Source organism: Ornithorhynchus anatinus, chromosome 7 (assembly GCF_004115215.2).
Source record: "Ornithorhynchus anatinus isolate Pmale09 chromosome 7, mOrnAna1.pri.v4, whole genome shotgun sequence".
Taxonomy (NCBI): Eukaryota; Metazoa; Chordata; class Mammalia; order Monotremata; family Ornithorhynchidae; genus Ornithorhynchus; species Ornithorhynchus anatinus.
In genome coordinates, this window is record NC_041734.1 from 73,323,527 (window position 1) to 73,374,606 (window position 51,080).

At 45.2% G+C, this 51,080-nt stretch overlaps 1 protein-coding gene across 7 annotated transcripts; it reads right to left on the bottom strand.

The window, feature by feature from the left end:
• Positions 1-15,980: 15,980 nt before the first annotated feature.
• Positions 15,981-46,303, bottom strand: ZDBF2 (zinc finger DBF-type containing 2). Of its 7 annotated transcripts, none has more exons than XM_029068867.1 (9): positions 43,342-43,790; positions 43,159-43,221; positions 39,692-39,738; positions 39,065-39,149; positions 36,828-36,879; positions 36,139-36,190; positions 32,729-32,828; positions 31,096-31,223; positions 15,981-22,816 (listed from the first exon to the last, which is right to left on the bottom strand). In XM_029068867.1, the coding sequence occupies exons 4-9, from the start codon at positions 39,134-39,136 to the stop codon at positions 20,008-20,010; spliced, it is 3,213 nt and encodes a 1,070-aa protein (XP_028924700.1). In that variant the 5' UTR covers positions 39,137-39,149; positions 39,692-39,738; positions 43,159-43,221; positions 43,342-43,790; the 3' UTR covers positions 15,981-20,007. The 7 variants fall into 7 exon arrangements, with proteins under 7 accessions (XP_028924700.1, XP_028924702.1, XP_016082718.2 ...); XM_039912498.1 differs by lacking the exon at positions 15,981-22,816 and adding an exon at positions 28,247-29,104; XM_029068869.2 differs by lacking the exons at positions 43,159-43,221; positions 43,342-43,790 and adding an exon at positions 46,271-46,303.
• Positions 46,304-51,080: the final 4,777 nt, after the last annotated feature.

Sequence of the window (51,080 nt, forward strand, 5' to 3'; positions counted from 1 at the left end):
TGAATCTACCCTAGTGCTTAATAATAATAATCATAATTGTGGTAACATGCTTATTATGTTCCAGGCACTGTACTAAGCACTGAGGTGGATACAAGCAAATTGGGTTGGACACAATCCCTGTCCCACGTGGGGCTCACAATCTCAATCCCGTTCCCTCATCTGTGAAATGGGGATTGAGACCGTGAGCCCCACGTGGGGCCAAGACTGTGTCCGACCCAGTTACCTCGTATCTACCCCGGCGCTGAGAACAGTGCTTGGCACATAATAAGTGTTTAACCAATACCACAGTTATCCTTGATTGATGGCAGGTATTCAATTTATATTGCTGTCTGTTTACTTGTATTGATGTCTGTCTCCCCGCCCCCTAGACTGTGAGCTCATTATGAGCAGGGATTTTCTCTCTTTATTACTGGATTGTACTTTTCCAAGATCTTAGTACAGTGCTCTGCACAAAGTAAGCACTCAATAAATATGATTGAATGAATGAATCGATACCACTGATTAATCAGTTGATGGATGTTCAGAGTCCTTCATGGGACAAGCATCTGAGGATCGAGAGAGCCATTTCTGGTCTTCCAGGGCAGCTGAGGGAGGGATGATCCGCAGGACCGGCCAGCGATTCAGATGTCCCTGCAGCTGTGTGTCATTGCCCCCTCTCTCCCTGGCAACATCTCCGCAGCACGGCCTTAAATGGCCGCGTTGGGAAGGAGTGGGTGACAACACCAGCAGGAACAGCCGGGATTTGGCCAATTTCCCCCAAAGAGGAAGGGAGCGGGAGGACGGAGGGAGCTCTCCCCCCTCACCCCACCCTCCCCCATTACTCAGGGGGCACAGCTGCGTCCTTAGGTACCGTGGGTGGATAGGTCGGCAGCAACACGAATAGCTTGTAGGATGGATGGCTGACGTGACTTTCTCCTCAAGAACTCAGAGTCCTTACACTTATTTCATATAGTTTTATATTTGCAGATTTAAAACTAAATATGCAAGGGCTTCACTCATTTAAATACTAGAGACGTTCTTTAAAGCAGAAACCCACTCTACTTCTGCTCGCTAAGCGTCACCGTATTGATCACTTATCGTGCTAATGTCGTCTTGTTTTTGTTTCGTTCTGTTTTGCTCTGCCGTCTGTCTCCCTCGATTAGACTGTGAGCCCGTCATTGGGTAGGGATGGTCTCCATCTGTTGCCGAATTGTATATTCCCGGCACTTAGTACAGTGCTCTGCACATAGTAAGTGCTCAATAAATACTATTGAATTAATCACTTCACTTTTCTGGACTTCAGTTTTCTCATCTGTAAAATGGGAATTAAGAGCATGCACCCTATAATGAACAGGAACTGTGTCCAACCTGGTTATCTTATAACTATCCTAGCGTTTAGTATGGTGCCTGGCATATAGTAAGCACTTAAAGAATGTCCTAATTTTTTTTATTATTATCAGTCAAGCAGTGGCATTTATTAAGCAACTTACTGTATACAGAACACTGCACTAAGTGTTTGGAAAGTTAAATACAATAAATAGAGTTAGTGGCCACAGTATCGACCCCCAAGGATATTGGGGAGGGGGAGACAGGCACGCAAATAAATTGCAGAAAAGGGAGATGGTAGAGGGTAAGGATATGTGCATAAGTGCTGTGGGGTTGACGGTGGGAGAATATCAAGTGCTTAAGGGGTTCAGATCCAAGTGCATCGGTGAATCAGAAGGAAGGATACGTAGGAGAAATGAGAGAAAGTCACTCTCAAAGGAAGGCCTCTTGGAGGAGATGTGATTTTAGGATTTTAGATGTGATTTTACTACGTTCTGCACACTGTAAGTGCTCAATAAATATGATTGAATTCAATGAATGAATGAATCTAAGGAGAGATGTCCTGAAGGAAGGAGGAAATGGGGGAATGCAGAGAAGGGGAGCTGTCAGGACTGGAGAGGTAGATTTTGGAATCGTCTTCATAGAGATGGCAGTTGAAGTCTTGGGAGTGAATGAGTTCTCCAAGGAAGTGGACGTAGATGGAGAATAGAATTGGAGCCCTGAGGGACCCTCACAGTGGGAGGTTGGGAGGCTGAAGAGGAGCCAGCTTAAAGAAACTGAGAAGGAACAGCCGGAAAGATAGGAGTAGAACCAAGAGAGGGCATTGTCAGTGAAGCCACCGTTCGCGTTTCTAGGAGAAGGGGGTGGCCTACAGTGTTGAAGGCAGCTTGGAGGTAGAGAAGATTTAGGATGTAATAATAATAATAATAATGTTGGTATTTAAGTGCTTACTGCATGCCAAGCACTTTTCTAAGCGCTGGGGTAGATACAAGGTAATCAGGTTGTCCCACGTAGGGTTCACAGTCTTCATGCCCATTTTACAGATAAGGTAACTGAGGCACAGAGAAGTTAAGTGACTTGTCCAAGGTGTCACAGCTGACAAGCGGCGGAGCCGGGATTAGAACCCATGACCCCTGACTCCCAAGCCCGGGCTCTTTCCACTGAGCCATGCTACTGTTGGATTTGGCAAAAAGGAGGACATCGGTGAGCTTAGGGAAGGCCGTTTCTGGGGATTGTAGGGGGCTGAAGCGAGATTGGAGGAAGTCGAGAAGAGAATTGGAGGAGAGGCACGGAGGCATTATTTCCTGACATACATGAGCTAGGGGAGACTGGACTATTACCTTTGTTTTGCAGATGAGAAAATTGATCCATGGATTGAACACCTGAGGAGAGGGAGAGTTGCTTGGTGTTCACACTTATAAGGCCTACTCCAGTTCAGTGGAGCCAGGTGTGAGGCAGGTGCAGTGATCTCTAAGTCCTCATCTCCTGTGCTCACTCCCGGATTTTCCATGCAGGAGGCAGGCAGAATGGGCTTCTGGTGAAGTGGGAAGCAGCGTGGCCTAGCGGACGGAGCCCGGGCCTGGAAGTCAGAAGGACCTAGATCTTAATCCCGGATCCGCCACTTGTCTGCTGTGTGACCTGGGGCAAGTCACTTCTCTTCTCTGGGCCTCAGTTACCTCATCTGGCAGATGGGAGTTAAGATTGTGAGCCCCAGTGGGACAGGGACTGTGTCTAACCTGAAAATCTTCCTTGCACCCAAGTGCTTAGAACAGTGCTTGACACACGGTAAGAGCTTAACAAATACTCCAAAACAAAACAAACATGTACTTGTGTCCACCCTGATTAGCTCGTATCTACCCTAGATCTTAGTCCGTTGCCTAACACATAGTAAGCACTTAACAAATGCCATTACAAAAGCTAAAAACCTACTCATACATACCTGTCTTTCTCCTGCATAAGAGGATAACTCACGCAACATATTTACCCATAATTGCTTGCTCTTCCAAAGGAAAGAGGCTGAATTTGTCCCAGTATAATAGCATTCTGATTTTTTTTCAGTCCACCTCTCTAGTTGATCCCGAGTAAGTTGAATTTTAGCTCCCCTTTCCCAAATCTAACCAGTTTGGTGTCATCGGGAAATTCACTGCGTACAGTCCTTTCTCTATGCTCCCACTGATGAGTGGTTATCACCCCGGATCCATCGTGGTGGCTCCCAACCCAGACCAAAGCCAAAACCAACAAGACACTGGCCACATTGGCCACCGTCCCTTGGCACTGGGCTGTGTACCCCTCAAACACTTTGAAACCCTGGGTCCACAGCACTTAGGTACACAACCTTATACTCGGTCAATTTCCCCCCATCTGTAATTTATTTTAATATCTGTCTTCCCCGTAGAGTCTAAGCTCCTTGTGGACAGGGATCATTTCTACCAGCTCTATTGTCTTGTTCTTTCCCAAGTGCTTAGCATAATGCTCTGCACACAGTAAGTGCTCAATCCCGGCTCTGCCGCTTGTCTGCTGGGTGATTTGGGGCAAGTCACTTCACTTCTCTGGGCCTCAGTTACCTCATCTGTAAAGTGAAGATTGAGACCGTGCCTAACTCGATTTGCTCGTATCCACCCCAGTGCTTAGTACAGTGCCTGAAACATAGTAAGCGCTTAATAGATACCATTATTAACAATAATTGATCATCAACCAACAGCTCCTTCTGGGCAGGGAATGTGTCTGTTTATTGTTATATTTTACTCTCCCAAGCGCTTAGTATAGTGCTCGGCACACAATAAGCGCTTAATAAATACGAATGAATGAATGAAGGTCATCTCCAGAAGTTACATCCTGATTTATACCCATTCTCAGTACTTGTATACATGTGTATATTCAGAGGTTCATCCAATTATTTATTTTGAACATGAGACGCAAGTATTTTTATGTCTGTCTCCCCTTTCAGAGTGTAATTCATCAATCAATGGTATTTATTGAGTACCTACTCTGTGCAGAGCACTGTTCTAAGCACTTGGGGGTACAATACAACAAATTCCTTGTGAGCAGAGAAGGTGTCTCATGCCTCTTTTGGACTTTCCCAACTGCTTAATGCAATGCATTGCATCCAGGAGATGCTCAATAAATACCATGTGTTGTAGTGGATAGAGCACGGGCCTGGGAGTCAGAAGGTCTTGTGTTCTAATCCCCGCTCCACCACTTGTCTGCTGTATGACCTTGAGCAATTCACTTTACTTCTCTGTGCCTCAGTTACCTCATCTGTAAAAAAATGGGGAGTAAGAGTGTGAGCCCAGTGTTAGGACAAGGACTGAATCCAACATGGTTAAGCCCAGAGCTCAGAACAGTGCTTGGCACATAGTAAGCGCTTAACAAGTACCATTATTATCATTATTATTATTGCTGCTATCATTACTACTACTCTGGGCAGGGAATGTTTCTGTCTATTGTTGTATTGCACTCTCCCAAGCCCTCAGTACAGTGTTTTGCTCACATTATGCGACTCAATAAATTAGACTGAATTGAATCATTACTACTGACATTTAAAACACTCACTAAAGAAGTCCGATGACACAAGGAAGAGTTGAGTCTTACTGACGTTTAAATCCTAGTAAGGAAAAGGGGAGCCATTTTTGAGGGAGATTAGAAGCACCCTAATCAGAAAAGGAACACGGCATCTGGGTGAGAAGCAGAAGAAGCGGATCGCTTCACTTCTGGGCTACTTGAGTAAAGATGGAGAAACCAGTCTGGTATTGGTGAGAGTCACTAAGATCTCTTCTATCGATTCCTAAGGAGAATAATTTTAAAAAAAAAGCTACAATCCATGTTGATATGGTCAATTGACCAGAATGGCTTGAAAAAAATCAAACTGTTGTAGATCAGTAGTGCAAACCAGGGCTTATTTCTGCTGGTGTTCTGCTTACAGAGGTAGTTGGTTCACTCTGATGTAGAGGAAGGGAAGCCCAGGTCCTTGCGGTCCCTCCGAATGAGGTCCGCGTTCCCTTGTGGAGAGGGATGGAGGGAGGGAAGGTCATTAGAGAAGCAGCGTGGCTCAGTGGAAAGAGCCCGGGCTTGGGACTCAGAGGTCATGGGTTCGAATTCCGCTCGGCCACTTGTCAGCTGTGTGACTGTGGGCAAGTCACTTCACTTCTCTGTGACTCACTTCCCACATCTGTAAAATGGGGATGAAGACTGTGAGCCTCACGTGGGACAACCTCATTCCCCTGTATCTACCCCAGCGCTTAGAACAGTGCTCTGCACATAGTAAGCGCTTAACAAATACCAGCATTATTATTACCATGGCTTTGAGCAGTGTCAGGTTGATGTAGATTTTTCCAGAAACCTCTTCTAAGAGGCGAGGTAGTAATAGTAAGCAGCATGATTTAATAGCAAGAGCCTGGGCTTGGGAGTCATATGACGTGGGTTCCAATCCTGGCTCTGCCACTTGTCTGCTGTGTGGCCTTGGGCAAGTCACTTCATTCATTCATTCATTCATTCGTTAAATTGTATCTATTGAGCACTTACTGTGTGCAGAGCACTGTACTAAGTGCTTGGGGACTGAGCAAGGGCTTGGGAGCCAGAGGTCATGGGTTCGAATCCCAACTCTGCCACTTGTCAGCTGTGTGGCTGTGGGCAAGTCACTTATCTTCTCTGTGCCTCAGTTACCTCATCTGTAAAATGGGGATGAGACTGTGAGCCTCATGTGGGACAACCTGATTACCTTGTATACCCCAGCGCTTAGAACAGTGCTCTGCACATAGTAAGCGCTTAACAAATACCAACATTATTATTACAATTCAGCAACAAGTAGAGACAATCCCTGCCCACAACGGGCTCAGAGTCTAGAAGGGGGAAGACAGACCTCAAAACAAGTAAACAGGAATCAGAAGCATCATTATAAATAAATAGAATTATAGATATGCACATATCATTAATAAAAAATAAATCGAATCATAATATGGATTTATACACAAGTGCTGTAGGGCAGGGAGTGGGTAAAGCAGAGGGAGAGAATCGGGGTGATGGGGGGGAGCAGAGGAAGAAGGGGCTTAGTCTGGGAAGGCCTCCTGGAGGAGGTGAGCTTTCAGTAGCTTTCAGTAGCTTCGCTTCTCTGGGTCTCAATTACCCCCATCTGTAAAACGGGGATTAAGACCGTGAGCCCCACGTGGGACCATCCGATTACCTCATATCTATCCCAGTGCTTAGGACAGTGTTTGGCACATAGTAAGCACTTTAACAAATACCATTATTATTAATAGTAGTAATACTAATATTGAGACCTCATTTTATGTGCTGCACTATATTAGGTGCTCAGGAAGTACAGAATAATGGAGTGACACACTCTCTGACCACAAGGAACTTCCACTCAAATGAGGGAAACAAACAGAAAAATGGAGAAAAATTACAAATAATTATAAAATAAAGTGGCACACAGTAAGTGCTGAACAAGTACCAGAATTATTCCAATGTAACCCTGTTGGTAGCCATGTTCCTTGCCCACAGTGAGCTTGCAATCTAGAGGGAGCTTATGGTCCAGTTTACAGTCCCTACAACAGGGACTCCAGAAAACCAAAAGTCTTCCCACCTGGGACACGCCCCGAGCAAATATCTCAGCTTTGTCCTCTCCCAGGAAGGGTAGCATGGCTCCTGATCCAGCCAAATAATGGCTGGTCCTGCCCAAAGCAAGGAGGATTTGTGAGGCGGGTGGGTCTTCCCAGAGAAGCAGCACAGTTCAGTGGAAAGAGCATGGGCCTGGGAGTCAGAGGTCATCGGTTGGCATTGTTCTTGTCTGTCCGTCTCCCCCGATTAGACCGTAAGCCCGTCAAACGGCAGGGACTGTCTCTGTTGCCGACTTGTTCATTCCAAGTGTTTAGTACAGTGCTCTGCACATAGTAAGCGCTCAATAAATACTATTGAATGAATGAATGAATGAATGAATCCCGGCTCTGCCCCTTGTCAGGTGTGTGACTGCGGGCAAGTCCCTTAACTTCTCTGTGCCACAGTTCCCACATCTGTAAAACAGGGATTAAGACTGTGAGCCTCACATGGGACAACCTGATGACCCTGTATCTACCCCAGTGCTTAGAACAGTCCTGTGCACATAGTAAGCACTTAACAAATACCAACATTATTATTAGTAGTAGTAGAAAATTCCTCTTGTGCCTTGATTCCTCACAGGGTAAATCTCGCTCTGTCCTCCTCCAGGCACCAATCCCATAACTGGAGGGAGAAACCTGATGGCCAAGGCCACTTCTCAGTTCCCACCAATCACCGCAGAGAACCTGCATTCCTTCCCCTGCCCCTCCCCTAACGATGCCCTGGGCCTTTCAGACAAGGAGACACAAGTAGTCAAGTGACTAACCAGTAAAAGATTAGGCCACAAACGCAGATCCCCAAGTTCCTAAATGGAGAACTTTTCAATTCTCTGTGGAGCCTGTGTTTCTTCCTTATCCTCATCAAATATGTCTGCTTGGGTGAGCATTTCATTCTAGTGAATCAAACACAGGAGATCGAATTTTAAATAGGCAAAATCATATTGAGGCAGTCATAGACTCAAGACTCTCCACCAACTATTTCCTTTCTTTCTTTCCATTCTCTTCTTTCAGTTGAGAAAGGATGCTTATTAAATGCCTACTGAGGGCAAATCACGGTGCTCAGTGCTTGAGAAAATACAACAGCAAAACGCATACGTTCCCTGCCCACGAGGAGTGGAAAACCCAATTATCTACTGATGCACAAGCTCACACTCTTTGTTCCTCCCAAGATACCCCGTAACTCAGCCATACTCTTGATTTTCCCATCACACAGTTCCTTTCCCCTGCATGGAATTCTCTTCCCACTCAAATCCACCTTATAAACTACCCAGGAGACGTTACCCCGCTAATCCCCGCTTCCCTAATCAGGCCACCCCAGGACCCCATAGTCCTTAGTTGTATCTTGGTTTATTTAGCTCACATATTTATCTAATTCATTTTTGTTTCCATTTGTTTTCCCTCTCATTTCCATTGTTTTCATATGCTGTGGGACTACCTATCTCTTCGCATTAGACTGGAAGCTCTTTGAGGGCAGTGATGGTGGTGTCTACCTTTCTTTTATGATCCAAGCACTAGAAGGATGTCATGCACACAGTAGACATTCAATTAATGTTGATGATGAAGTTGATGATGATGGCTATGCTGACTGTTAACCCGTTGACATTCATTCCCTCTTTTTGGAAATGTAATGATTTGCTCAAAGAAATCTATTACAACCTGCCATCTGGTGGGTGATGGTCCACCACTTCTGTTATATCACACTCTTCTGAGCAATTAGAACAGTGCTCTGCACACAGTAAGCCCCCAATAAATATGATTAATTAGTTGAAGTCCCCCAAAAAGATTTCCCATATTCATTTGAATGGAAGAAGCTTGGCATATTGTTTTTTTTTCTTTTTTCTGATTTACGTAGTCAGTGGAAAGACCATCTCAAGAAAGATTTCCTCCACCCATGCCAAAATAAGATGACCTTACTTGATTCATGCCCTCCTGCCAAATGGGACTCCATTTAATGGGAATTGTAATCATGGACATCATATATTGACTAAACATTTCATTGATCTTTGGTTGTTTTGCTTTAATTTTCCAGTATGTTCCTCTTTACCATTGACAACAGCTGTTAATTTTACAAACTCTACTGACATATATCTTTGTCCTTTCAACATCAGTTAAGGTACACAAGTACTTGGTTTTCAGTTTGAAGATGGCACCTCATGCGGGCAACCAACTCTGGAAAAAGCCAACGCAGAACCAACCATCCTTACCACGCCGCACTTGTACAACAACAGTTTCTGGCTGATTTTTCTAGCTGATTCTGGGGCCAGGTGCTTTTTTCTGTTTTGTCTCTCTGTCGGTCAGTCGGCCAAATTTGCTGAGCCATTTCTGTGTCCAGAGCACTGTACTAAGCACTTGGGAGAGTACAATATAAGAATAAACAAACACATTCTCTGCCCACCTCTCAAAGCTTCTGCTCTAAAAACATCATCTCCTTCTTGATTGCAACATGCAAGGATGGTCGGCCTGGTTTGTCTTCCAACAGTCAGCTGTGATGTCATAGTGTTTAAGGCTGGCTTCTGTTGCTCCTTTCAAGTACTCCTTCTGATCCCCTTGCTTTTGATCACCCCATTTCAGTTGGTCTTAAAGCAGCTGTTTGGGTAGTCTACTGCTCCCATTCTAAGCGTATGTCCCACCCAGGTAGACGTTAACGTAACTCGGATTCTGCAGGCAAACATCATTCCTAATACTCAATGTTCGCAATCTTGTCTTGCCTTTTGGTGTTGACAGTGGCACTCTCCGTGATGGAACTCTCCATGAAATTGGATATTACTTGCGTGATTAGCAGCAGCAAAAGAAGCAGCATGGCGTAGTGGATAGAGCATGGGCCCGGGAGTCAGAGGGAATGGGTTCTAGTCCCGGCTCTGCCATTTGTCTGCTGTATGACCTCGGGCAAATCACTTCACTTCTCTGTGCCTCAGTTGCCTCACCTGTAAAATGGGGATTGAGACTGTGAACCCCATGTGGGACAGGGACTGTATCCAACCTGATTTGCTTGGTTAGTACAGTGCCTGGCATGTAGTAAGCACTTAACAAATACCATAATAATAATATAGATCCAGGTGTCACCACCATATAGACCCATGGACAGAACCACATCTCCATAAAACTTTAATTTGGCCTGATGCTTGGTGTCACCTTCTCATCATACTCAGGCTGGCAACCCCCAAAGGACAGACTGACCTTCTTAATTCATTTTTCTACTTCCTTGTCTATCAGTGCATCACTGGGCAATGAGTTCTGTAGACGGCAGAATTCCACTGCTGCACTCAACTCTACATTGCCGATAGAGATCTTCGGAATGATGTTGGGTTTCTCCATGACAGCTGAACCACTACCTTCATTTTCTGTGGGCTTATCACCTGTCCATACTGTTGGGTTGATTCTGCAAAGCAGGTCATAATTATTTGCACGGCTCCAAGGTTTGAAACTATAGACTGCAGGCTCTCACTGAAACATGGAATACTGCAACCGAATCAAGTTCCATTCCACTTCTTCCCTTCAGGTTTGCCCCACCCTCATTCTTTTCTGCCCCATTAACCAGGATTTCAGAGGGCTGACAACTCTTACCTCTCCACGCACAAATACGGGAATCCTTGAGTGGGGTCGGCGGGATGCGGAGGTTGAAGCTTCTGAATAGAAGAGGAAGCAGCTGATTTCATTCTCCTTTCATAAGCAATTTAGAAGTGCAGTGCAGGATTTAGGCTAAAGATATTAAATCTTTGGAACTTGTCTATTTAGTTCAAGTGCTGAATTTTCTTTACTAAGAGCATGGGCGATGGTTTCTGTATTTTTCTGTTGCTTTTTAATGCGCCATTTAGGTAACTACTCCATCAGACTCAGCTTCACGTCTTTTAGTCATTTCTGTCTTGTGTGTGAAATAAACTTGTGATTTCACTCCATGAAACTGGTCCCCTGACTTTGAGGGCTTGAAATGGTGTTTATGTAGGAGGAGAAATTAGTAAGAAATTGAGAAGAGATGGTAGCTGTACCACTAAGTGATTTCTTGCCCAAGAATACCCAAAAGCCCAGAGGAAGATGTCATTTTATAATGTCTTTATCATCAGAGGGTAAGCATCTTGTGGGCAACCAGTGTGACTCATACTTCTATTAATGCATTGTATCCAGTAGGCGTTAAATCAGTGATTGCCTTTATATTCAAAATAACTTTCCTAATGATTTTATAATAATAATGATAATAATGGAATCTGTTAAGCACTTACTATGTGCCAAGCACTGTTCTAAGCGCTGGGATAGATACAAGGTAAGCAGGTTGTCCCATGTGGGGCTCACAGTCTTCATCCCCATTTTACAGATGAGGTAACTGAGGCCCAGAGAAGTTAAGTAGCTTGCCCAAGGTCACACAGCAGCCAATGGTGGAGCCAGAATTAGAACCCACGACCTCTGCCTCCCAAGCCCTGCTCTTTCCACTAAGCCACGCTGCTTCTGTAATAACAGTTGCTGTATTTATTCAGCGCTTACTACGTGCCAGGCACTGTCCTAAGTGCTGGGGTGGAGACAAGCAAATCGAGTTGGACACAGCCCCTGTCCCATGTGGGGCTCACAGTCTCAATCCCCAGATGAGGGAACTGAGGCCCAGAGAAGTGAAGTGACTTGCCCAAGATCACACAGCAGACAAGGGGCAGAGTAGGGATTAGAACGCACGACCTTCTGACCCCCAGGTCCGTGCTCTAGCCACTATGCATTATCTCTCTATCCAAGTTGTTCTAGAAACAGAGTGTAGGGTAAGAACAGAGGATCTAAAATTTGTTTTGGTGATGCAGTTCCTGAAAATACTGTTAAGATTTCTCCTTGCTAAAGCAATATTACAGCCAGATAGGGGAAGCAGTCCCACAGGTGCGTCTGGCGGGAATGTGGTGTGAAAGATGAGGGGGGTCAATACAATTCTTAAGGCGCTCTAAAAGGTACAGCATTCATTCATTCATTCGATCGTATTTTTTGAGCGCTTACTGTGTGCAAAGCACTGTACTAAGCGTCTGATGCAGTGTGGCCAAAAGGACAGAGCACGGGCCTGCGAGCCAGAGGAGCAGGGTTCTAATCCCCATTGCTCCACTCATCTGCTGTGTGACCTTGGGCAAGTCGTTTAACTTCTCTGTACCTCAACTGTAAAATGGTCATTAAGCTTGTGACCCCTCATGTGGAACGAGGACTGTGTACAAACTGTTTAGCTTGTACCTACTGCAGCGCTTACTACGGTGCCTGGAGTATAGAAACCACTTAACAGATACCATAAAAAAGGGTCCCCAAACAGAGATCTAATTAGAAGAAACCATGTAACACTTCATTGCAACTGATCTGACTGCTAGAGAATGATGATGATGGCATTTGTTGAGTGCTTACTATGTGCCAAGCACTGATCTAAGCGCTGGGGGGGATACAAGGTAATCAGGCTGTCCCACGTGGGGCTCACAGTCTTGCTCCCCTTTTTACAGATGAGGTAACTGAGGCACAGAGAAGCTAAGTGACTTAATAATGTTGGTATTTGTTAAGCGCTTACTATGTGCCGAGCACTGTTCTAAGCGCTGGGGTAGACACAGGGGAATCAGGTTGTCCCACGTGGGGCTCACGGTCTTAATCCCCAGTCACACAGTTGACAAGCAGCGGAGCCGGGATTAGAACCCATGACCTCTGACTCCCAAGCCCGTGCTTTTTCCACTGAGCCACGACTACTACATTACTACATTACTACTACTACTACATTACTCGAAAATAAATAAGAATCTCAGAGGGGGAGGGAAGTTCCACTAAATCATCTCTAATAAGGGACTACTTATTCAGCATTTATAACCTGTCAGACTCTGTACAAAACCTTCGCACAACACATTCCTCCCTTCTTGGAGCGTAAATTCTAAAACAGCAGGTAACCCATCAGTTCTGGAAATATCATTTCACTGATTTGGAAACAGCTCACCTATCTGCTGATAGGAACTAAAAATAGCTCAGCCAACTGAGTAATCCCTTGGCTGAAGAGATGCACAATTATGGGCTAGAGATAGCGTCTGACCTGATTATCCTGTATCTATCCCAGAGCTTAGTACATTGCTTGATTCATAGTAAGTGCTTAATAAATACTATAATTATAATAATATTAAACGGCATTTGTTAAGTGCTCACTACCTGCAAAGCACCGTTCTAAGCGCTGATAATTACAGAATCAATGGTTTATATTGAGGGCTTACTATACTAAGTGCTTCAGAGCGTACAACAGAATGTGTAGACTAGTTCCCTGCCCGTGAGGAATTTACAGTCTAGAGAGGGAGATTGGCATGAAAATAAATTATGGATATGTACATAAGTGCTTTAGGGCTGGGGGTGGGTGAAAAATCAAGTGCCTAAAGGGTACAGATCCAAAGGAATCGACAAGATGTAGTAAATGTGCACGTTCAAGGAGGGAGATAAGCCAAGAATAATGCCAAGGTTATGGGCTTGTGAGACAGGACAGGCAGGATGGTGACTTCATTAGCATTTATGGGAAAGTGATCATGAGGAGAGAGTTTGGGAGGGAAGATGAGTTCAGTTTTGAGCTGAGGAGATGTCGGGATCCAGATAGAGATGTCCTGAGGCAATGTGGAAGCAGCACAGCTCAGTGACTAGAGCACAGGCCTGGAAAACAGAAAGACCTGGGTTCTAATTCCAGCTCTGCCACTTCTCTGCCGAGTGACCTTGGGCAAGACACTTAACTTTTCTGGGTCTCAGTGTCCTCATCTGTCAAATGGGGATGAAGAGTATGAGCCCCATGTGGGACAGGGACTGTTTCCAACCTGGTGAGCTTGTATCTACCCCAGCAATTAGAACAGTGCTTGACACAGAGTAAGCGCTTAACAAATACCATCATCATCCACCTCATCAGTGGGAAATAATAATAGTAATACTTACGGTACCTTTTAAGTGCTACATGCCAAATATTGTAAAAGAGCTGGGGCAGATATAAGATAATCAAGTCAGAGTCAGGACCTGCCTCAAATGAGGCTCGTAGTCTAACTAGGAGAGAGTAACAGGTATTTAATCTCCATTTCACAGATGAGGAAATTGAAGCACAGAGAAGTGAAGTGACTTGACCAAGGTCCCACAGCAGGCACGTGGCAAAGCTGGGATCAGAACCCAGGTTCTAACTTCCAGACCCATGCTATTTCCAGTAGGCCAAGCTGCTTAATAATGTTGGTATTTGTTAAGCACTTGCTATGTGCAGAGCACTGTTCTAAGTGCTGGGGTAGATACAGGTAATCAGGTGTCCCACGTGAGGCTCACAGTCTTAATCCCCATTTTGCAGATGAGGTAACTGAGGCACAGCGAAGTTAAGTGACTTGCCCGTAGTCACACAGCTGACAAGTGGCTGAGGCGGGATGACATTAGTGAGATTACAGAGAGATGGGGAGGTCAGGGCTGGAGAGGTAGATGTGGGACTCAATCATTCAATCAATCAATCATATTTATTGAGCAATTACTGTGTGCAGTACACCATACTAAGCACTTGGGAGAGTACAATATGAGAAGCAGCGTGACTTAGAGGAAAGAGCCCGGGCTTGGGAGTCAGAGGTCGTGGGTTCTAATCCCAGCTCCACCACTTGTCAGCTGTGTGACTTCGGGTGAGCCACTTAACTTCTCTGGGCCTCAGTTACGTCATCTGTAAAAGGGGATTAAGACTGTGAGCCCCACGTGGGACAACCTATGACCTTGTATTTCCCCCAGCACTTAGAACAGTGCTTGGCACATAGTAAGCGCTTAATAAATACCAACATACAATATAACAGAGTTGATGAACACGTTCCCAGCCAACAACGAACTTACAGTCTAGAGGGGGAGACGGACATCGATATAAATAAATTATGGATCTGTACATGAGTGCTGTGGACTGAGAGAGGGGTGGAAAAAGGGAGCAAATCCAAGTGCCAGGGTGACACAGAAGGGAATGGGAGAAGAGGAAACGAGGGTTTGGTCATGGAGATGTGCTTTTAAGAAGGTTGTGAAGGTGGGGACGGTGATCGTCTGTCGGATATGAAGAGGGAGAGTGTTCCAGGCCAGACAGGACGTGGGTGAGAGGTCAGCGGCGAGATAGACGAGGTCACGGTATAGTGAGTAGGTTGGCATTAGAGTCATTGGGAGAAGCAGCGTGGCTCAGTGGAAAGAGCACGGGCTTTGGAGTCAGGGCTCATGAGTTCGAATCCCAGCTCTGCCACTTGTCGGCTGTGTGACTGTGGGCAAGTCACTTAACTTCTCCGTGCCTCAGTTCCCTCATCTGTAAAATGGGGATTAAGACTGTGAGCCCCACGTGGGACAACCTGATTCCCCTATGTCTACCCCAGCGCTTAGAACAGTGCTCGGCACATAGTAAGCGCTTAACAAATACCAACATTTTTACAAGTGACAGTCGGAGTCATAGGAGTGGATGAGCTTCCCAAGAGAGTGGGTTTAGAGAATAGGTGACCCAGAGCCAAGTACTGAGGGACCACCTCAGTCACGGGAAGGTAGGTAGAGGAGGAACCGTCAAAAGCAACTGATGAGGAGAGGCCAGAAATGTAGAAGGAAATCCAGGAGAGGACAGTTTCAGTGAAACCGAGGTTTGATAGCGTCTCCAGTAGAAGGGAGTGTTCATAGAGTAGCAGCGTGGCTTAGCAGAAAAAGCCCCGGCTTGTGAGTCAGAGGTCATGGGTTCTAATCCCACCTCTGCCACTAATCAGCTGTGTAATGTTGGACGAGTCACTTAACTTCTCTGTGCCTCAGTTACACCATCTGTAAATTGGGGATTAAGACTGTGAGCCCCACATGGGACAACCTGATGACCTTGTATCTCCCCCAGTGCTTTGCACATAGTAAGCGCTTAACAAATACTATCATTATTATTTGCAATGCTATAAGAATCCGATTTTCTAACCGAAAAGATACTCCACCTGACGTACATCAATTTCTATTCTAATTTGGTGGATGGGTACTTCTACTTTGAGCAATGGAAATGTGGAGCGAGATCAATGGATTTTTACTCCATTTGAAATGCTGGAAGAAGCGACAAAATATTCGCTGATAGGTGAAGACTTTTAAATGGTGTAATTGTATGAAATAAAGAAACTGTCAACAAGTACAATGTGGTCGTTTATTTCTAAGTCAAAACTCACGTTTTTTTTTTCAAAAGTTCTGATAGAAGAATAAGTGGAATATCTTTTAAGACACATCAGGCAACAAAACTGAAAGGTACCCAGTTTATATCCAAATACAGCTGTGAAATACCAAACCATACATAGGTTATGCCATGTCTTCACACTCTTCTGTCGCTGCACTAGACCTTTACTCGCTACTGTCATCAATAATTAGTAAAGCCAATGGGTGAATACTGATGTGGAATATGACATTTCCTGTAGAAATTTGCCAAAATGGTAATTTGGGGCCATAATTCAGGGGCTTTTTGTGACCAAACACACTAAGAAGCCAATGACAGCTACAGATTTAGAAAGGAAAGAGGGAAAGCAAGTCTCACACAGTGCATAGCACTCTATAAATTCCCAGATTAGGAAGATAACCAACAGGGATCAGTTACAATTTACCTCTAAAGAGCTGGGGTTTGAAACAGATAAATGGAGAATAGAGGGATTTACAAATGAAAACATATGGGAAAGAAGGTTGAGAAGTTAAACATAAACTTACCAATAAAGCAGGAGGTATTTAAAAAAACACAGTTTGAAATTAAGTATTGCATCATAAACACTCAGAAAACATTAGACCAGTGGTGAAAGCATTTGAAAGGAAACATCAAAGAATTTGAGGTAAAGGATGAAAAGGATGGCGAACGAACATATTTGAAAAATTGATTTGTGGAATAGCTAGAAAGAGAAAAGATAGGATTTGCTTTAGGCAGCACTCTTTATCCTTCTCCAACTGAAATCTGTGAAACTAAGTTAAAAGGAAAGGGGAATTACAGGCCAGAGTGAAAACGTAGATCAATTTTCCACTGACCCTTCTAAGACTTTGTTTTTCCTTGCTTGACACACGACCCATTAGAAAAATGCATATAGTTACAGCTAAATCTACAACTCAATTTCAAACGTGTAGCAGTGTCGGTGTATTTCACAGTGAGGTAAATCTTTAAATTGGCTTGGGCAATTTTACCCACTATTTAAAGGGACTGCCATTCATATGCACATCAAAAGGATGTTTTTTCTTTCAAATCAATAAAGACTTTATTTCTAAGAGGGGGATTTGATTTAGCTAGTTGAGACACAGCCCCAGTCTACTTCAAGGAGATGAAGGTCTAAAATGTGGGTTTGAAAATGGGAAAGCACTTTATGAGACCATTTCAATTTTGAAAGGAATAGCTGGGAACAGGAGTGTTACTTTCAAACCCTAAATTAGACAGCCTAAATTGGAGCAGAGGTGGGTATCCTCACTGGGTCAGCGACTAGAGACTAAGCAATCGAGAGAATTTCTTCTTATTACGTCAAAGAATCTCTCACATGGATAACATGACTTCCCTACTCATTGGTTGAGTAGTAAATACTTCACTGGTGTTTTAAGAAAAATCTCAATGAATGCTTGCAGCAAAACCCACCACCCATAAAACACAATAGCTTCCCCATTTAATCACGTAGAATACGCAGAAGAGAAAATGCCTAGAGAGTTGGGGATTTTAAATACTGGAAAAGTAGCAGTGAACCATTAATGGCAAAAATGCTGGCAATTTATTCTGTAGTGGATCCAATTTAGTGATGAATATCAGGAAGGAAGCAATGTGTAGTGGTTTAATGATTTAACTTCTATAAACAGTCGCCCGAATACGTATTCTTCAGAAGGCAGTAAAGCCCCTGAAATCATCTGGGTGCTGCCTTAAAAAGCCACATAAACGAACATGAGTTACAACTTAGTGAATATGCTTCCCTTTCTCAAAGCTTCTTCTCCTAACTGAATACACTGGTTAATACAGCTTCAAGGATATAGGCTTAAATTGGCATTTTGGTACAAATTCCCCACAACAGATTTGAGATTGTTTCTCCAAATTATTTTGCTTTCAACGTTTATCATTTTGGAGTACTCGTTTTTATCTTCTTTTCTAATACATTCTCTACTGGAGGGGAAGGAATGAAAATTAATTACTCTGGGAATCTTAACCCCCAAGTTTGGACTTTTAGCGTCTGACCAGTATGGGGCCACCTCCTGTTCCCTTTACTGACCATTACCCTTGTAAACTGCCCAAAATAATGGCAGTTTTGGAAGTACTTCCTTGGTACTTATCTTACCCTTCAAAACTAACCACTGTGCTCACTTTCACTACTTTACTGCTCTTTGGTTCCACTGAATATCGTATCACTTTTAACACATTTTAACCCCCATAAACCTGGGCTGTGTATTTCTACTCCAATATAAATGTTAGCAGCTTTTTACGATTTGTCTGTCTTACTATTTTCTTACTGTTCCAATCCATTTTAAGATGCAACTGATTTCTGTTATCCTTTTAGTCTCTGAGCATTACTAGAAAAGGTTTCCAAATAGTTGTAACCAAGACACCCGACGAGCAATGAGTTTAGTTATCAAAACATCCTCAAAACCGCAAGTGGACTCAGACGTACCCTTGGACTACCTGTCTCTTAAAAAAATAGTATAGTTAGTTTTCATACTGGTACTAAAATAAAATATATCATTATTTCATTTATTACTTAAATAAAGTCAATCTTTATTTTTAAAATTCACCCTGACGAAGAGCCCTATTTACACAGAAGAACATGCACAAATGATTTTACATTTCACAGCCCAAATCCAGTGTTACTTACTAGAGCTAATTAGGAGTACCAATGAATAACTGAATATAACATCACTGGGCTAGAACAGAGTTTAATATTCATGTGGACCTAAGTCCAGTTTTGGACTACTAAAGAGGTTTTATATATATATTTCTTTATCCAATAGCCTGAAAATTATATTTGCTAGCAATACATCTCATATAGTAGGAGTTTTCCGTTAAAAAGCCTTCCTCTAAAATCTGATTAAGGCAATAACACTGAAATATCAAAAAGCAGGTTGACAAATTGGAAACTGCTGCTAAAGCCTCCAATTCTCAGTGGCATTTAATTTTTTTTTTCACTTTGATCCTTGGGTAAAAGACATCTGTCTGAAAATTGTGTTGTTGGAAATTAATAATACGTTTGGCTAAATTTAAGTGAGGTGGTAGCATGAATTACATGAGGGAACTGTCTGCTAGAAACAGTTGTTAAAACACTGGAATGGGATCCCAAAGGGAAGCTGTGGAATCTGTCTCAAGGATTTTACAAGGAGGACAGAGTTACATCTATCTAGGCATGAGATCACAGCTCTCCCGAAGGCAGGGGAATGGATTAGTTCACCTCTTAACTCACTCCTCAAGGCCCATAATGGAACAGTATTGCACTTCCATTTAGTGTTGACTGGCAATATTCTTCTAACTTTTACCTAAAGAGTTCATGATATTCTCCACGTACACAAACACACACACACACACACACACACACACACATACACACACCCCAACATTCACGCTTGTATTTAAACTTTGCTGTCAATCGACTGACTGATAAATACTGAGAGCGTTTCATGTTTTGATATGTTTGTTAATTTTCATTTTTATATTCTGTAATTACAACATGAGGACGAAATGGGTGTGACTCATAGAATGAGTCCAAGTGGGACAACCTTTTTTGAGAGGGGACAAATTTGTACGACAATCTAATTGAGACGGTGTCAGTATTTTTTTTTTCTGCAGAAAAGGACGGATGGAAGGGGGAAGAGTGCATTGAAAACTAGAAAATAGGGTAGAAAATAGGGCCCTACGTGCTAAATTGAAACAAATACAAAACTTGTAAAACAACATTTTAGCAAAAACAGTGCAATGTGTAATGTTCCCATCACTCGGATGCGAGACTGGGCTGTCATTTGTACTAGCTTATCAGGTTCAAGTTCATTCTAGCGGAGGTTCTGAAGTCTCAAAGACTTGCCGCAAAAACCTCAGGTCACATTCTCTTTCTTCACTGTGTCCCCAACCATTGGCAAAGTAAGATTTTGGTCAGTGGGGGGTGAGCAGTCTCCCAGGAGAGTGAGTTAAACTTCCCAAAACAGGGAGAGTAACTCTTCTTCTAGAGACTCATCTTTCCCGGTTGGGGAGAATATTATCATCACCACTCACTTCCCACTTGGTCATTTTGGAAGATTTCCACTCGGAACGCTTCCGGGCAGAACTAGCTGGGTTTTTCGGCTGCCTTTCGGCCACACGCGAAGTGTCTGTAGGATTCGGAAATGCTTTCTTGAGCCTCTTCCTCCTTTTCAGTTTTTTGACATCAGGTTTCTCCTTCTTAAGGTGCTTTTCTATGACAGTTTTTCTAGATTGATGGCCAGCGGGAGAGAAGGCAGTTGACTTTGGAGTTGAAGAGGGAGTTTTCTCCATTTCTTTCATCTGTTTACTCCTGGTTTGGGGTATCTGTTTTCTAGAGATCCTTGGGCTGAGAGTCACGGGTCCGGAGGACTTCTTAGAATAACTCGGCTCCTTACCGGTTCCTTCTTTCCTCCTTCTTAATTGCTTTGGATGTGCCCTCTGCAACCCTGCTTTTCGGAAGGGCCGCTTCGACGAACTGGCAGCACTTTGATTAAAGGCGGTCAATTTGAAATCACTTTCTGTCAGGGCCTGGCTGGAATTTAAAGGTGAGAGAGTAAAGTGCTGATAAGACTTCTCTGAATGACCAGAATTCCCAATCTCCGGTCCTTCTGTAGAAACTGAAGATCCACTGGTGTCTGGACTCGAAGAGAAATCACCTCCTTTAACAGACTCTGGCAGGAAAGATGCTGAAGTGGAGCTACAGAAGGTTGACCAATCATAAGGCTGGCTGGGTGGTGTGCGTGCCCTCTCCGAATCATTGTCTTTCTTCCGGTTGGCATCTAGGCTGAGACTCCTGAATAACTGTCGAACATGGGCAGGCTTTTTGGCTTTTTCTCGTGCTGGGCTCTTGGGCGGTCTTTTCAGAATTCGATTGGTCAGAGGGTCATAATACTTAAAAGAGCACTGTTTATACTTGTATTTTACAGAATCCTTGCTATCTGAGGAGTTGTGGCTGCGCCTCACTTTTGAACTGTTGGTAGGTTTACCCCTTCCCTGCTTAGCCTCCGGGCAAGAGAGAACATAGACAACTGTCTTGGGTTGTATGGGGCTCAAAATTTTGGAGTAGGATTCGGGAAGCTTGAGCGCACAAAGTCTGGTTTTCATATTTGGCGTCCTGTCATTCTCCAACCAAAGATCTGTCTTTTCTGCAAGCGGATCCTGCCGTTTGCGGATCGTTTTTCTTTGGACCACCGGGCAATTCACTAGACTGGTTTGAGTGCCGTGGCTCACTTTAACCACTTGACATCGCGAAGCCAGGCGCCACGTTCTTTTCAGAGGATGCCTGACAGGAGCAGGAGGAGGAGGAAGAGGAGGAGGAGGAGGAGGAAGAGGAGGAGGAGGAGGAGGATTGCATAGCGCGTCTGAGGCCGCCGGCGGGTTATCACCATCAGAACTACCACTTACGGCATCAGGAAAGTCAGGCAGGGCAGAAGCTGTGGCAGTCTCTAATTTGAGGTCTTTCTGAGTCTCTCTTTTTCTTTCATCTTTCTGCTTACCTTTCCTAGCTCTTGCGGTCCCATTTCTCATTTTATGCTCGTCGTCAAAGTAGCAGCGGAAACGGCCCTCCCTGAAATCCCGCACCAGAGCTTCGATTTTCAAATCATCTTCATACATTATCTGGGACCATGTTTTTCCCACAAAGGACGGAGGCACGTGAGGCAAATCCGGAAGAACAACTTCACTGCAGCAATCCCCCGTCTTCACTTTGGAGTCTTCTTTTTCCTCAAGTGAACCCATGCTGAGCAGCACAGAGCTAAGCTGGGATTCATAGTTCTTATCGTCCAGTTTCACCTGTTCCTCCTTCAAAAGGCCTATTTCTTTAACCGTCATTGTGGATTGACCAGTGACTGACCGAAGAGGCACATCAAAATCAAAACTCATTTCAGAATCCTCTGAATTCTGACCCTCTGGAAAGGCCAACCTATTCAAAAAGGAATGTCCCTCCTCTTGGCTGGGTTCTACAGTAGGCTGAATTCCATAGCAGTGCTTTAGAATGACTTCTTCGATAATTTCGTCCACCGAGGTGGCACCACCGCTACGTGGCTTCAATTCTGAATTTGCTGCTGGTTTGAGGAGTGGCCCAAAGCTTCGGTCGCCTCCGGGACCCAAGTGCTCCCTGAGACGGAGGTCAGCCTCTACAGTTTTACCCTGAGATTGTAAACCATCTTGCTTCAACATAGATTTACCTGAGTTCCTAAATAAAGTGTTCCCTTGGCTAAAGGCGGGGCTCCGGTGGGAAACTGAAAGTGTTTCTGGGTGGAGTGACGAGGCCAGGGGACTAGGCTTTCTTTTGCATATATTCACCTGGTTTGGTTCTCGCTTGTTTTCTGAGATCAAAACGGAGGCTAATGATGTCCCAGTAGCTTCTGTCCTGGCTGAGCTAAGAGGCAAACAGTGAGGTACAGGACTAAGAGGAGTACTGAGATGTCCTGGAATGGCCAGTTTAAAAAGGACTTTATGGCTACTGGGTGTGGTCTGAGCACCTTCGGCTGGAATGCACTTCTTTACTCTCCTCCAGCTGCACCCCGTTTCTCGGGGAAGTCTCGCAGAGGATCGCCGTCGGTCTTCCAGCCTTGGGGAGCCAGGCGGCTGAAGGAAAGTTCCTTTCAGGGCCTCCTGGGATGTACACGGAGGAGAGGGATGGGACTGTGCAGCAGACTTTAAGTCTTTGGTGGGTATCTCCCATTTAGTACCAAGAGGCTCCTTCTCTGCCCTCTCCTCTGCAAGCCGGCCACCTTCACACTGAGCCTCCTCAGAAGGAAACTGGTGGCTGTTAAGTGGTATGTCATCATAAGTTGGCCTGAAACAGGGAAGAAAAAACATTCGTACAAAAATATTACAAAACTCACTTAAAAGGGCAGACCGGAGGCTTTCGCTTTCAATTTCAAAACTTAAAGATGAAAAAAAACAACCACCAAATCCCTTTCTGTTTCTGGGGGACAAAAAAAAGCTTTATATAAAACACTGCAGGATGATGAATAATGGGCACGAAGAATCAGCTACTAAGGATACCACTGTTACTCACTTCAGAAGCATTTAGAATTGGTGGCAAATGATCAGAATGATAATTTTCACTAACGAAAGGGTGGGAGCAAGACAGAAATGCATTTTTTTCCTTCTATTTGGACCTTATTAAATGAAAGCTAGAGACGTTTTTCCATCTTGAAGGAAAAAAATCTTACCTAGAAAGTCTGATTCCTCACGAGAAAAGGGAGTAAAGCCACTAAGCTTGGGTTACACTGGGAGGTTTTGGAGGACAAGGTCTTATCTTCCCCAGACCTGTCAGTCCTCCCTCTGCCATACTACATGATCACTTATCCAGGCACTCACAAGGAATACCTGAACCTGGTTTCCATCTTCTGACTTTGGAGTGGGAGGAGATTCTTGGTGGGAAACCGAGGCCAGGGAGTTTCCTGGACAGTTTCTAGGGAGTTTCCTCTTCAGGGCAGGAAAACTGGACACAGCCATCCCTGCCTCCTTCTCAGTCCTGTTCTCAGAGAATGAAATTATGCAGGGTGGAGAGACTCCTAGGCAAGGGGGAGATGCAGTATGGCACCTGAAACTCCTCTCCCAGGCCAGAAATGGGGAACGTAGGTCTCCCTTCAATGTATCTATTTAGAGAAGCGTGGCCTGGTGGGTATAGCCTGGGCCCGGGATTGAGAAAGACCTGGTTTCTTATCCCGGCTCTGCCATTTGTCTGCTGCGTGACCTGAGACAAGTTACTTAACTTCTCTGTGCCTCAGTTAACTCATCTGTAAAATGGGGATTTAGACTGTGAGCACTATGGGGGACACTGACTTTGTCCAATCTGATTAGTTTATATCTGTCCCAGAGTTAAGGCAGTGTCTAGCACTTAGTAAGTGCTTAAAGAATACCATTCAACAAACAACCACTAAACCATAATTCTGAATCTGCCCCATTACCAATGACCAAGGTACCACAGTTTTGATATCTTTGAGCCCTACTCTCCCACTGGAAATTTCTAATCAGGGGCAGACTGGGCCGCTGGTCTTCTGGGAAAACCAGTGGCTCAAAGCCCACTTGAGCCAGTCAAGGTTGCTCTGAGTTGTATCAGGAGCCAAGGGTCCCCTTACTTGATCAGAGCTTTGGGCTGCTCAGAGCCTGTTGGAAGAGTGGCAGAGGAAGTAGAAGAACTTCTACAACTTAAACCACTTTCCCCATCTTCTGGTCCTAAGCATTTATGCTAGGATTTCCTGGTAATGATTTTGGAACCAATCCAGCCCAGCTCCTAAGGGTGCAGAAGTACACCCTCAGGAGCGGTAGAGGGAAAGCCAATCTCCCTCTGCTCCCTCTCCAAAAGAAAACAGGCATTAAATGTGCTCCAGGGGAGAATTACTCCATGGGCAGTAGCTACTCACTGTTACCTCTCTGAGGAAATGTGGGATAAGAGGAGAAGGAGGAGGAAGAGGATGGAGAGGAGAAGGAAGAGGAGGAGGAACAGCAGCAGCAAATCACTGAAAGCATATGACCTCTAGGACAGTCCAAATTACATATCCTGGCCCCTCTCTAGCATGTCTTATTTAAAACATCCCCTAACATTTTTCCACCGTATGCTGGCCGAGTGAGAGGGACTGTGTCCTCTTGGGTGAACACAGGCATCCCTCCCCACATATAAGACATCCAATCTCTCCCTCCATAAGGGACAAAGCAGGATCAATAATGCTTTTAGGTCACTCAGCTGTGATTTGGTAGATCCAGCAAATAAAGCTCTGTATTGACGTTCATGCATCCAAAGATCTCAAAGCAGTTACTTTCCTTTGCCCCACCCTTTTGAACCCAGAAACAGCTCAGCTTTAAGCTTCTCAAACCATGGTTTCTCTTTATTCTGCATTGCTCGAGCTTTCCAAAAGCCAAGAAGCTGCTGCCATGGAATAGCTCACCTGGAAAAATCCAGCCATCTGAGCACCTTCTTCATGTCTAGACTATGCCAACGTGGCAAAAGCTACAGAGCAGATATAAAAATTGATTATATTATGCCAGATTCAATTTTCTGCAAGATAATTACACACTGGCTTTTATTTTCTTTTTCTAATGATAAAACCAGATCCACTGCCAAAAACCTTTGCAGCTCTGTTGCATGAATATTAATACAGTATATGCACCAACTGGATTCCATCTTGTATTAATGCACACAAGTCTATTTAAAAGGAATTCAACAGGACTAATAACGATCTGTCAAACTCAAAGAATCGTCCAGAATCATTGCAGGTGGCCCGGTTCTGATTTGGAAGCTTCATGGAGGACTTGGCGAGATCAAGGGCCAATTCAGTGCTTTTCCTTTTTCATGATATTTCTTAAGTGCTTACTATGTGCCAGACACTGTACTAAGCAATGGGGTAAATATTAAGATCATCAGCATGGACTCAGTCCATGCCCCACATGGACTTGCTTTTCTTCATAAAGAAGGCAAGAGGCAGTTACAACTTTGTATATTAACGCTCAAGTGTCCAGTAACTCACTGAAAAAAATACCCCTCAACATTAAACATTTCAAAGAGCCTAGGAGATCTGGGGAGATCAAGAAGGACAACCTGTCTCATGCCCCATCACTCGGGAAAGCCCGATCTCACAGGATCAGGGGCGTAGGTACCTCTGGTACAACTGTGTCCGGAAGGCATCTATCAATCAATCAATGGTACTTTTTGAGCGCTTACTATGTGCAGAGCACTGCACTAAGCACTTGGAAGGATACAACATGGCAGAATTAGCAGACACATTCCCTGCCCATAATGAGCTTAAAGTCTAGATAATAGTAATAATAATGGTATTTGTTAAGTGCTTACTATGTGCCAGGCACTGTTCTGTAAACATTGGTAGGAGGCAGGAAGGTAATCTGTTGGAGTCTTTGGGGCCCTGCCTGAAGCGCTGAAGGGTCCGGGGGCAATGTACGGCAGTGAGGGATGGCACGGCCACAACAGTCCATTATACGAGAAACATACGTTTAAAATAAACAGCCATCGCATAATGACTTGAAATTTTATACTTAATAATCTAGGGGGACAGTCACAGGACAGTCAACTGATAAAATCTGTCTCTGTAGGACAAGGAATCCAACTGGCCGCCGTGACTTATGTTCTACCAAACTGCCGGACATGCCAGCATTTTGGTTCCCGGGCCAAATCAGGTGGTGCCTTGTGCCCAAAAATATTAGGTTTTTTTGCCTGCCCCAAATCCTTGACCCTAGGGACTAGATTTGGTTCAAGGACAATAAAACAGATTTAGTTAACAAGAAAAGGTCACTGTGATGAGGCTGTCTTTCTCCCCCTTCCAGACTTTTAGAGGCCATTGTTGGGCAGGGATTGTCTCTATCTGTTGCTAAATTGTACATTCCAAGCACTGAGTACAGTGCTCTGCACACAGTAAGCGCTCAATAAATACAACTGAATGAATGAATGAATGAATGAATGAATGAAAAGGGTAAGGGTACAAAATGGTGATTCCAGCATCTAACTCTACAAAATTAGCTTCTCAGAGTAGTTATAGGGGAGGAAATGCTGTACTGAATACTCTATGACTCCTGTTCCTATAACCAGAGAATACAGGGAAAATTCAATAATCTACAGGGGATTAATCTAGACTCTCCTATATGAGGGACAATAGCTCTATGACACCCAAGCATGTATGTACTTCATTCACTCATTCATTCAATAGTACTTATTGAGCACTTAATATGTGCAGAGCACTGTACTAAGCGCTTGGAATGTACAAATCTGCAACAGATAGAGACAGTCCCTGCCCAGTGACAGGCTTATAGTCTAATCTAGTCTAATGTACTTAGCTGGACAAAACATTTATTTATTTAAAAAAATACCCCAAATCGGATGCACAGTCAAAAGTTTCTTTATAAATAAACCATGGTTTTTTTTATTAATGTATGCAATATGATGTGAGGAGATTGTGCTGTACCGGTGTGTTTTCTTCTTGACTATTAATGTAAGAGTCTTTAGAAATCTTGAGGGGGAATTTGACTATTCAAGGAATACATATTGTATTACTATTCACACTACTGTAAATTAACAAGATGAGACACCCGAGTTCTTACAAGATTTCTTATTGATCGATTTACGCCTTTCCTTTGATTCTAAATGATGTGATTTCAGACTGGAATTTCAGCCTCAGTTGCACATTTTGGGCATTTGAGGCAATGAAAAGCTAACCTCAGTTTTCACACTGGGAATTTTTGGCCAAGCCTGGGCAATGAAGTAGAGGGAGATGCTTATTCGTTCTGCTGCATCCCAGAGATTGCAGTGTTATTCCCAGAACCCCTGTTTGTGCCAAGGTTCTCAATCACTATGATTAACAGGGCTCTGAGCATCCAGGCGGGTTCGGGGAGGATTCTTTATAGAGAGTTATTTTGGGGAGAGCAGTGACGAAAGAGTGACTCCGACCCTTTGTGAGCTAGTGAGCCAGCTCTCCTGCATGCCATTGGTAGTGCTTTGCTGCAGGGAAGCTTTAATAGAATAGTGCAGCTCTGCAGCCTCCGGTACTTTGTGGTCATCATATCAAATCCTAATGCAGAGGAATCAAGCACTTCCATTCACTACTTTAAGTTCCGCACACTTAAACGAAATACTGACATAGATAGACATATTACATTTACACAGCTCTAGATATAGAACACACCGCCGTATAGATCTCTCTTGTATCAGTAAGTGCATATCAGCACAGGGGGAGACTTGCATAAACAAAAACACTGAATATTTTTAAAAATCACCACACAAAGTCTCAATAAAATACTGGAAAATCACCATCAAAACGTTCCTATATACCTTATATATATAAATATAGGAACATTATAGTGGTGATTTTCCAATGTGAATACAAATACACACATATTTGTCTTTCAAGACACCGTTTACACATCAGAACAGTCTTCTAGAAAACACAACTCCAATTTATATTGAAGAGCATGACCCAGAAATGAAACCTAATGGTTGAGACACAAAATGATGCAATGAAAGAAACTGTTGAGACTATTTTGCTTGCTAGCATACTGTGCATTATTTATTCTTAGCCTATGAAGTGAAGTCATTGACTCAGGCCTAATGCATAGAAAATTGTTTATTTATAGAAACACGGTTTAGTAGACAACATAGCTGTCAGGGTGGATGAACCTGAGCGTGTATGTTCCATTTTATTCATTCATTCAATAGTATTTATAGAGCGCTTACTATGTGCAGAGCACTGTACTAAGCAATTGGAATGTACAATTCGACAACAGATAAGAGACAACCCCTGCCCAATAACGGATTCACAGTCTAAATGGGGAGACAGACAGCAAAGCAATGGTCACTCATCGCTGACCAGGACGTTTTTCATTTTGGAAGGATATCATGTAATAATATATCTTTGAAACCATTATATACTACATAAAATTTAAAAATAAATGAACTCATTTCATCAATATAAACAATTGGACATTTTCATCTTTTTCTCTCTCTTTTTTTTAAGTGACTTTAATTCACTTTTGGAAGTTAGGGTTCACATCAAGCCTTGTTCTGCTCCTTGTGGTGGGGATGAACAGGAGGCCTTAAGTGGAGAATGTGGGGAGGGGAAAAGAAGACATCTTCCCTACTTAGTCACATAGCACAAAGGCTTGAAATCTGAGGCATTCTGGTGCAGGTGCTAAGGTTGTAAGCTCAGCCAGGGCAGGGGCTGGTCTTTAACTTGTCTGGTATGTTCCCAAGTGCTTAGTACAACCCCCGCCTAACACGTCATAATCAATCAAAGCTGTCCAAGACGGTGTAAGCTTTTGTGGGCAGGGAATGACACTGTTTATTGCTATTGCTATAGTGTACTCTCCCAAACGCTTAGTACAGGGCTCTGGAAACAGTAAGCGCTCAATAAATATGATTGCTTGAATCAATGAATGAATACCTAGCTCTAGGTTCAGGACCAGGGCAGTGGATGTACACTCCTGGGAATTTTAACATCAATGCGATCGCTGCCCTGCTGTTCTCCTTTCAGCAGCTCCATAGTGTTGAAACTGGTACGGCAAAGAGAAGTGGAACAAGCTGTTACCCCCTTAGGGACTGCGTCTCTGCCGGAAGCAGGTTCGATTATGCTTCCTGCAGAGACAAAGTGAAAGGGCGGAGGGAAATGGTTTAACCCTCTGTAGCACGGGAGGAAACTACTGGAACCTCAGGACCTCTGCCCCCAAGCAGGAGTTCAATAGCTTTAATTTGCTTTTGCAGTAAAAATAAGGGGTTTTTGTTAATGTCCTTAAAAAAATAACATGGCTAAACCTCCATTTCAATTTTCATATAAGGAACGTGTTAGAGCGCCTCCCACATCCTTTCATCTGGGGAGAAAAATCCAAATATTTAGGAGATGTTTAGCTCTGTCCCTTTCTTTTTGTTGCCGACTCTGCATCCTGTGGAGAATTTCCCTTTCTGTCCATCTGACCCTTCTGATTTTTCAGGAGACTTGCAGTATTTGTACCTGCAATGCATCCGGCTACCAGTAAAGTAGGTGATGCAGTGTCTTCTGAAATCTCCCTTGAAACTTTAATACGATTAACTCGTAATCTCTGTCAACATGGATGAAGCACTGACTAAAAGATTATTCAGCAGGTCAAGGGACAGGCCTGCTTGAAACCACAGTAGCACTTGATAATAATTATAATAATGATGGTACTTTTTAAGCGCTTACTATATGCCAAGCACTGTTCTAAGCGCTGAGCACTGTTCTAAGCACTGATCTAAGCTCTGTCGTCTTCCGCTCTGTCGTCTTCCTCTCCTTCAGTTCCCACATCACATCAACCTTTTATTCCCAGGTGTGCCGACCCTACTTTTACACACTCGTAAACCCTTGATTTTTTGTCCATTTGCATCTTTCTACGGAAATTCTTTCATCCCAGAAAATGGAGTTAGGGAGTTGTTAGCTTGAGCAGATGAGTATCTCTTTCAGTGCTGCGATTGCTTACAAGACGTGACTAATTTTGCACATACTTGCTGATAACCTCATCTTCTCCTAGTGCCAACTAGCTGGGATGCTATAGGATCTCTGGAGATTTCGAAAGAAGAAAATAGCTGATTTCCTATCAATTTACAAAACTGAATTTGTAACCTGAGGCCCAAGATGGTGTCAAAATCCCTATTGTTGTCCTCAGAGAAGGTGCCACTGATGATGCAATTTGCCTCTTGGTATGTAACTGAAAAGGCCAATTGGGGGTGGGGGGGCATTTGTATAGGCTGCATCGTACTCACGAGCACACGCATGCACAAACATGTGCATACAAACACACACTTCTTATAAGGGTTCTTTTAGATAACGGCATTGCCATTCTTGATTGAATTACACTCTGTGGGTCCACCTGTGTCCACTGAATCCCAGTTTTCCACTGAATCCCAGTTTTCCACTGAGAAACATCACTAGTGGAGGCTTTGTTTTACTGTATCCTTAAAATGTTCACTCTCTTGTCCTTCATCACTCAATCAATAGTATTTGGTGAGCACCTACTGGGTGCAGAGCACTGTACTAGGCTCCTGGGAGAGTAAACTAAAATTAGTAGACATGTTCCCTGCCCTTAAGGATCTCACAATCTAGCAGGGGAGACAGACAATAAAATATAAATAAGAGAAGGTAATAGAGCATAAAGATATGCTCACAAATGGTGTGGGGGGTTATGAGTACTCAAGTGTTTAAATGGTTCAGAAGTGCTGAAACTGTATTATACTCTGCCAAGTGCTTAGAACAGTGCTCAGCATATGGTAAGTGTACAATAAATACCATCGAGGATGGTGACAGATGGGAGATGAGGCTGAGAGTTTAGAAATTAATTGGGGACTCAATCCCAGAGGGGCTTTGGAGATGGGGAGAGGAGGTGTCTCTCACTTGCAAAGGGGGAAGGAGCTCCAGAAGGAAGAAGAGTGGGGTGAGAGGTTGGCCACAGGACAAGATAGAATGATGCAGAGTAAGCAGGTGGGCATGAGGGGAATGAAGTAAACCTGGGTTGTTGGGGTTTTGTTTTTTGGGTTTTTAAAAATATATATGCAAAACCTCATACATAAGGCTGAAAGGTGACCTGGACTACTCTAACAGATGAGCTTCCCTTTACCTGCTGTCCTGATACTGATGAGGATGATGCTGCAAAACATCCTGCAGGAAGCGCTCCATCAAACTAGTCGTGCTCACCTGGCGCCTGCAGTATGTGGCAAAGCGTCTATGCTCAGGGCTGAAAATGTGCTGCAAAGACAAAGAGCCTTGGTCATTTCACTGGCATGACTCCGGAAGGGATCAACTCTTTACAGAAATGTACAATACAAGGGAGAAGAAAGAAGTTGCTAAATTTTCTTATAAATTCTCTAGAGAGGTGGGAAAAATCTTCCCTTAGTCACTCCTGTTCAACTCCTCCTACTATCTGCCTGACGATAAATTTTTTTATGTTAAGTGCTTACTGTGTGCCGGGCACTGTATTAAGTGCTGGGGTAGATATCAGTGACTCAGGATGGACATAATCCCTGTACCATATAGGGCTCACAGTCCTAATCCCCATTTTACAGATAAGGTAACTGAGGCCCGGATAAATTCGGTGACTTGCCCAAGGTCACACGACAGACGAGAGGCAGAGCCAGATCTAGAACTCGGGTCTTCTGACTCCCAGGCTTGTCCTCTTTCCTCCAGGCCATGCTACTTCTCAGTGGGGCTGGGTGGTATTATTTATACAATTCAATAATCCTGTTTTGAATGTAAAAACTCTCTGATCTCAACTTTCCTACCTCTGATGCACACTTAAGGAATTTGCCCCACCTTGCAATACCCTACCCTCCTCAGCTTTGCTTTGCAAACCATGTTTCTCCTCTCTTGTAAAACTCTCAGTCAATTAGGCAATCGTATTTATTGAGCACTCACTGTGTGCAGAGCACTCTACTGAGTGCTTGGGAGAGTACAATAGAAGAGAGTTTTTAGACCTGCTCCCTGCCCCTAAAAAGCTTACCCTCACATGCCACCTCCTCCAAGAAGGCTTCATTAGCTTAATGCATGACCTGTACACAGTAAGTGTTCAATAAATACCAGTGATTGATTGGTTGGTTCTATTCTCACTGCATATTCAGTTTACGCTTATAGTTGCCTCCAGAAGACAAAGACATTGTCTATACATTTTCACCAACTCTTAGGAGAGACCTCTGCACACAACAGACCTTCAATAAACACTATCTGAATTAATGACACCACTGAGAAACATAAAAGAGTCCTTTGATTGGCATGGAGAAGTCCAGAGGGCCAAAATGATTAGAATTTCCAACCATTCAGAATGTTTCTTATATCTTCATTTGGGAAACAACATGGCCACTCAAGACACTAAGCAGAGTTGTTTCATTGTCAGCATTCACCCAGATCTCAAATACCCAACCAACTGTTAAGCCGTCAAGTATCAAACAAAAATTACAATATGAAATATCATATATGAAAACCTGAGATAAAATTTCCTTTTTAACATTCCCTTCCGCCTGGCGCTTAGCGGACTTTCTCCAAAGGGACAGATAATAAACAACCCTCATGATTCCTAATTGTTTTCTTAATTATTTATTTTTGAAAGAGGAAAGATGATCACTTCCTAGCAAATGAGCTAGTGTATTAGACTGGACAACTGCTGTGGCTATCCAAAAGCCATTTCCAAGCATGAAGAGGAAAACGCAGATTAGAGATAGCTCCTATTCTTAACTTCTTTTATGAGTCTCAGTCCTCACCTGTTGCAGGTTATTGTAATGCACGTGACAACAGTTGCAATACCCTCTCCTGCTACTGGACACGCTAAGGCCAGACTGCTCCTGATTCAGCACCATCACACTAAAAGGGGAAGAAAAAATGACAAGCATCACAGAACGTCCTGCTCGTATTTAGCAGTTCTCTTGAATCAATATTAGAGGACAGGAACTCACTCCAGCTCCTCCACCTCCCCGTCCCCACGCTCCAAGTAGTGAGAGCTGGAGCTGATGGGGCCGCCGGGAGTCATCCATCCCATCATCAACAGTAGTTGCAGTGACTTCCAGAGGAGGAGGGTCTGTTGAAAAGAAAGTTAGTCACCGGCACTTTCAGCTCTGACAACGAGGCCATCGAGTTGGCCGAGAATTGGTGACTAGTTTTGCTATCAGGGAGGGAGTGAGATTGGTGGGGGGGGGGGAAGATAAGGGGAAATGGGACCTGACTTTCAAAGGACATATGTGTGTGAGTGTGTGCGCGCGCGCGTACGCACACAACTTCCTTCTTGGTGAATTTCCCCATGGAATTGCCACCCAGAGGAAAATACACAATGAATATCCATAAGAAACAAAACTTGCACTTTATCCCTAAGAAGGTGGAAATCCACAGTTTCCTCCTCTGACTTCACCCTGCCCCAGGAGTTAAGACTCCATGTCCTCTCTTTCTGGAAGCAAGTTATCACAGCCCCCAGTCATTGTTAAATATTGCTATTGGGTAACAGTATTTACGGAGCAGCCACTATGTACAGGGTACTAAATTAAGCATTCTGGTAAATTATGAAAGGAATTTCGAGACTCGGGGTCTTAAGAGTTTAAAGGAGAGGCAGGTCAAACTCAAAAACATACACAAATACAGATACATAAAAATCCAAACAACAAAAACAGGGAAACAATGTATGCACAAAAATATATACAGGGTGAATCTATATAAAATGAATTGGCCATATATATTTATATGGTTAATTCATTTTAACAAGACAGATACTCTGTTAATGGGATGTTACAGTGCCTGTGGGGGAGTGGGGGGGAGAGCAAGTGTACTTGATGTTAAGTTGGAAAGACCTGACAAAATTCCCAAGAGAATCTTAAGGACGTGGGACAATCCTTTTACAGAAAAGGGCATTCCAGGGAGGGAGGAATGGCATTTGCAATGGTCTAGGATGTTCAAGCAGGATGGAAAGTAGATGTGTTAGGCTGGAGAGGAGTGCATTGAATGAGGTAAAGTAGTACAGGAAGATATTTGGGAAAGATCAGGCCGTTGGTGGAGGGTCTTAAATTGGATCATCAGGCATTTAATTATTTGAACAGCAAACTGGAGCTCCCCTAGGCTTCTAAGAAAGGAACATTACAAAATACATAAACAAAATGACCCTTGAGGAGGAGGATTCTTGAAGCAGTGGGTGGGATGGGGTTGAGAAAGGGAGGTGCAGCAGTAGCAGTAATAACATTTATGAAGCACTTAACTGTGTGCGAAGAACTATAGTAAGCGCTGAGAGAGAATACCCAGGTGGGAATTAGACACAATCACTGTCTTTTGTGGGGCTGACAGTCTGAGAGAAAGGGAGGCCTAAAAGGAGGCTACTGCTGGAATCCAGGTGTGAAGTGATGGGCCTGGAGAAGGGTCAGAGAGTCATTTAGACTTGGTGATAGGATGAATATAGAATGAACCCCAAATCCTCCTACCTCTCCTCCCTTCTCTCTTTCTACCACCCACCCCGCACGCTCCGCTCCTCCGCCGCCCACCTCCTCACCGTCCCTCGGTCTCGCCTATCCCGCTGTCGACCCCCGGGCCACGTCCTCCCGCGGTCCCGGAACGCCCTCCCTCCTCACCTCTGCCAAACTGATTCTCTTCCCCTCTTCAAAACCCTACTTCAAACTCACCTCCTCCGAGAGGCCTTCCCAGACTGAGCTCCTCGTCTCCCTCTACTCCCTCTACCACCCCCCCTTCACCTCTCCGCAGCTTAACCCTCTTTTCCCCCCATTTCCCTCTGCTCCTCCCCCTCTCCCTTCCCATCCCCTCGGCACTGTACTCGTCCGCTCAACGGTATATATTTTCATTACCCTATTTATTTTGTTAATGAAATGTACATCGCCTCGATTCTATTTAGTTGCCATTGTTTTTATGAGATGTTCTTCCCCTCGACTCTATTTATTGCCATCGTTCTCGTCCGTCCGTCTCCCCCGATTAGACCGTAAGCCCGTCAAACGGCAGGGACTGTCTCTATCTGTTGCCGACTTGTTCATTCCAAGCACTTAGTACAGTGCTCTGCACATAGTAAGCGCTCAATAAATACTATTGAATGAATGAATATGACGGCAACTGAAAGAAGTACTGCTGATGGGGAGCTAGGGAAGGGGGGAAGGCAGGGGGTTGACTTTTAGACAGCTCTAATTTTAGATAAGCAAGGGGACAACCAAGAGGAAATTTCCCAGAGTCGAGAAGAAAAATCAATCTGTGGGGAAGAGAGGAGCAGCAGGTGAGGGTGAAAAATGTCAATCTGAAAGTCAGGAGCAAATCAGGAACAGTTGAAACCCTGCGGACTGAAGCACTGTCCAAGGCCATGACTGGAGGGGGAAAGAGCAGAAGGCCCAGAACTGGGAGTCTTTTGTACCTCAGTACCACCATTCTTCCCGACTCATGCCAGGTTTGCTAAGCCCGTAATTCTAAGGCTTTCTGCTTGCATCTCCTCTACTGGAGATTGCCCTTCTGCTCTCATCAAATCCCAGCTTCGTTGGTTGCGTAAAGGAATAATGGAACTTTTAGGTCACTGTGGGATGAGAAAGTTTAAGTAACATATTATCTTAGTGTAATTGTGCTGATACATCACTGGGTGATTTAGGATTCTGCATTCTAATGGTTTCTCTTTCTAAGGAAAACTGCCTTCTGACAAATTTCGTCAGCACAGTTTTCTGTGCTCCTCCATTTTACCCCCACAGATTGTCAGTTTATGAAAAGTAGACACATAGCATGGCCTAGTGAATAGAGCATGGGCCTGGGAGCCAGAAGGACATGAGTTCTAATCCTAGCTCCACCACCTGTCTGTGTGACCTTGGGCAAGTCACTGCACTTCTCTGCCTCAGTTTCCTCACCTGTAAAATGGGGATTAAGACCGTGAGCCCCATGAGGGACATGGACTTTGCCCAACCTGATGACCTTGTATCTACTCCGGCATTTAGTACAGTGCCCGGCACATAGTGAGTGCTTTAACAAATACTAATAACAAAAATAGAGCGTGATCCTGTAATTTGGGGTGTTATGATGCAAGCAGAGCAGGCGGGCTATCATTCGACCATTGAAAACACAGTTATTAAGCTCCCTCATGAGGGAAAAAATCATAGCTGGTCCATTACTTCAACAGTTGAAATGGGCTGTTATTAACTAGCAGTAACTCTCTCACCTGCTATCACACTCAACTCCCGAAGAGGTTTCAACCCCTTGCCTTCCAGCACCTGTAAGAAAACAATCGGTGAGACAAAACTGGAACTAAAATGGTACGACCGAATCAACTTGATCTTTCTCTCTGCATCCTGTCGTTGCCGCCACCAACAAAATAAAACAAATGCCTCTCCTTTTATTTGAACAAAGCATTCTGAATTACAAAGTGCAACCATTTTTAAACTGCTAAAACTCAAAGGGGTTTAAAAAATAAGATTGAGTTCCTGTAAATGCTTACTTTGCAGCATATGCAAAGAGCTCCTTTAATGAAAGGCAACCTACAAGAGCTCCTCCGAACAACTTCAGAAACTAACCGAGATTAGGAAAATGGCACAGGGAGGTCACGTCGCATTGCAGACAAGTTCCTAAATCTGAGGCCCGCAAACACTGTTACCAGCTCACAAAATTTTAAATAGCTCTTCCCAACTTATCACTGTCCAAATACAAATTTGAAAGCCGTCAGCAACACTGCTGGAAAGCAACAGCCAAACACTAGAGGTCATAATTTCCAATTTTCTATAAATTTTTTCCTATAAGGCACAGCGTTTAGTTGAGCATCGGGCTTCTAATTCCAGAAGTGAATCTCCCTGGGCTCCCCACTACCCTATTCAGATTAGATACACTATTTCTAAAAGGTAGCAAGCATCTTACCTAGTGCTGAAGAAGCAGAGGTCTCTTTAGCTGCCTTAGTTTTCTTAAACATCTGCAAATCAAAATAAAACTGTAAAAATAGTATATCCAAAGACATAATATGAAACATTATTGTTTTATGTTCATTTGTTTTCACTGTGCAAGCATGATTTCTCCTGTTTTAGGTATTACTTTACCCAATTTAGACTCATGGGCCACAGACAATGACTTAATTTGATCTTCTATTCAAATGCTAAAGTGCCTTTTACACAGGTGTCTAATAAACAATGACACTACAGTAATGAGAATCGTAGTCCACTACTAATTTGAACACTAAGTATATAATATTGTGACAAATTATAGACAAAGCAACTTAACCGGACTTTTCAATATCCCAAGGGGGCAGAATTTTAGCCTCGGTGATAAAAGTATATAAAATTCCTAACATCACAAACCACTTCGCAATTGAAAATTCACTAAATCTACCAAGTTGATTTAACAAGGATACTAAAGTCATTGCTGAAAGGCTATCTGGATCTCTATCTCTAATCGTCGACCCCTTGCTCGCGCTGTCTCTTGCATGCAATCTCTCCCTCTTCCTATCTGATAGATCATGGCTCTCCCCATCTTCAAAGCCCTACTAAAATCATACCTCCTCCCAGAAGCCTTCCTTGACTCTCCTCTCCTCTCCAATCCTTATTTTCCTGCCCTTCTGCGTTACCTATGACTAACATCACCTATTCAGTTAAGTGCATAACCCCTAAGTACTTTGATATTCAGCCCAACCACAGCACTTATGTTTGTATTCTTATATCCTATTTGCAATTTATTTTACTCTGTCTACCCAACAGGACTGTAATAATAATAATAACAATAATAATGACATTGTTAAGCACTTACTATGTGCAAAGTACTGTTCTAAGCACTGGGGAGGATACAAGGTGATCAGGTTGTCCTATGTGGGGCTCACAGTCTTCATCCCCATTTTACAGATGAGGGAACTGTGGCCCAGAGAAGTGAAGTGACTTGCCCAAAGTCACATAGCTGACAAGCGACTGAGCCAGGATTTGAACCCTTGACCTCTGACTCCCAAGCCCGTGCTCTTTCCACTGAGCCATGCTGCTTCCTCAATGGCAGAGATGTGTCTACCAATTATATTGTACTCTCCTGAGCACACAGTACTCTGCGCATAGTAAACATTAACTAAATATCACTGACTGATTGATAAAAAGATGGGGAAGATTGCAGTAAAGAACACAGAAAAGTAGCTTGGGAGAAATTAGATTCAGGCATTGAGATTAACCGCCACATTCATAGTAAAGATGGCAGGAAGTCAAGGGTGGTTTTACTAAACATCTTATTTTTAAAAAGGCCCATTTAGGAACCCAGGGCCCAAACAGCCCTCTGGTTTGTTACTGACTCCAACTCCTTCTCATCATCGCCACCATCAGCAGGATTCACTGCTCAACTATGAGAAATAACATCCACATCACCTCTGCAGCACCTAGTTCCTTAGTTCGACAGAGCTAGTGCACAGACTTATTGTAATTAAAATTAATTTGTGTTGTAGAGAAGTTGCAGTCTATGCATTTTGTGGGTAATGCTCCAGAACCAGGTTGTGCATGATCCTCTACTTGTGCTGTTGCCTTAAAAGGTAATGGTGTTATAAATATTATTGCATTTGTTAAGGGCTTAGTATGTGCCAGGCACTGTAATAAATGCTGGGGTGAATATGAGCAATGCAAGTTGGAAACAGTCCCTGTTCCCCGTGAGGCTCACAGTCTCAATCCCCATTTTACAGATGAGGTAACTGAGACACAGAGAAGCCAAGTGACTTGCCCAAGGTCACACAGCAGACAAGTGGCAGATCTGGGATTAGAACCCAGGTCCTTCTGACTTCCAGGCCCCTGCTCTATCCACTGTGCCATACTGCTTATCAGATTGTATTTGCTAAATTTTGATAATGTTAGAATTCTATTAATTAACATTAGCTAGAGTGTGTGGACATTCACTTAGTCTTGAAATAAAGGGTAAATACCAAATACAAAATCATTTTGTCTAAATTTGAACCGAAGCTTAGTTCATTTGCCTTCTCTCATATGTATCAAGAATACATTCAGCACAAATATTAAATAAAGCTCATCCTATTTTGAAGCACTCAAAACTTTTAACCCAGGCAAATGGGCCAAGTTTCTATTTTAAGGTTAAGGCGTTTAAGGTTAAAGCTTAACTTCAAAGAGACACTACCAGACACCAACCTTGGCATTACCCTTCAAGGATTTCAGATGCTGGACATCTTTCTTCTCGATGGGCCCAGTCTCTGCAGGCATCTAGGTTGGCAACCTAGCAACCACCAAAAACATCTTGGTAACTGGGCATATGTCAATTGTCCATATTCCAGGAAAGATATGGTTTACTTTTGCAACTCATCAGTTCTTTTAAGTTTGGTGACGGGAGAAAATGTTTCCAGTTTAATGGGCTGTCGTATATTTAATAGGATATGCTTGGTTTTAACAATGAGGACATTACTTCCTTCTTTTCTATTTCACAGGCAATCAGAATCCCCTTGGGACTTTAATGCTGATGGGGTGAAAATACGGTGTCCTCCTTCATCCAGACTAGAATCCAGTGGGAACTAGGAAGCCCATGGCTAAGAAATGCATTAGCCAAATCTCTGGGCCATATATGGGCCCCTAAGGACAGTAGGACTCCAGACTATGAGGGGGGGGGAAGAGAAGGGAGGAGGAGAGCTGAGAAGGCAGAGGGGAGGAGAGGTGACCCACTGACCAAGCAATACCTTTTGGACTCACTCCTTCCCCGGCCCTACTGGCCTGCCCCAAGATCCACCACCCTTTCCCTCCTCCAAATTCCTCCTGAAAACTTACTTCTCCTGCAAAACCTTCCAGTGGCAGTCTCTCAAAGAAGAACTCTCCTTGGAGGAAAACAAGAAAAATAATTAACAATATTTTCAAACTTCTATTGTTTAAATTATTCTTTCTGGCCTTAAACTGCAAGTTATCTCTCAATATCATTTAGTCTGGTGCACTTGCATAATGGTGGTCACTAACTCACTATTTAGTGAGTGGTCACTAACTCATCATTTATTTTGAGATTTTTGAGGGATTTTTTAAATGTACTTGTTAGTAAGAATAATTCTGGAATGTATTAAGCGCTTACTGTGTGTCAGGTACTGTACTAAAGCGCTGGGGTGGATACAAGCAAATCGGGTTGGACTCAGTCCCTGTCCTGCACGGAGCTCACAGTCTCTATCTCCAATTTGGAGATGAGGAAACTGAGGCACAGAGAAGTGAAATGACTTGCCCAAGATCACACAGCAGACAAGTGGCAGAGTCGGGATTAGAACCTACAACCTTCTGACTCACAGGCCCGTGTTTTATCCACTATGCCATCCTGCTTTCCTAGTGCTTACTCTGTGCCAGACACTGCAATAAGTGTGGAGTAGATACCAAATAATCTGATAGGACAAAGTCCCTCTCCCCTATGGGACTCACAATATAAATCAGAAAGAGGAGGCTTTAATCCCTATTATACAGATGAGAAGTTAAGCAACTTGCCCAACATCACAGAGCAGGCGAGTGGCGGAGTCAGGATTAGAACCCAGCTCTCCAAACTCCCAGGCCCGAGCTCTTTCCACTAGGCCATGCTGCTTTCCTCAAGCTTGTAGATATTTCATTCTTACTGTAACAGAACTTATCTCTAGAGTTGGCTTTATTGAGTTAAACAGAAGAGGGGAGTCTGAAATAAACAACCAGTCAATGAGAATTAGGTGAAGGATAAGAAAGAAAGCAGAAGATAATAAAAGAACAGCCTGTTTTGCCACAGCATGGCTTTCCTTATGTGCTTTGGACAGAATGCTACTGCGGAACTGAGGAGTGCTCTTGAGACGACATGCTTCTATCTCGATAAGATATGACGTGCCATCAGAAGAACCTGTTTTGCTCATGGGAGCGGTGTTATCAAAAATGCCATGAGTATCCCAATAATGAGTCAATCACCATATTTACAGTCTAAATTCTGATAACCACAAAAAAAGCCTGCAATATCGTGCTAATATTTTTCACTACAATAGGCCATTTGCTTCAGTGAAAGAGCACAGGCCTGCCTGGGCGTCAGAGGATTTGGGCTTCTAAAACACTTGCCTACTGCGTGACCTTGGGCAAGTTATTTAACTTCTCTGGGCCACAACTTCCTTATTTGAAAAATGGGGATTAAATATCTGTTCTCCATCCCATCTAGACTGTGAGCAACATATGATACAGAGACTGCGTTCCATCTATCTCATATCTACCCCAGCATTTAGCTCAGGACTTGGCACATACGAAGCATTTAAAGAATCAATCAATTAAACTCACTGAGCACTTAATGGGTGCCGAGCACTAAGTGCTTGGGAGAGTAAAACGTAATAGTGGGTAGACACGTTCAATACCTAGACTTTTATTCACGAGGAGTACTAGGCAAGGGGAGAAGAATCCTTAAAGTCAGGATACCAAACCATGCATTCCACGGGGTCTTATCTTCTCTTCTTAGATCTTTGCTAATTTACACTTATACTTTATTCCTACATCCTGCATAGTATTGAGTGTGTCTCTACAAAGTAGGCAAGTTTCAGGGAGGTAATTATCCTGAACGTGTTTCTATCCTGGGCACTAAACATTAGTAACAACCGCCTCTGTGTAAGACATAAGGAAAATGTACAGCCCTAGTTTATCTCGAAGCTCCTTGTGGGCAGGGGATGTATCTACCAACTCTGCTGTATTGTAATAATAATAATAATGATAATAGTGGCATTTGTAAAGCACTTACTATGTGCCAGGCACTGTACTAAGTGCTGGGGTGGATACATTCAAGTTGGGACTTACAGTCTTTCTTAACTGCCACTTTACAGGTGAGGTAACTGAGGCACCGAGAAGTGAAGTTACTTACCCAAGGCCACACAGCAGTTAAGTGGTGGAGGCAGGATTAGAACCCAGGTCCTTCTGACTCCTGGGCCTGTGCTCTATCCACTATGCCTCTCCTAGGCGCTTAGTAATCTGCATGCATAAAGCGCTCAATAAATACCACTGATTGATTGATTTGACTGAGCCTACTTCCGAAAACCCAACTGTAGCCACTTCTGGCCAACTGTCAGAGTACCTTTTGCTTTGTCCATATTCCTCAATTGCACCTTCCAACCCCTGCCTGTCTTGAAATGGCCTTGAAACAATCCCCAGAGTTCCCCAAAAACAAGATATGGACATAATCTAATGTACAATCTTGTATACTTATTGTGTGCTCCCAAGAATCCAGTACAGAGCTTTGCACAAAGAAGGTGCTCATTAAACACTGACGACACCATAGCGATGAGGATATATAGCAGCAGGATGAGAGAAGGGAAAACTGCCCTGCAAAACGGGCTATCGATAATGCAGGGTCCTGGGACAATGGGAAGGTGCAATATGCATGACCGAGTAATCTTACGATCAAAACACCCAATCACCACAAGGGATACCCATGCCTACCAGGTCACCTCAGAGAGGGAGCAATGTAAGAAGAAGGATTTATTGGAGAGGAAGGTAAATCCACTCTCTAAACCTATCTATCCTTCCACCACTTCTGGGCTGCAAAATACTGCGCTTAGAACTGTACTCTGCACATAGTAAGCGCTTCAAAAATGCCATTATTATTATTGGCTTGCCCCACGGCTACCGAACCATTAGTGCTGATCCTCAAATATGAATCATACAGCTGGAAGGGAGCCCAAAAGGTCACCCAATTCTACCCCTAATAATGAATCTGCTAACGCTATTATTGTCTTTCAAACTGCTGATTACCTTGCCTCGGGTAAAAACTTCCTGTATGTTGAACTGCTGGTTAACCATAAAAATAATAAGGATAATAATGGTGCAGAGCACTCTAGGCATTCTAACCGATAGGTTTTCAAAATGGGGGGATGGAAAGAATCGTAGAATAGAGAAGCAGAGTGGCTCAGTGGAAAGAGCATGGGCTTGGGAGTCAGAGGTCGTAGGTTCTAATCCCGACTCCGCCACTTGTCTGCTGTGTGACCTTGGGCAAGTCACTTCTCTGTGCCTCAGTTACCTCGTCTATGAAAATGGGGACTAAAAAAAAAAAATGTGAGCCCCACATGGGACAATCTGATTACTCCAGATCTACCCCAGCGCTGAGAACAGCGCTCTGCACATAGTAAGCGTTTAACAAATACCAAAATTATTATTATTAATCATGGAAGAGTTCCTTGGGAGTTACAGAGTACAGAGCTGCAGGACCCGTCAACGGCCATTTGACAGTGGCGGTGGCAAAGTGCGAGGACCTATGTGAAACACAATCAACATACCTTCTCGTGCCTCTTATTCTCGCTCTAGCTCTTTCCCCCGATCTCCCATGACCTTTAAATATGCTACCAGAGAAGAAAGAAACACTGTCGTCTTTTGGGATCAAGATGATACTGGGAGGGAGAGATGGAGGAATGAGGGTCCTAGGAGGGTACAGGGGCTTGAAATGTTTGAAGGGCATTCACCTAGATTCAGTCGCTCAAGTACGAGCCAGTTTTGGAAGAAAACCAGTTTGTACAGTGGCTACGCAGGTACCCAGGAAACAACTTCTCTTGAAGTGAGCGGTACGTCGCTTCCCCTACAAAACTGAGGAATAATTACGTTTTTCCTCTGGGAGTTCAGGGCTGATTTTTGGCAACATACAAAGGATTCAAAAACAGGATTTTGGTAGCCTGCTCTCATTTTTCCAAAGTGCTTCCATACTCCTTATCTCAAACTGTCCTCACATCCCGGTATTTCAACCCCCATTTTACAACGGACACACAGCAGAAAAGCTGGCAATAGAATCCAGATTGTGACTCCCAAATCCACACTCTTCCCACTAAATCACCCTGTCTCAACACCGTATTTGAGCACTTTCTGGGCAGAGCCTTCATCGGACTGTGAGCCCGTCGTTGGGCAGGGACTGTCTCTGTTGCCGAATTGTCCATTCCAAGCGCTTAGTCCAGTGCTCTGCACACAATAAATACGGTTGAATGAATGAATAAATGAATGACTGCTCAAAATACAAGATTTTTCCCACCCAAACGGGCACGTGGACGGCCATAAGGCTGTGCAACTGTGGGCAAGTCACTTCACTTCTCTGTGCCTCAGTTTCCTCATCTGTAAAATGGGGATTAACTGTGAGCCTCACGTGGGACAACCTAATGACCTTGTATGAGAAGCAGCGTGGCTCAGGGGAAAGAGCCCTGGCTTGGGAGCCAGAGGTCATGGGTTTGAATCCCGGCTCTGCCATCTGTCAGCCGTGTGACCGTGGGCAAGTCACTTTACTTCTCTGGGCCTCAGTTCCCTCATTGGTAAAATGGGGGGGGTGAAGATTGTGAGGTTCATGTGGGACAACCTGATTACCCTGTACCTACCCCAGCGCTTAGAACAGTGCTCTGCATATAGTAAGCGCTTAACAAATACCCACATCATTATTAGAACAGTGCTCTGCACATAGTAAGCGCTTAACAAATACCCACATTATTAGAACAGTGCTCTGCACACAGTAAGTGCTTAACAAATACTCACATCATTATTATGATTATTATTATAAGGGAGACCCTTCAAGTCAGTTTCTGCTCAGGGGAAAGAAGGTGGTACCCGAGGGGGAAAGCTGCTTCTTCAGGGTTGGGAGAAGGGGACCAGGATACCACGCCCCCGAGGTACCTTATTCATTCAATCGTATTTATTGAGCGCTTACTATATGCAGAGCACTGTACTAAGAGCTTGGTATGGACAATTCGGCAACAGATAGACACCATCCCTGCCCAATAACGGGCTTATTAACGGGCTTAACCCCAAAGGCTGAAGCCGAGGAGCAAAGGGAAGCAGCGTAGCTCAGTGGAAAGAGCCCGGGCTGGGGAGTCCGAGGTCACGGGTTCGAATCCCAGCTCTGCCACTGGTCGGCTGTGTGACTGTGGGCAGGTCACGTCACTTCTCTGGGCCTCCGTGACCTCATCTAATAATAATAATATTTGTTAAGCGCTTACTAGGTGCCGAGCACTGTTCTAAGCGCTGGGGGAGATACAGGGTCATCAGGTTGTCCCCCGTGGGGCTCACACACTTTTAAAATGTAAAATGGGGATGAAGACTGTGAGCCCCACGGGGGACAACCTCATTACCTTGCATCTACCCCAGCAGCGCTTGGCACATAGTAAGCGCTTAATCGATCCCAACGTTATTATTATCATTCCCCTGGGCCTCGGTCACCTCACCAGAAGTGGGGGACTACGAGTGCGAGCGCTCTGCGGGGGTATACCAAATATTTTTATATATATTTACATATATACATGTGTGTCTATATATACATATTTGGTATACCAAATTCCAACATTATTATCATTGCCCTGCGTCTACCCCAACGCCACGGCGGCTCTGCCGCTCGCCTTGCTGCGGCTCCTCGCCCGGGTCACTTCGCGGGGCCGTAAACTCGTCGACCGCAAGACGGGGAGGGAAGCGGCGGCCGTCCCTCTCACGCCGTCGCCTCCCCCTGCCGATCTATGGCCCTCGAGCCACCTCGGCGCCGGGCGCACGGCACAGGCTGAATGGAAAAATGATTATGAGTGCGCTGGGCACACAGGACAAGCCGAATGGTATGATTATTATCATTAATTATTACTATTGCTGTGAGGAGGACGGGGTTTAAAGGGGGGAAACGGGCGGGCGCGTCGAGGCGCGGGCCCACCCTAACGGCTCCTTCGACGCCTGAGGTGATTCCCGCCTTCGCCCGGTCACGTGGGCGCCGTCACGCGCCCTCCCCCGTCGCGCGCCCCGTCACGTGCGCGCGCGCGGGGCACCCTAACGGCTCCTTCGACGCCTGAGGCGCTTCCCGCCCTCGCCCGGTCACGTGGTGGCGTCGCGCGCCCCCCCCGGTCACGTGCGCGGGGCACGTGGGGGCGTCGAGGCCCGGGCCCCCCCCCCCCAACCGCACGGCTCCCTCGACGCTTCCCGCCCTCGCCCGGTCACGTGGGCGCCGTCACGCGCACGCCGTCAGGGCCGCGCGAGGGCGGGAAGGGGGCCCCAAAGGCGGGGCGGCCCGCACACCTGCCGCAGCCTTGGCGGCGGGGAAGGCCCGGCCCGGCCCGGCCCGGCCCGCTCGTTCCCCGCGGGGGCCGGAACAACCCGGGCGGGCCGCCGGGGTCGCCTCTTTTGGGCTCTGGGTTTTTTTTTTTTCTTTCTGTTTTATTTTCCCGCCGGAAGCGCCGAGGCCCCGCCCCCCCAGGCTGCGCGCGCCGGGGCGGCCTGGAAACGGCCGCGAGGTGTCGCGGCCCCCCCTTCCCCCCGCCCCCCACCCCCAGCGCTCGGCGCGCATGCCCCCTTCCCCGCGCGCGCGCCGAGCCCCCCGAGGCGCCGGCCGCCAGCCGGCCCCGGCCCCCGCCCCCGCCCCCCGCTCCGTTGGCCGACGCTCACCTCCATCGCGGCGCGCGCAAACATGCCCTTCCGGGTCGCGGCCGGGGGGGGGGGGGCGGGGGGCGCGCGGGGAGGAGGGGGGCGCGCGCGCGCGCGTTTCCTCTTCCGGGTCACCGAGGAGGCTGCGCGGCCTCGCCCCGCGCGCGCGCGCGCGCACCCGGGCACTCCAGCCCAGCGATTAAACGCCCCCTAAAATCATGATCGTGATGCCGTTTGTTAAGCGCTTACTATGTGCAGAGCACTGTTCTAAGCGCTGGGGGGGATACAACGTCATCAGGTGGGCCCACGTGGGGCTCACAGGCTTCATCCCCATTTTCCAGATGAGGTCACTGAGGCGCAGAGAATAATAATAATGTTGGTGTTGGTTAAGCGCTTACTAGGTGCAGAGCACTGCTCTAAGCGCTGGGGGAGATCCAGGGTCATCAGGTGGTCCCACGTGAGGTTCACAGTCTTCACCCCCATTTTACAGATGAGGGAACTGAGGCCCAGAGAATAATAATGTTGGTATTTGCTAAGCGCTTACTAGGTGCAGAGCACTGCTCTAAGCGCTGGGGGAGATCCAGGGTTATCAGGTGGTCCCACGTGAGGCTCACAGTCTTCACCCCCATTTTACAGATGAGGGAACTGAGGCCCAGACCAAGTGAAGTGACTTGCCCACAGTCACACAGCTGACAAGGGGCAGAGCTGGGATTCGAACCCATGACTTTCATTCAATAGTATTTATTGAGCGCTTACTATGTGCAGAGCACTGTACTAAGCGCTTGGGATGAACAAGTCGGCAACAGATAGAGACAGTCCCTGCCGTTTGACGGGCTTACAGTCTAATCGGGGGAGACGGACAGACGAGAACAATGGCACTAAACAGCGTCGAGGGGAAGAACATCTCGTAAAAACAATGGCAACTAAATAGAATCGAGGCGATGTACAATTCATTAACAAAATAAATAGGGTAACGAAAATATATACAGTTGAGCGGACGAGTACGGTGCTGTGGGGATGGGAAGGGAGAGGTGGAGGAGCAGAGGGAAAAGGGGAAAATGAGGCTTTAGCTGCGGAGAGGTAAAGGGGGGATGGCAGAGGGAGTAGAGGGGGAAGAGGAGCTCGGTCTGGGAAGGCCTCTTGGAGGAGGTGATTTTTAAGTAAGGTTTTGAAGAGGGAAAGAGAATCAGTTTGGCGAAGGTGAGGAGGGAGGGCGTTCCGGGACCGCGGGAGGACGTGACCCGGGGGTCGACGGCGGGATAGGCGAGACCGAGGGACGGCGAGGAGGTGGGCGGCGGAGGAGCGGAGCGTGCGGGGTGGGCGGTGGAAAGAGAGAAGGGAGGAGAGGTAGGAAGGGGCGAGGTGACGGAGAGCCTCGAAGCCTAGAGTGAGGAGTTTTTGTTTGGAGCGGAGGTCGATAGGCAACCACTGGAGTTGTTTAAGAAGGGGAGTGACATGCCCAGATCGTTTCTGCAGGAAGATGAGCCGGGCAGCGGAGTGAAGAATAGACCGGAGCGGGGCGAGAGAGGAGGAAGGGAGGTCAGAGAGAAGGCTGACACAGTAGTCTAGCCGGGATATAACGAGAGCCCGTAATAGTAAGGTAGCCGTTTGGGTGGAGAGGAAAGGGCGGATCTGACTTCTGACTCCCAAGCACGGGCTCTTTCCACCGAACCACGCTGCTTCTACTCTGTGCGGGACACTGCCCTAAACGCTCGGAGAGTCATTCATTCATCCGTAGTTCTTGAGAAGCAGCGTGGTTCAGTGGAAAGGGCCCCAGCTTGGGAGTCAGAGGTCGTGGGTTCGAATCCCAGCCCCGGCTCCGCCACCTGTCAGCTGTGTGATTTGGGGCAAGTCACTTCACTTCTCTGGGCCTCAGTTCCCTCATCTGGAAAATGGGGATGAAAACTGAGCCCCACGTGGGACAAACTGGTCACCTTGTAATAATAATATTGGTATTTGTTAAGTGTTTACTATGTGCAGAGCGCTGTTCTAAGCGCTGGGGAGGATACAAGGTCATCAGGTTGTCCCACGGGAGGCTCACAGTCTTAATGTGGGTATTTGTTAAGCACTTACTATGTGCAGAGCACTGTTCTAAGTGCTGGGGGAGAGACAGGGTCAGCGGGTTGTCCAACGTGAGGCTCCCAGTTAATCCCCATTTTACACATGAGGGGACTGAGGCCCAGAGAAGTGAAGTGACTTGCCCACAGTCACACAGCTGACCAGTGGCAGAGCTGGGATTCGAACCCATGACCTCTGACTCCCCAGCCCGGGCTCTTTCCACCGAGCTACGCTGTACTGAGCGCTTGGAATGTTTGAGACAGAGGTGGATGGGCAATCACCGGAGGTTCTTGAGGAGTGGGGAGACGGGGACTGCACGTTTTTAGAGAAAAAATGATCCGTGCAGCAGAGTGAAGTATGGACTGGAGTGGAGAGAGGCAGGAGGAAGGGAGGTCGGCAAGGAGGCCTATACGATAGTCAAGGCGGGATGGGATGAGTGTTTGGATCGGCGGCGTAGTTTGGATGAAGAGGAAAGGGTGGATTTTAGTGATGTCGTGATGGGAGAACCGACAGGATTTGGTGACTGATTGAATATGTAGGTTGAAAGAGAGAGAGGAGTCAAAGCCACCTTCAGGCTTGGGGCTTGGGAGATATAAGGAGGATAGCCGTATTAGCTACAGTAATGGGAAAGAGGAGGAGGACAGGGTTTGGGTGGGAAAATAAGGAGCTATGTTATGGACGTGTTTAGTCGGAGGCGGCGGCGGGACATCCAAATTGGGATGTCCTGAAGACAGGAGGAAATACAAGATGGCAGAGAAGAGATGTCAAGGACTGGAGATGTAGATTTGGGAATCATCTCCATAGAGATGGTAGTTGAATCCATAGGGGCAAATAATAGTATAACAACAAGAATAATAATAATAACAGAAGTATAGTTATGTGCTTACTGTGTGCCCGACACTGTACTAAGCACTTGGGTGGATACAAGCAAAACGGGTTGAACAAATGAGTTAATAATGTTGGTATTTGTTAAGCGCTTACTATGTGCTGAGCCTGTTCTAAGCGCTGGAGCACTGTTCTAAGCACGGAGAAGCAGCGTGGCTCAGTGGAAAGAGCCCGGAGTTGGGAGTTGGAGGTCATGGGTTCTAATCCCCGCTCCATCACTTGTCAGCTGTGTGACTTTGGGCAAGTCACTTCTCTGGGCCTCAGTGACCTCATCTGCAAAATGGGGATGAAGACAGCCCCATGTGGGACAACCTGATTACCTTGTATCCCCCCCAGCGCTTAGAACAGTGCTTGGCACATAGTAAGCGCTTACCAAATGCCATCATATATATAAGTGGAGAGTGGAAGGCCGAGTAGGAGCCTGAAAAAGAGACCGAGAAGGAGCAGTCGGAGAGATAGGAGTATCAAGAGCATGGGCCTGGGAGTCAGAATGACCTTGGTTCTAATTCCGGCTACACCCTCGTCTGCTGTGTGGCCTAGGACAAGTCACTTAACTACTCTGTGCCTCAGTTAACTCATCTTTAAAATGGGGATGAAGACTGTGAGCCCCATGTGGGACATGGATTGGGTTCAACCTGATTAGCTCGTATCCACCCCAGCACACAGTAAGTGCTTAACAAATACCATAAACCAAAACAAAACCAAAAAACGAGAAGACAGTGTCAGTGGAAACAAGGTTAGGTAATGTTTCAAGGAGAAGGGAGTGGTCCACAGTGTTGCAGGCAGCTGAGAAGTCAAGAAGAATTAGGATGTAATAGAGGCTGTTGAATTTTCCAAGAAAGTCATTGGTGACCTTAGAGAGGTCCTTATTTATAACCCTTCTATTCTATTCCACGTGGGACAACCTGATCACCTTATATCCCCCCAGCGCTTAGAGCAGGGCTTTGCACATAGTAAACACTTAACAAATACCACTGCTATTATTACATATATATTACCCCTATTTTGTTAATGAGGTGTACATCCCCTTGATTCTATTTATCATGATTAAGTTGTCTTGTTTTTGTCCGTCTCCCCCGATTAGACTGTGAGCCCATCAATGGGCAGGGATGGTCTCTGTCTGTTGCCAAATTGTACATTCCAACTGCTTAGTACAGTGCTCTGCACATAGTAAGCGCTCAGTAAATACTACTGAATGAATATATATACATGAATAATCAAAGTACAGTTAATTTATTCTGATAACACTGTCAATCAATATTACACCTCTTTTTCCCTTATAGACTACGCTCCTTTTGGATGAAAAATATGTCTCATGCTTCTGCTGTACTTAACCAAGCCCTTAAAAAACACATGAAAAACTAATTTAGGTTAGGTCTAGGGTTCCATTGCGTGCCAGAGTACAGTAATTTAATATCTGTCTCCCCCTGTAAACTATAAGCTCCTGGTGGGCAGGAATTGTGTCTGTCAACTCTATTTTATCGCAGTAAGAGTGTTTCCCCTCTCAGGATGGCACCTGGAGTGTTTCCAGTTCTCCAGGCTCTGCTACAGGAGGGAGAGTCAAACAGAGGCCTGCCCTTTCCATTCGTAGCTCGGCCAGTGGTAGCGAGTGGAAGGGCCATCTGCTACGTGTCAAAATTCACAGCCGCGGTATGGGAGAGTTAAGAGCGGAGAATCAAGTTTTCTGCGTGGAAGAAAGCGGTGGTAAACCATTTCCGAATTTCTACCGAGAAAACCCCGTGGATCCACTACCGGAACGATTGCAGATGGAGGTGGGGCGTTCTGGGAGAGAGACGTCCGTGGTGTCGCTAATAATAATAATAATAATGTTGGTATTTGTTAAGTGCTTACTATGGGCCGAGCACTGTTCTAGGCACTGGGATAGACA

Coding starts and splice junctions, on each gene's coding strand:
- ZDBF2 (XM_029068869.2), bottom strand. CDS start 39,136: ATGCCTGCAGAGACTGGGCCCATCGAGAAGAAAGATGTCCAGCATCTG. Junction 36,191..36,827: donor CTCTGCTTCTTCAGCACTAG/GTAAGATGCTTG, acceptor GTTTTCTTACAG/GTGCTGGAAGGCAAGGGGTT. Junction 31,224..32,728: donor ATTACAATAACCTGCAACAG/GTGAGGACTGAG, acceptor TTGTCTTTGCAG/CACATTTTCAGCCCTGAGCA.